Source organism: Lithobates pipiens, unplaced genomic scaffold, assembly GCF_037356315.1.
Source record: "Lithobates pipiens isolate NorthernLeopardFrog02 unplaced genomic scaffold, aLitPip1_a1.2 Scaffold_1, whole genome shotgun sequence".
NCBI lineage: Eukaryota > Metazoa > Chordata > Amphibia > Anura > Ranidae > Lithobates > Lithobates pipiens.
In genome coordinates, this window is record NW_027507685.1 from 56857658 (window position 1) to 56929746 (window position 72089).

Below are 72089 nucleotides of genomic sequence, written 5' to 3' on the forward strand. Positions count from 1 at the left end.
ATGTAGAAGAATACATATCGGCCTAAACTGAGGGAAAAAAATTTTTTTTATACATTTTTGGGGGATATTTATTATAAAAAAAAGTAAAAAATAATGCATTTTTTTCAAAATTGTCGCTCTATTTTTGTTTATAGCGCAAAAAATAAAAACCGCAGGGGTGATCAAATACCACCAAAAGAAAGCTCTATTTGTGGGAAAAAAAGGACTTCAATTTTGTTTGGGAGCCACGTCGCACGACCGCGCAATTGTCAGTTAAAGCGACGCAGTGCCGAATCGCAAAAAGTGGTCTGGTCTTTGACCAGCAAAATGGTCCGGTCTGAAAGTGGTTAAAGGAGAATTAACCCCAAAATAGATTAGTTAAACCCACAAGGGCTTTTTTGTAACCACTACTATTCCTTTATATTGGCTTTTGACATTTACAAATGCTGCAGTTTAGAAATTGGATGAAAAGTTTAGCACTGGAAAACATTTTTTGAAAGCTAAAAAGTGCATTTTATATACAACTATATAGATCAGACCAAAATGAGGGACAAGTGAGGCGGAAAGAGGGACATTGCTCCAAATCTGGGACAGTCTCTCGAAATCAGGGACAGTTGGGAGCTATGCATTAGTGAAAAACAAAAATGAAGGAAGCTTGAATACACATGTGAAACGATTGTAATACACTTCTAAAACACTTGTATATGCTCACAAATATGCTCAAAACACTCTACAGAATGCCCAAAAATGCCTGAAAATTGCTCTGCTCAGGTGTGAATGCAACATAGAGAGAGAGATATAAGAGACATATAAACATGGGGAGTCTATTGTTTATATTCATGTCAGAATGTATGGATAGATTAGTGCTACAACAAAGTCATTGTATGATTTTTCTAAACCAGAATCCGAGTCTGCTTGTGCAAACATCATCTATAGTTGACCCTGTGTACATACAGTAAATATACACACACTACAAGAAAGTGCTTTAAAAAAATTAACACATTGATAAGATTATTTCTATCAACCTGATGGCATTTACGTCTATATCTTAAAATGGTCTAAAGAGACTATAGTTTCCATTGAAAAGAACTTGTGGCAGACACCTGTACCACAATTAAGCAAAGACAAATGGCATGTTGACACAAGCATGATAACAATTCTAGCCTGATACTGAGTTCAACTTGAGTCAATCACTATCATGTTGAAACTCCCAAATTGTCATTGTTTTACTATGGATAATTTCCATGGGATGTTGCAAGATAATTTGTCCAGCCTACTTGTGAAAGTCATCATTACTGTAATTGAAGCAATGATGGGAGGCGGTGATTTGTCTACATACATAAAGGAGCTCTGTCTTACCTGAGGAGAGAAGTACACATGAGGCTGGGACAGTGAGTGCTTGAGCTACAAAGGACAGACACAATTACCTAAAAGGGACAAGGATATAATACATCCACTGTTAAGATCTACATTCAAGAATGGGTTTCTCCCTGCCTAATTTCCTCAAGTGCTGCAACAGGAAAGCCAGCAAGGACCTCACGGTGAGTGGACCAGAGGGATCATGTATGAATGGAAAAGTGTCAAGTGTCTGGGAATGTAGCCAGCTGGATGTTTCCCCTTTACTTAGTAAATCAGCCAAATGAGAACAAGTGTAGAATATAAATAATGAACTAACAAGGAATTCCAAGCTCGTCTTCTAGTTCAGGCTGAGTTATATCAAAGACAAGGCATTTATGGCTTGCAGGGATTCATTTATCATCACCTTTCTATTATATAGTAGGTGCTGTATATAATGAATCATCAGTAATAATTATACAAACTTAATAAGAACAGAGATAAAGTTTGATTTTGTGAGAATGTGGGTATCTATTCCAAAGAAGGATGTATATTAACCTCCCTGGCGGTACGATTATTTCAAATTTTAGGTGCTGAAAGCGGTACAATTATTTTGCATGGAAATTTGGTGTTTTATATTGTAGTCCTGTAATTCTTAGGAATAACTCACTTAAATCTGTCCAAACCAGAGTCTAGCAGACATCCCGGGTATCATAAAGTTTGAAAAATGAAATAATAAATTATAATATAATAAATAACTATAAATAATTATACTAAATAATAATATAACAATAATAAAAATGATTCAATAATGTAATCAAATCAAAAACACTGAAATTTGCTCAGTTGCAGAATTGTCACTGTCATTACTTTTCAATATTTGATGGCGGATCTCCCCACAAATCGCTATCGCTTAATTCTGCGAGTGATTCTAATTTATTATCGCTGTTTTCTAGCTGGTCTAAAACCATTTTTGATGTAAAGGGACAGTTTTTGTTGCTATGGACAATCTCCAGTTTCCAGGCATAAAGCACAGTTTTTATAATATAAAACTGCATGCAGGACACTGGACAGAACACTAGGGACAAAGGGGATGTGAAATAATTACATACAGTAATGTAATCTGTAAGATTACATTATACTGTATGTAATGTGTGTGTTTAACTTTTTGAATTTGGCGCCGTTCTCCATCCCCGTGCGTCGCAACGCTCGCAGGGAACGGAGCCCGGCTCCGTGATAGATCGAGCGAGACACGGCTCGCTCGTATAGCGCGGGTACATCGCTGGATCCAAGGGAGAAGGTAAGTAAACCTCTCCCTGCATTCATTGATGCAGTCCCGAGTCTGGCTCGGTGTTTCTGCTTTTGGTACAAAATCTCCACCCCAAGCCAGACTCGGGATTACCACCAGGGGGGTTAAAATGTAATGTAACCTATCAGAAAGAATCTTTCCTAGTAGTACTGAGTGAGATTTACTAAAACTGGGGAGTGCCAAATCTGGTGCAGAAACCAATCAGATTCCAGTTTTTTTTTTTTTTTTTGTCAAAGCTTAATTGAACAAGCTGAAGTTAAAAGCTGATTGGCTACCATTTACAGCTGCACCAGATTTTGTACTCTACAGTTTAATAAATCAACGCCATTGGGAAAAATGGATGAATGGCTGTACACTCCAGAAGGATGCCAAAATCTTTATTGATGTTATTATTAAGTGCTGTTATCTGCATGAAATGCATTAACATTTTTATCTCCCGGTGCTCATTGTGCTGTATATGCTTTTATTTGTTGAGCACTACAATAAAGATTTTGGCATCCTTTCAGAGTGTGCAGCCATTCATCCATTTTTCCCTGTCGATCTCGGAGGTGAGCCAGGATCACACCTCTGCTTTGGAAGCAACACTAGACTTGCAGCACTCACACCTTGAGCGGTGTTTCCTCATCAGTGGACTAAATTGAAACCAATGCATTACTACAATCTTTGTGCATTATAGCTCTTTGTTCTACTTTACTGAATAATCCTGGTAATGTGAAAATTAGATGTTGCATTTGGTGTAGGTCAACTGCAGCTAAGTATTAGTTAGGTTCTTCACTATGAAAATGTTCACAATGTGATGTGACTGATCCAAGCATCTCAACAATACCCATACCTCCCAACATTTTAAGATGGGAATGAGGGACACCTACTAGCAAAAGTATGTAGGCATAGGACACACCCCCTACCATGCCCCCTGAAAGGAGAATTAACCTCCCTGGCGGTATGATTATTTCTGATTTTAGGTGCTGAAAGCGGTACAATTATTTTGCATGGAAATTTGGCGTTTTATATTGTAGGCCTGCAATTCTTAGGAATAACTCTCTTAAATCTGTTCAAACAAGAGTCTAGTAGACATCCCGGGTATGATAACGTTTTTATAATATAATAAATAACTATAAATAATGATAACAAAGAATAATAAAAATTATTCAATAAGGTAATCAAATCCAAAAACACTGAAATTTGTCGCTGTCATTAGATTTAGTGTTTGATGACGGATCTCCCCACAAATCGCTATCGCTCAATTGCGCAAGTGATTCTAATTTATTATCTCTGTTTTCTAGCTGGTCTAAAATCACTTTTGACATAAAGGGACACTTTTTGGTTGCTATGGACAATCTCCAAATTCCAGGCAGAAAAAAACAGTATTTATAATATAAAAGTGCATGCAGGGCACTGGACAGACCACTAGGGACAAAGGGGATGTGTATTTTTTTTATACAGTACTGTAATCTGTAAGATTACAGTACTGTATGTGTATTGTGTATTTTTACTTTTTGGAATTTGGCGCCGATCCCTGCTCCCGTACGTCCTAAGGTCGTGGGGAACGGAGCTCGGTGGCACTCGGGCACTGTGTGAATCGAGCGGGGGACATCTCGCACACACAGCGGGGGGACATCGCTGGATCCAGGGGACAAGGTAAGTAAGTCTCCCTGTATCCAGCGATGCGATCCCGAGTCTGACTCGGGGTTACCGCTCATGGTACTGAAATTCAACCTCGAGCCAGACTCGGGAATACCGCCAGGGAGGTTAACCAAAAAAAAAAAAAAAAGATTAGTTAAATCCACAAGTGCTTTTTTTACCACTACTATTCCTTTATGTTGGATTTTAAAATCTACAAAGGCAGCAAATTAGAAATTGGATGAAAGGTTTATCACTGGGAAACACTTTTTGAAAGATAAAAAGTGCATTTTATATACAACTATATAGATCAGACCAAAATGAGGGGCAAATGAGGAGGAAAGAGGGACAGAGGGACATTGCTCCAAATCAGGGACAGTCCCTCGAAATCAGGGACGGTTGGGAGCTATGACAATACCCATGTGAGGGTAAAAGACCTGCTTCAACCGCCTCCAGAAATAACATCAGTCACCTAAATTTTTAAGCATCATGGAATATCTCTCCGGGAGAGCTTTTTCCTTCTACTGCCTTTCACTGACCATCTGTCGAATCAGGTCAATGATGTGGCAATGTTGGATTTTGGCAATTGTTAGGAGAATGAGCCCAACTAATTACAGTAAAACATGTTTTTGCTGTTACTAGTTTATCTATTAATTTCTGCGTTTTTCGTTTTTTTTTTAATCCTTCATTGCATATTGTTTAATTTAGGACATTTTATTCACATTAATACACATTTTTTTGCATTAGTTGCACCAGTTGAGGGTGGAACATTCCAGGACAGAGAGTTTGATTAACACATCTGCTCTTAATAGGGTAGAAAGAATGCAGGTTTATAAAAATGTACATTTCCGGAACCAAATATGCCACCGTTTTTTTATGCACTTAATGAAAGTTATTGGTTTTCTATATATGACAGGTTTTATTGTGGTCGACACCTGCCTTTTTTTTAGGAGTATGTTTCCTTTTCTGGGAAAATGTTGCATTCTCTTGCTTTCCTAGCAACTGTTTCAAGGAAATCTGTAATGAGAGAAATATGTAAGCTGCCATTTTCACCTCCTTCTGAAAATGGCAGTTGCCTAGTTATCATGCGGATCCTCTTATGTCAGTAATGACTAACCGAGGCATGCTGATCAGAAATCCTGACTTTACTTTGCTTGGCTTTTCTTGCTGCATGCATGTTCCAGGACAGTGACTCAGAAAGTGGTGAAGTCAGAAATAGCCAGGCAAGTAGCATTTCCACAAGAAGGCCACCTGGAGCAGTATTTTATATATCTTGAAACAAGTTTCTTTTAATTTATTAGATTTCAAGTATATGTAAACCCAATCACTAAACTCAAATATAAACTTTAGCATGTTAAAGTAATTTCAAAAGTCAAATTTTATATTTTTGACCTTCACTTTTTAATGAAATAATAACTAGTTATCCTGCTGTAAAGATCCTTTTTAGGCACTTCCTGTTACATGGTGACAACACTCTCTTAAAGTACCCCAAATGAGCTTCTGTGCTTTAACTTTGTGACACAGACTTCCAATAGATTATACAAAATGTCATTTCAATACATATTACACAGGCATTAGAAATGTAGACAGGTGCAAGTAGACAGGAAATGGCTTCAAAGAGATTTCAGGAGATTAGCAGCACTGAGATGCAACAAATAAAATAAAAAAATGGCATTCATTTATAATACACAGTAATTTAGCAAACCTAATTTCATTCAGTTTAGGGCACCTTCACACTGGGGCATTATATATTTAGCGGCACATTACCGTAGTTTTAGCAGTGCTTTTCGGCTGCTAGAGAGTGACGCTTTTAGCCCCCGTTAGCGGCCGAAAAAAGGGTTAAAGGCCCCCGCAAAGCGCCACTGCCGAAATGCTTTTCAGGCACTTTGGTGGTGCTGCCCATTGATTTTAATAGGCAGGGGCGCTTTAGAAGCGGTGTATATACCGCTCTTAAAGCGCCTCAAAGATGCTGCTTGTAGAACTTTTTTTAACGTCCCGCAAGCGCACAGCTCCAGTGTGAAAGCACTCGGCCTTTCACACTGGAGTGACAGGAGAGGCTCTTTACAGGTGCTATATTTTGCGGTTTGGTGCCTGTAAAGCGCTGCTCTCAATCTTTTGCTGGTGGAAATTCGGCCAGCAAAATTCCAATGCAGCATACACACGGTCGCATTTTCCGACAAAAAGCTCTCATCGGTCTTTTGCTGGCCGAAATTCCGACCATGCGTATGCGGCATAAGAGTACATCTACTTTAAAGTGTAACTTCAACCAAAAAGGGAAGTTACGCTCTTTATCCTCCTTCCCCCATACCTCCTCTGTCACATTTGGATTACATTTTTTTTGGGGGATGGGGGAGGCGGGTACCTAGTTTTGACAGGTACCTGCTGCCCCTTTTGCTTCCCCTTTTGAATGCCTCGGCAATCCAAGCGGAAGTTTTTCTCTCCCTCCCTGCCCGCAGTCTTCTGGAACACGTCACAGGCCCCAAAAGGCTGCGGGACCATTCACAAAGCACAGTGTTTCTCATGCATGCACAGTGGGCAGTCGGCTGTGAAGCCACAAACAGTCACAGCTTGCTGCCTACAGTAAAGATGCTGGTGCCAGGGATCACGAAGACTGGTGAGAATCACTCCAGGTGAGGATGGCATTGGATCCTGGGACAGATGAGTGCCTGTTTTTTTAAAAGTCAGCAGCTACGGTTTTTGTAGCTGCTGACTTTTAATTTTGGCACATTTGAATGAAGCTCCTCTTTAAGAAAAAGACACCCAAACCATACAGCATTGAAATTCTGCCAATAAAGAGTCTGTTTTCACATTAAGTATTCAGTCGGGTTACTGGAACACTTACCAAACAGGAATTTCTCCTTACTAGTTTGGGCTGTTTAAGCAAATAAAAGTCGTCTTGTTTGTTGTATTTACTAACTCTCATAAGACTGTATGGGTATATTCTATGCTATTACCTTGGCATTAAGGTAATGAAAATGAAACCACTGACTAATCTTGTTTTTGATGCCCCTCATATCTGCATGTAGATATGTCTGACCTGTGCAGAATCCCAGAATTCAGGAATCTGGCCAATCATGATTCACTGGGTCTTTAAACTGATTTCCTCATCACTATTTGGTAAGGAATAATGGTTGAAATCAAATATCCCTACATACTTGTTAATCAGTAATTTTTTCCTTCTCCACGTGTTTGCTCCTGAATCTGATAAAGATAGGAAACAATACAGTAGCAAACTGGAGATTAGAGTTATCGCTTCACTAAAGAGGACTCTGCACTGTAAAGCTACAGTGCACATCTAGACATAACTTCTTTTTTTTAATTCATTTTGGAGAAGGGTTGACCTGTGTCAAATTTTACTGCTATGTGGCGCTCCTTTAGTCCCGGTTAACACCGGTGTGATGCGGGAACCACAGCAATTCCTGTGTGGGTACCCGCACCGCATCAGCATCGCAGGTAGTTCACACTGCACTCTGCGAACCGCTGCGGGTGTCAATATAAAGTTAATTACACCCCAAAATCAAATCCTAGAACACAGTATGGAGTGTGGAATTGAATGGAATCGGATTGCATGGTTCGGAACACCTCATGAAATCTGATTCCAGTGCAGACAAAAAAAAGGGTCCTACACCATTTTGGTGCGAATCCAATGCGATTTCAGTCATACGAACCATATGGCTGAATTCACACCACACAAACATCGCATGTAACGTGCACAGGAATGTGGTGCGAATCACATGCAATGTCTGCAATCGCATCAGTGTGACCCCAGCCTGAGAGAGATTTCTATTCACCCTCTGTTGACAATGTTTTACCAGACAGAATGTCAAGGAAAATTTTGCAATAGGAAAACAGGCAACGCTAAAAAGCTGACAGAGGTTTTAGAATCCCCCTACCCAACATAAAAAAGTCCTTTTACTTCTGTATGTGTTGTTGTTGGGGTTTCCTTCACTTCCTGTCTGGAGAAAAGGTTGTTCTCAGGACAGATAATACGGGCAACTCTCTGAGTTGGGGTCCCCGACAGCAGTTAAAATATAGTTTTGGCTATAGATACATTAAAGGATATGTAAACCCTAACAATGAATTTTTCTTCTTTGTTCCCCTTTCATCTTTTAAATATACATTCAAATAGTTTTGTTATATCATTTTGATAAGTAAAAAAAGAGTACCTGTTGTTCCTGCAAGAAATCCAGTGAGCTTGACACTTCCTGTTTAGATTTCAAGAATTATGAGCCCTGCCCTGTTAAATTCTGTGAACTTCAGAATTCCCCTTAACTCTAATGCTGTGTACACGCGATCTGATTTTCAGATGGGAAATTGTTGGTTGTGAGCTTGTTGGCGGTAAGTCCGACAGTTTGTATGCTCCATCGGACATTTGTTGGTGGACTTTCCGCCAACAAATGATGGCTAGCACGTTCTCAAACTTTCCACCAACAAATGTGTGTTGTCGGACTTTCCGATCATGTGTACACAAGTCGATCGGACAAAAGTTCAAAGTGCAAACACGCACTCTCGGAATCAAGGACAAGCCGGAGATGTTCAGTCTCGAAAAACTAACGTTCGTAATGGAGATATCACATATGTCTTGTATATCACTACATTCGTAATTGTTGGCCAACATTTGTGTGACCGTGTGTATGCAAGACAAGTTGGAGCCAACACCCTTCAAACAAAATTCCACGGTTTTGTTGTTGGAAAGTCCGATCGTGTGTACGAAGCTTTACAGAGAAAATGGGTGGGGCAGGCAATCTGTATTCCTATGTTACTTTCTGTCCTGATGAGACAATCTGGCTCCCCCATACCAACTGAACAGAAAGTGAGCATTGTCACCATTGTCACCATAAAACAGGCAGTGTGTTACTAGGGGGATCACCAGATAAAAAAAAAGCCTGTAAAAAGAAAACAAATTCAGCCACCACATCTAAGGACTGTCAAGCTGAATATAATATATATTTGCCTAGTGTTTAGGTAGGAATGAGAGATATAAGAAAGCCCCACCAGCCGAAAAGAACTATTATTCTACAAATGCCAACATTGCTGGATTGATAATCTCAACCTGATAATTCATCTAAATGTTTTCTCATTTTACAGTTTCAGTTGTTAATCCTTTGTTAATTTAATATTATTAACAATGGGAGAAATGTTTTTTTATGGGATTCAAATAGTTCCGCAACACTATAAGTTGAAAGAGAAATTTTGGCCTTCAAACCAAAATAACAAACAGCAGCAAATTAGACTATATTAATTAATGTGAGATTAATGTGTGATTAAAGATGCATGTGAATGTACATTTTTTACTTGATTTCTCTTTATAGCCGTGCTTAGCAGTTTTCTCTTAGCCATAGTCATTAACCAATGTAGCCAAGTATGTTTGATGACTTTTTTCAAATTTTTTTCTTTTTAAAAGGATTCAACTGAAAACACAGATGAGAACACAGATGAGAACACAGAACGTGGAAACTGGTCTAGTAAATCAGAATATCTCCTGTCTATGGTGGGATATGCTGTTGGCCTGGGCAATGTCTGGAGATTTCCATATCTAACATTTCAACATGGAGGAGGTGATGCACCAAGTTTGTTGTCTCTGGGGAATTTGTTTGCTTAAATTTATTGTTGACTAGTATAGTTAGTTTAAGACTACATATAAGCAGACCCATCTGATCGCCTTGTATAATGAATGATTCTTTGGGCTTAGAGGTGCTACTGGACAGATAGACTGGGTTCCCACAATAGGTCAATTTTCTAAGTTTCATTTTGATAATTAATAATTTCCAGTACTGTCAGTCCAGTTATATGAATGTAGCTGTCCAAGGTGTCCACTAGTACTCCAGTGTTACACCCCATGTTCATGTTACCTTCCAGGCTTGCCTTCCTTGTAATTTTTGAAAGATACTTGAAAATCAAAGAGAGCTAGGGGTTTCACATTGTGTGTTGCCACATATCTGCATTATAGTCAACACATTATAATACAAAAGGGTTGGTTGGGTGGGTGTCATATGGAGAAGCAACATGATTGGCATGGGCGTTTGGAAGCAATGAGGCCCTAGGTTTGCATTTAGAAATGGTATATGTTCTCTCTGTGTTTCTTTGGGTTTCTATTTGGCATGGCTCTTTCTTGCCACAATCCAAGAACACACTAATTGATTGACTGCCTTTTTGTTATCATGATCCTCAAATGTATATGCGTTTATGTGTTCACTAAGAAAATTAAGCTGATCATGTCCTGCCCTGATCGTTGGACACCAAATGATAACATCCCTAAATGAGCACACATTTGCTTACCAGTACCTCAACTGTTTTATACCCCTGTGAAATCTTCTGACTATTGTCAGCGAGACAGTAATATGACATAGTAGGTGTTTAGAACAACCTATTTCAACCAGGGTGCCTTATGTTTTTTCAGGGATGACTTGACAAAAGGCCTAACAATTGCCCCAAAATTGTATACAAGACAATGGGTGGATCATGTCTGCCTTTTAGTTACAAAAAGCCCCAGGTTTTCATTGTGTAACATTATAAAGTTCCAGCCTTTGGTGTCCTAACAACAAATGATATCACTGGTTGATAAGGAGGACATTTAGCGCCTGCACAGCCTCATTGTTCGCCCCTCCCCTACCCCCCTCCATTAGCACTGGGGTCACATAAGCTCAATGAGGAAGAGAGACTGGGGGAGAAGAGAAACATTGGAATACTAGTCAGTACCAGCGTGCAAAGGTTTATTTACTTTGGAAGAATAAATCACATCTAATGTTGGGTGTTTTACATACATATATGGATGCTGCTGCATTTTGTAAAACTATTATCAATTTTTACATTTTAGAATGGGGTGCCTTGAGATTGTCCATCATTTTAAAAGTTATTTTGACTTAAAAAAAGGTTAAGAAACCCTGGTCTGGAATGTGGAATGAGAAACCTGTTAGATGTCTAGAGAAGACAGCTCCTGAAGTCATCATTTTTGTGCCAAACATAAGCAGTTTATCACGCAATCCATTGATTTGTGCAATATTTCATTTTTTATTTTATTTTTTATGTTGATCCTCAGTTTATAAATTCTACTGGTACAGAGTTTGATGAAGATAGTAAAAAGTATTCCACAAAGCACTGACGTGACGTTTATAAATACAGGACATAAAATTATACTGTATATCTAAGCTTAGGAAGAACACAAATCTCCATCTAATCTTTTCTGGCAATTTCTTTTTAAGACAATTCAGGTAAATTGTTCACAAATATTCAAAAATTTTAGCAGGACTTCCTAAAACCTGGTACATGCAGGCCGAATGTTGAGAGACATTGGCCGGTCACAAAAAATAACTGCCGGCATTCGGCTTGGGTATATGTCGGTCATTCTGTAAACCAGCAGCCGACTGACTCCCAATCAGCACTCTCAGCCAATGGCAGAGAGCTCTGATTGGAGTGTTCTGGCGGGGGGGGGGGGGTCATCCCCTTGTTAAAACACAACAGTTCAGCGGGAGGAGATTGCTGCACTAACTTCACACAGTTAAGTACAGGAGCTCTGACCAGAGCTGACTGTTTAAAAAAAAAAAAAGTCATAGTGTGTAGTGGGCTTTAACCACTTGCTTACTGGGCACTTAAACCCCCCTCAGTCCCAGACCAATTTTCAGCTTTCAGCGCTGATGCACTTTGAATGACAATTGCGCGGGCATACAAGACTGTACCCAAATGAAATTTTTATAATTTTTTTCCCACAAATAGAGCTTTCTTTTGGTGGTATTTAATCACAGCTGGGAGTTTTATTTTTTGCTAAACAAACAAAAAAAGATGCAAAAAAACAAAAACAAAAAAATCATGTTTAATAGTTTGTTATAAAATTTTGCAAACAGGTCATTTTTCTCCTTCATTGAAGTGCGCTGATGAGGCGGCACTGATAGGCTGCACTGGTGGGCACTGATAGGCTGCACTGGTGGGCACTGATAGGCTGCATTGGTGGGCACTGATAGGCATAGTTAAGGCGGCACTAATAGGCACAGATAAGGCGGCACCGATGGGCACAGATAAGGCAGCACTGATGGGCAAAGACGGACACAGATAAGATGGCACGGATGGGTGGCACAGATGGGTGGCACGGATGGGTGGCACTAAGGGGCACTGATAGGTACCACTGATAGATGGGACTGATGGGCACTGATAGGTGGCACTGCTGGGCACTGATGGGCGGCACTGCTGGGCACTGATGGGCGGCACTGGGGTGCAGCACCTTTGTTGAGGCAGATTGTGGGCACTGCTGGGTGGCACTGTGGGCACTGCTGGGTGGCACTGCTGGGTGGCACTGTGGGCACTGCTGGGTGGCACTGTGGGCACTGCTGTGTGGCACTATGGGCACTGCTGGGTGGCACTGACAGGGGGGACACATTTTTTATTAATGTGGCAAAGCAGGGGGCAGGTGGACACTGGCAGGGGGCAGGTGGGCACTGGCAGGGCTGGCCGTGATCGGGACTGATGTCCCGATTACGGCCGCCGGTGATCGGCTTTTTTTTCTCCTTACGCTGTCAGCGCGAGGAGGAATAATAGCCTATTACCGGCTCCGTTATATCACATGATCAGCTGTCATTGGCTGACAGCTGATCACGTGATAAGGGGTCGGGATCGACCCCTTGCACGGATCGGTGATCAGATGATCAGGCGCGCCCCTCTATTGACGTAGTCCTGGCAAAGGAGATCCGCGCTGTAGCCGTCATTTGGCTATAGCGCGGGTCTCAAGTGGTTAACGGAAATTTCACTCTACACTTTTTTTAATTACGCTTTAAGGCAATAATTATGCCAAACTGTGTTTCTACCTTTCCACTTTCATCAAAGCTTGCAGTGTTAAATGCAAGAGCATTTAAAAAAACACATCCTGCGCAATGTTTACACAAGATCCTATGTTCCGGAGAATTAATAATGAGGATTTTTTTTTAATAACAAATAAGACTGGTAAATGGAGGAAATTGCACGTTACCATATATAATATAATACAGGAATAGAGTTTATAAATTAGATGGAGAAGCAGTCATAAGATGGACACTGACCTCAGGGGATCAGGGACAGGTTTACCCTCTGTAAATTTACCCTATGTTTTTTTTTTTTTAAGCTGCAATACTTGTACTTTTAATCTATTTCATGTTGTTATATTATTGAATATTCCTATATAGGTGCCTTTCTTATCCCATATACCATCATGCTGGCTCTGGCTGGGTTACCGCTCTTCTTTCTGGAATGTTCCCTTGGTCAATTTGCTAGTTTAGGACCCGTGGCTGTGTGGAGGATACTTCCAATCTTTGAAGGTAAGTGCCACTGATGAAAACATTAGACCGTCGGCACAATGTATGTGAAATACAAACTTAATACATTTAAGTACACATTGTACATAGAAGGTACTAAACCCTGTTTCTACGAAAAGTATATGTCACAACTCTGTTCAAAAAATTACTGGCCATTATTGCTTTTACTTGCCCCTAACTGCTCCATCGGGGATGGAGTTTGTTCATTGATTTTTGAAATTTTGCTGTCTGGTACTATATAGGTTCTACTGCTCTATTGCCATTTTGCCCTTCAGCCCTGGAAAGGATTTACCCACTTCCTGAAAAGGGCATTTTTTGAGATACGGCACTGTGTTAATTTAACTGACAATTGCGCGGTGGTGCGACGTTGGACCCAAATTAAATTGATGTCCTTTTTTTCCCACAAATAGACCTTTCTTTTGGCGGTATTTGATCACCTCTCTGGTTCTCATTTTTTGCGCTATAAACAAAAAAAGCAACAATTTAAAAAAAAAAAATGTTTTTTACTTTTTGCTATAATAAATATCCCAAAAAAATATAAAAAAATTAAGAATTTCTTCATCAGTTTAGACCAATATGTATTATTATACATATTTTTGGTAAAAAAAATCACAATAAGCGTATACTGATTGGTTTGCGCAAAAACTATAGCGTCTACAAAATGGGGGATACATTTATGGCGTTTTTATTATTGTTTTATTATTTTTAGTTGGACTGCAACATTGCGGCAGACAGATCAGACACGTTTGACACTTTTTTGGGACCATTGACATTTATACAGCAATCAGAGCTAAAAATAGCCACTGATTACTGTATAAATGTCACTGGCAGGGAAGGGATTAAAACTAGGGGGCAATCAAGGTGTTAAATGTTCCCTAGGGAGGTATTTCTAACTGTGGGGGGAGTGGTCTGACTGGGAGTAGAGAGAGATTGCTGTTCCTAATCAATAGGAACAGCAGATCTCTCGCTACTTCCCTGACAGAACGGGGATCTGTCTGTTTACATTGACAGATCCCCGTTCTGGATCCCTGAGGAGTGATCTCGAGTCGCCGGTGGACATCGTGGCCGCCAGCCATGCCCATTGGCTCCCTCTGCTGTCAATCACAGTCAGTGAGCCAATGAGGAGAAAGCGAGGGGGGGGCTCGAGCCATGGCTCTATGTGTCTTATGGATGCATAGAGCACAAGTGCACAAGTGTCCACTCCTTTCCACCATAACATAGGGGTAGTGTTGTGTAGTCCAGAGAGAGAGAACTGATAAGACATCTAAGTGTTTACAGTATAGCACAGGAATTGCATTCACTATATATATATATATATATATATATATATATATATATATATATATATATATATATATATCAGTTTGTAAAACAAGGATTGTAATTGCACCTATATAATAACATGTATTGTTATAACTTTTCCTTTTTCCCATCAATCACAGGAGTTGGAATTACAATGGTCCTCATTTCAACTCTAGTAACTATTTACTACAATGTCATCATTGCATACAGCCTGTATTATCTGTTTGCCTCATTTACAAGTGTGTTACCTTGGTCGGAGTGCTTTGATTGGTCTGACAGCAAATGCAGCAAAGTACCCAAAGGTAAATCCAACTATTTATTGACAAGTCATCATCCATTATTACTTGTATATACTGTATATACATATGTTTTTTAAAGTTTTATTTATTAGGTTTGATTTTTCCCTTTTCCATTATTTTTTTGTATATACTGTGTGTTTTTCCTACTTCTTTCATTATTTCCACTCTTTTTTCATCCATCTCTTCTCTTTTCCACTCCATCAATTGCACACAACAATATCACTAATGATTTTCCAAAGAATGCACAGTGGGAAATTATGCTATGCAAACATGTTTGTTATGGATGAAACTTTTTTTAGACCGCTGCATCAGTTCACCATTAGAAACCAATTGCGACTTAATTGAGAGTAGGTGCTTACATTTACAAACAGCGTCTTCGTTGCAACAGAGTATTTGCAACAAAAATTACTTAGAAATCTGTTACACCGACAACACACTCTCCTGATCACTTATCAATATAGTGCAAAGATACTGCACCTTTTACTGCTATTCTTTTTTGGCCATATTTTCCTCTTTTAGCCACCCCATCCCCTCTCCCCAGTTGGGATGCCCTCCCCCCCACCTGCAGTAAGAATGCTCCCTTATTGGTCACATCCTCCTTGCAGCTATCCTTGCTCTCTCAGCTTGTTTCCACATCCCACTGCGCTACGTTTTATTGCAGCGCACCATAAAAGAATGCAAGTCACTGTGCATTGTGCTGCTGTACAGCAACATAAAAGTAGTGTCACTTTTGTGCACTTCAAATAAAGTTTCAACAAAAAAGTAGCTGTGTCCAAACGGACAGCTGCCGGAGGGCACCCCCTACAATCTTTGGGGTTTATCGACCTTTTGAATTTATTAAGAATCATGCACAGCTGTAACCATTGATTGTATATAGCTTTTTTGAATAACTGTATTCCCCCTTTTTAATCATGTTTTTCTACTAATAAATAGTTATATTTTAATTATTCTTTTTGTCCAATCCTTGTGTACCGAGATAGACCAATTCTCCTTATTTTTGCAGGAGCTTCCTGTTCTAGTTCAAAAAGCCCATTCTTAATGTCAGGGAAGCTTTATAGCTGCTAATCCTTTGATTTATATGATTAAAGGTGTGGATTATTGTTTACCCTGGCATTTTGACAACCTATGAAGCCTTCTTGATACCAAGGATGTGATTGTGTAACTAGAAGAGATATATTTCAGTATTTTCACCTCCCATCCTGTTCTTCTGACAATAATATCTCCCTTTCCACAGTGATACCTGTGTGGGTATAAAGGCAGGGTATTTCCCTGACATTTAGTAGAATTGAAGAAGTAGCTTGAATAAGCCACAAAACATTTTCAAATATGTTTTTTTTTTAAGGATAATACTTACCTTAGTGGATGCTGCATCTGTTCCCCGGCATCTCTAACACTGAGAACCGAGTGATCTAACACCACAGATTGCTCGGTTCTGACAGCTTCCCTAGCAGAGAGCTGCTGTCTGTCAGAGAGCTGCTCACTGAAGCACTGGGCTGTGGAGGGGAGGGAGTGGCCGGCTCAGGCTCTTAGCAGCTCGCTGAGAGGCTGAGCCAGGTGACGGTCCAGGCACGTGGGTGGATCCCGACTCCATTGTCATGATCTTGCCTGAGCCTGGATAGGCACTGGAACCTCAGCAGATAGTGGACTTCAGCCCGCTGTCTGCTGAAAATGGGTCACAGGAGTGCAGAATGAACTGCACTCCCGTGATCCACAGGAGAAGTATGGCCAAACGAGCTTGAATGAATGAATGGGACTAAATAAACATGGCCTTGATAAATGAGAACCTTCACAGGCATATTGGTCTCAAACGTGATTTCAGTTTAGACATCAGTTTAGACATTGGACCATTTAAGATTCTTCGTATGAAAAGATGTTTCGTAAATAAATGAGATTTTATCTTTAGAACTTAAAATGTTTCTCTTTTTTTTCTAACGAACAGCCTTTCTGCATACTTGTTTTTAAATCAGTTTTTTTATTAAAAGGCTGTACACAGATCATTCATGTACTGTCCTTCTGTCTGGCATTTACTGTATATAATATATATATATATATATATATATATATATATATATATACTATTTCAGGAGACCACCACTTAATAAGTTACCTGTAAAGCAATTAAAACATTCCAGGGTTAACTATGACATTTAACTTATTGACAGGTTTCTTCATTTGATTCTAGAAACATCATTTTTTTTATCTTTATGGTGGTGATAACAACGCTAGACAACTATTACCAGTATTTATATACCTGACATTGTGCTAACAAGACAGATTGATTATTAAGGGCTTTGTATAAGCAATACTCTTTAATTATCCGCTCTTGATTAATAATATATTTTGTGTCCACAGGCTTTTGCAACATTACTGAACTTCCAAATGAAAGCGTAAATCTTACCTGGGTCACAGAAAAAAATTACACATGCTTGGCAAACACGACTGTGTTCCTGGATACTGAACTTCCCAGCAAACAATATTGGGAGTAAGTACATCCAAGCTGTTACAAATCAATAGTGTTGACTTCCATTTATAATGGTTTATAGCTAAATCTTTGTGGTAGGAATCAGATGGTACTATATGACCCTTGCACATATGGGTGGTGAATTTGCTATTGCCAGCCAACATGTGGCTAGCAATCTTTGCATGATGTTTTTTCTTGTTAAAAGAGAAAAAGGGGTTGATTTACTAAAGGTAGTGCAAAGTGGATTTGCCTTTAGTAAATAAACCTCATAAATTGATAAAGCATGTGCAACTGAAACGACTTCTAGCAACTGCCAGAACAATTAAAGCGAAGTTTGAGATCTCAAAAAAATGCTCAGTTCTTGGTCTTTAATGAGCAGAAAGCCAGTATTACTCACCGCCTTTCTGCTCTGCTCCTCCAGCTCTCACTGGAGAGCTGGGCTATGGAAGCGGTGGGAGTGGCTGGCTCAGGCTCTCATTGGCTGAGAGGCTGAGCCTGCTGCCGGTCTAAAATCTGGGTCGATCCTGACTTCAAAGTTAGGATCTCTCCAGAGCCCGGAGTGATGTCAGCTGATAGCGTACTTTGGCTTGCTTTCGGCTGAATACAGGTCACAGAAGTGCACTTAGTTTTGCACTCCTATTATCTGTATTCAGCCGAAAGCAGGCCAAAGTCCGCTATCGGCTGACGACACAAAAGGAGTAGGACAAAAAAAGTGTTTGGGTTATCTCTTTTAGTGCCTAAGCAATTGTAACCTCTTGCATTCGCTTCTTTATCATTTACAATGCAATAAAATATTCTTTATGCTCCACTGGCAATACTAACCTGTTAGTAAGTTGTAGAGGTGTTGGCTACATTGAATAAGCAGAGTCTCCCCAATCAGGCAGTATACAGTATTATAGCATCCCTATCAAAATAATGGCAGGCCAACTTGAAGTAACACCTGTACTGAGAAAAGTATGGAAGTTGCCATTACCAAACACCTTCTAAGCGTGGTAGCTTTCTGGCTTAAGTCATTTTTGATTTCCTGGCCTGACACAAGAAGCTTGATTAATCTCGTTAGAAAAGATTGTATAAAACTCTCAGTAAAGACAAAGTTACTGGACTTTCTAATCCAAAAATTGTTACAGGGTTTTCTAAATCACAATAGCAACTCAGTGAGATTGCCTCCTTGTTTTTTGTTGGCTCACAGAAGATTTTCAGCATGAGGATTGGAAATTTTCAATGGAGCTTGGTTAAATATTACATTTACTTGACCTTTTCTAAGCTAGGGCTTTTAACATTAACTTTTCCAGGTGTCTCAATTTAGAACATATATGAGTAAGCTGTGCAGTTGCCTAATGGGATTCAAACGTCTTTATTTGAATTATGTTATCTGCTCTAAACTACATAGGGGCCTGTGAGTTATTAACCCCCATACCCAGGCTGAGCCGTAAAGCTCCAGAGCAGCAAAGAGGTTAAAACTTAGTATTTGCTATATATTCCAATCAATATGTTACCAAGATCCTATACATTTCTATTCAGTTTCCTAAAACATAAAAATGATCTGCACCAGTAGCCTTTTTATACTGATAACAGACTTTGTTATCTTTTATAGTAAAGTGGCACTTCGTCGATCAAGTGGACTTGATGAAACAGGAAATGTTGTCTGGTATTTGGCCCTTTGCCTCCTCTTGGCATGGATAATAATTGGCGCTGCTTTGTTCAAAGGTATAAAGTCTTCTGGAAAGGTAATATGCTTCTTACTAAGGTTATTCTGTGCATTATATGTAGTACTTTATATTGCAATGGTCACCAGGACAAGCCATGAGATGGCATTTCCCTGAAGGGAAACAACCAACAATGTACCCCTGACAGAGCTTTTAACACTTCTCCACTATACCTAAAATTAAAACGTTTTGGGTTAACACACACTTTAAAAGACATGAGCATATCAATGATAATGATAAGCATCTTCAAAGCTGAACTGTGATCATGCCGAGTTTCCGCTTCATGAAAGTCATATTCAAAGTCAATTAGCTCCTGTACATAATTAGTTATATCTGACATAAAACTATATGGTACACCACTCTCTTATATAGTGTACCATTAACAGGCTGAACATTAAATTGCTACTCCAGTACTGCTACAGAACAATCAACCTGTAGAAGTACTAAAATGCATGCCTTAAGCAACATAAAGCAATAGCAAATATTATCCCATAAAGTCAAGAATATGAACTCAAGTCTCAAGATGTAACCTCATGAAAAGTAATTCTGTATCTTCTGTATCTGCCAATAAAGCTCTAAACCAATAAAATCATTGGCCTGTAAATGATATACGCAGCCATGCATTAAAACGCATTGCACCGTAAACCATTAAGAGAGACTGCGTCATAAACTGTACAGCTGATCCCTGCATGAAATTATATTACCTCATAAAGAATCCATTTCTACCAAATATTAACATATACTACTGAGGTAGCTTAATACTTTGCACTCTAAAATCAGATTATATTTGGGTTGGATTAAGTTGGCTACTAGTACTACATGGCTGTCTGCAGTGTGGAATATTTTATCTATATATATATATATATATATATATATATATATATAGATTATTAGTTCAGTGGTGTTGAGCATTTTAATGAGTCATGACAGTCTAAACTGTGGTTAAAGTGGATTTCCACCCATTTAAAAGTCAGCAGTTCCAAAAAGTGTAGCTGCTGACTTTTAATGAACACCCACTCACCTGTCCCACAGTCCAGCGATGGGGCCGCCCAATGCCTTGTACCTCTTCCCCTCCTCTGCACGGGGCCAGCATTGCAAGTGTGGGCACCCGGCTGTGACAGCTTGCGGCCTCACAGCCAGGCATGCACTGCACATGCGCGAGTCACGCTGCGCTGTCTTGAATGGCTGGGCAATCTTCTGGAACCTGTGACGTGTCCCTGAAGATTGCAGGGGGTGGGAGCTGAACGTCCGCTCAGTGCCGTGATGTCAGGAGAGGAAGTGGGAGCTGAGTATCTGTCAAAACCAGGTACTCGCCCCCCCCCCCCCACCCCCAAAAAAATGACATACCAAATGTGGCATGTCAAGGGGTCATGAGTACTTAAAGTTGAAGTTCCATATTTGGGTGGACCACTTTTATTAAAGGAAATTAAAGAAAACAAAGTCTCTTACGCCAGTATTTCTCACGCAGGGGGTTTCAGCTTCACAAAACATTACAAGCAAAAACATGTAACAAAAATGCTAAGCCACCTGGCTTACTCTTCAGCAGTCAGGACCCAAACCTCTTCTGGCTCACTCAGCCTTCAGTTACAGCACCTCACTGCACAATTCTACTCTTAGGGGTTTATTTACTAAAGGCAAATTGACTGTGCACTAAAAGAGCAATTGCTCTAGAGCTTAGTAAATTGGCAGAAACTCTGTTGACTTCCATAATCCCATCATGTACAAGCAAACATGCTGTTTTTTATTTTCCTTGCATGTGATTGGGTATTCTTTACAAAATGATGCTTTACCTCATTTACTAAGCTCTGGAGTAATTGCACTTGCAATGTGCAACTGCACTTACAAACTCTCTCTGTGCCCTGGATTTGCTTAGTCGCTCCAGCTCTCCCAGACGCGCTAAGCTGTCCTGACTTTCTCAGTCCTGCGGGTATGGAATCTCTCCAACATGGAGTGCAGTCTCTCGAGGGTATCATCTCTCTTAATGGGAGTACAACTGGCTGGAGCACACAGCTCTCTTTTTGGGCTTTGGCCAGCTCCTTGCTTATAATGATCATGCACACTTGCATATTCACACAGCCTGCAGATATCCAGAAAGACCTAGAAAAGGGTTTGAAAGCTTGTCCCACCCAAGACACTTTGAAGCCTTTAAGCTCCAGAGTCCAGACCCTGATCCAAGACTACCAAATCCAAAGAAAACTGAAACCCCAGTCTTCTTCACTCAGAAACAACATTCTGGAGCTTCGCACTCTGCATTACTGCAAACCCTGTGTGTTTTCAGAAATAGAAGTGTTTATTTTCATCATTTAAAAAATAGAAAGTAAATGAACAGAAGAAAAATCCAAATCAAATCGATATTTGGCATGACCACTCTTTTCCATCAAAACAGCATCAATTCTTCTAGGTACACTTGCACACAGCTTTTGAAATCACTCTGCAGGTAGGTTGTTCCAATCATCTTGGAGAACTAACCACAGATCACCTGTGGATGTAGCCTGCTTCAGATCCTTTTGTCTCTTCACATATTCCCAGATAGACTCAATGATATTGAGATCAGGGCTCTGTGGGGGCCAAACCATCACTTGAAGGACTCAGTTTTTTTCTTTATGCTTAAGATAGTTTTTAATTGACATTGGCTATATGTTCATTATTGTTGTTCTGCTGCAGAATCAATTTGGGGCCAATCACACACCTCCCTGATAGTGTGGCTTGATGGAGAATTATTTGCCCTTATTTCTCAGCATTGAGAACACCATTGATCCTGACCAAATCTCCAATTCCATTTGTAGAAATGCAGCCCCAAATTTGCAAGGAACCTCCACCATGCTTCACTATTGCCTGAAGACACTCATTATTGTACTGCTGTCCAGCCCTATAGCAAACAAACTGCCTCGTGCTACAGCCAAATATTTCAAATTTTGACTCATCAGTCCAGAGCACATGCTGCCATTTTGCTGTACCCCAGTTTCTATGTCTCAATGCATAGTTGAGTTGCTTAGCCTTGTTTCCAGAGTAGAAGTATGGCTGTAATTCTTCCATGATGACCACTTCTGCCCAGACTTCTCTGGACAAAAGATGGCTGTACCTGGGTCCCACTGGTTTCTACCAGTTCTGTGCTGGTGGTACTGCTGGAGATCTTCTGATGTCAAAGGGAAGTAAGCATGATGTGTCTTTCATCTGCTGCATTACGTTTCCTTGGCCTGCCACTGTGTCTACGATCCTCAAGCAGTAATAACGTTTTAAAATAAGCATTCTAGCTGCTTGTACTGTGAAGCAATTCATCCTCGAGGCAAACAGGAAAATACTCTACAGTTGGGTTTCAGTTGGTGTGTTTATTACATTAGATGACTGTCAGGCTGTAAAGAATCTGCCATCTATGGAAGGTAAAAAGGAAAGAATATATGACTTCTTTGCCTCTGTTGTGAAATTTGAATATAAATCTCTTTGCAAAGCCCTCAGCTACAGAGGCAAATATGGGCTTCTTTTAAAGTGCTTTTATTCTTTATTGCCGATACTTTAATATGTATAGCCTGAGGATATGCTCACTTAAAGTAAGTTAACTTTTGGTTGTAAAGATGTGGTGTGAACCTGCATTGTTTTAATCCATATGCTAACCTACTAGTTGAATTTGTAATACCTGTTTTAGAAGTTATCTGATAAAATGAAGAATAGCATGCTGATCTTGTGATGTTTGCTTTGATAGGTGGTGTATTTTACGGCCATATTTCCTTATATTGTACTATTCATTCTTCTGATACGAGGGGTTACGCTGGAAGGAGCCTCTGATGGAATTAGTTTTTATATTGGAACGCAGTCAGACATTTCAAAACTTGCTAATGCGGACGTAAGTTTCTAAACTGTAAACAAAGATAATGGGGTTTATTTTCTAAAACTGGAGGGTGCAAAGTCTGGTGCAGCTGTGCAAGGTAGCCGATCAGCTTGTAAATGCAGTTTGTTCAATTAAGCATTGAGAAAAAAACTTGGAAGCCAATTTTTTTCTATGCAAAGCTGCACCAGATTTTGCACACTCCAGTTAATCAACCCAAAAATGTTAATCGTAGAAGTGTTATATGAATATGTTATTGCATTATTGTAAATCACTAAAATTGTGGACTCAAACGGAAAAAAAAAGCGGAAGAATGTTTTATAATGTCATTAGATGACAACAGTTTTTTGTCCTAAGAGAATAAATTTAATTCCACCTTCAAGCCAAAAAAAGCCTTCCTTACGATGGGGGAAAGTCAGAAAATATAGAGTTGGGATCTGTTTACATCAAATCTAGTCGTATTATTTGCAATCAAATTATTTAAATAAGGATCTAATTATTGTTCTTTCTAATGAAAGCCTTAAAGAGAAATCATTAGGAAACAAATCCATTAATTCATGTAGAAAAGAACATGGCTCTAAGTATTTCCAACACTATCAGCTTTACCTAGCCATACACCATGGGCTGAACAAGGGAAAATCAATCATTCCCATTCCATGCTAAATGGTGTAGATAGAGGAATCTCCACTGTGGGTTGCACTGGTGCCGCACTTGTATTGTATTGGACTGCAATGCCAGTGCTACCACTGAATACAGTGGCTCTGTTGAACACTGACTACATCTGATTGGATACAGCCCTTGCCCATCTGATCATTTTCCACCTGGCTCGGACGATTTTTAAATTTTATTACTTTAATTGAGCCAGATACATTTCAGTCAACTCAGAAGGAGTTGGTTGAAATTCAAGTTGTCTGTGGCCAGTTACTAGCCTTTCTGTTATCCATAGAAGGCAGAGAAGTACTTTATCCTTGACTGGGTTTTATGCCCCGTACACAGATCAGACATTGTTCGGACATTCCGACAACAAAATCCATGGATTTTTTCCAATGGATGTTGGCTCAAACTTGTCTTGCATACACACGGTCACACAAAGTTGGTTGGAAATTGCGAACGTCAAGAATGCGGTGATGTACAACACGTACGACTAGCCGAGAAAAATTAAGTTCAATAGCCAGTGCGGCTCTTCTTCTTGATTCCGAGCATGTGTGGAACTTTGTGCATCGGAATTGTGTACACACGATCAGAATTTCTGACAACAAATTTTGTTGTCGGAAAATTTGAGATCCAGATATCAAATTTTGTGTGACGTAAATTCCTATGGAAAATGTCCAATGAAGCCTACTCACAGTCAGAATTTCCGACGAAAAGCTCCCATGGAACATTTTCCATCTAAAAATCCGACTGTGTGTATGGAGCATAAGAGGAACGGAATCCAAAGAAGGGCTGCAGTAGGCATCATTTCCAAGGTGAAAGGCTTTCCACTTAAACGGTAAAAGAATGATTTTGTTGGGTTACTTAGTAAGGTTACACTAAAGGTATGTAAATAATCACAATGATTTTAATATTTTGTTTCTTTTTGAAGGTTTGGAAAGACGCTGCTACGCAAATTTTCTTCTCTCTGTCAGTGGCGTGGGGTGGACTGACAGCTCTTTCGTCCTACAACAAATTTCACAACAATAGTTATGGCGATGCCATAATGGTGTGTGTAACCAATTGCCTCACCAGTGTGTTTGCTGGATTTGCCATCTTCTCTATACTTGGTCACATGGCTTTTAAAGCACAGAAACCAGTAAAAGATGTAGTGGACTCAGGTAACTAATCCAAATGTAGCTTACTAATTGCATAGTTTAGTATAATGGCATACGCTTGAGAGAATTCTAGCAATGCACTCTTGCAGTGAGGCTTGTGGCATTAAGAGCCTCCTGGTATTTATAAGCACTCAGTGCTAGCTAAAGTGAAATATGTATTAGCAACAGCTCAAGGATGAATTGAACACATACTGTAACATTTATCTGTCTTTTAATGTTTCTTGCTATGTATTATATGCAGATTGCCTATTATAGGGAACCCCTTCCAAGGACTGAGTGACAACCAGCTCTTGTTGCAATTGTGATCCCTAAGGCCCTTTTCACACTTTTGCGACTTTTCCAGCAACTTTGGACATCAGAGTTGCATGATAAGTTGTACCCCATGAATCCCAATGATAACCATTCATATCTGTGTGTCTTCAAGTCGCACCAACTTCAAATTAGTCCCTGTACTACTTTTGTCTGACATTGATGTGAGTTGAGCTCTATAGAACTCAAAATTTCATAGGCATTCCCTGAAATCGCAGGCACAAAATCATGTGATTTTCAAGTCGCGGCAGTGTGAAAGGGGCCTTAAGGCTCCTACACACTACAGGCAGTCTCCAAGTTACAAACAGCCGAGTTACAAATGACTCCTGCTTACGAATGGCCTCAATGCCGGCTGCTTGTCCTCCACACTGGTCCTGGATGCCTCTGAGCAGCTATCTTGCCACATCCCACACTGCAGTACTTCATGTACTGCATGGCCAGAAGAGCCCCAGAAGCGCCTGGAACATCATGATCCCACATTCCTGCACAGGCAGAACCCGGAACATCTCACATCCATGCACAGGTGGGAGCCGGAACATCCCACATCCATGCACAGGTGGAAGCGGGAACATCCCACATCCCTGCCCAGGTGGAAGCCAGAACATCCCAAATCCATGCCCAGGTGGAAGCCAGAACATCCCACATCCATGCCCAGGTGGAAGCCAGAACATCCCACATCCCTGCACATGTGGAAGCCGGAACATCCCACATCCATGCCCAGGTGGAAGCCAGAACATCCCACATCCCTGCACAGGTGGCAGCCGGAACATCCCACATCCATGCCAAGGCGGAAGCCGGAACATCCCATATCCATGCCCAGGCGGAAGCCGGAACATCCCACATCCATGCCCAAGTGGAAGCCAGAACATCTCACATCCCTGCACAGGTGGAAGCCAGAACATCCTGCATCCCTGCACAGGCGAAAGTTAAACTTACAAGCAGTGTTCGGACTTACACACAAATTGCACTTACGTTACGAACAAACCCACAGTCCTTAATGTGTTCGTAATTCGGGGACTGCTTGTATAAGAAAATCAGATGAACATTTTCATCCAAAAAATTTTTGTGCGATTTTCATATAGTGTGTAAACAACTTTCGTATGGAAATTCTCAAAGGGACAAACTCCAAAAATTTTCTGGTACGGGAACAGAATGAATAATTTTAGTTTAATTTGTACCGTTTTCATATGATTTTCATACAAGAAAATCTGAAAAGAAAGACTGTACAAGAGCAGAAACAATAAACAACAAAAAAAAGCCTTTGTCGTACAAAAATTTTCAAGAGAATTTTCATACGAATTTTCGATCATCGATTTTCTTATAGTGTTTACCCCACTTTATGCTCCAGCCACACTTGTACCAACTTTAGAGTGCAACTTTGATGCAACATTTTGACGCAACTTTGGATGGGTGTGACTTGGATACAAATTTGGCTTTGACCAGTGATATTAGGCAACTGTTGCACAACTGTTGCTTTGTATAACATTCAAGTATGACTTTCATGCAACTTTTCAGAATTAATATTGAAGTCTATGGCCCTCAAGTTGCATGAAAGATGAACTTTAGTAGTGCATGTTCACTACTTTGAAGTCGCTGCAACTTTAAGTCACACATATCTGAATGGTTATTGTTGGAAAACATGGGGAACGAATTGTCATGCGACTTTGATGTTGAAAGTTGCATGACTAAAAAAAAAAAAGAATATAAATCCCTCAATTTGCAAACTGTAAATGGTACGACATCCAAAATAAAATATGTAATTTAATTCAGCTTACCAATTATTAGGTGTGGTGACTGCATTCATTTTATTATTGTGTTACTGGCCAGATCACCTGGTGATCTGGCCAGTAACACACCTCCTGTATTAGACTGCCCCCACTCCGGCTGAAGGAGCAAAGAGGCACACCTTTGGACAGCACCATTGTCAGTCGGGGGGAAGGGGAGCGTTAGATGGACTAGCAGATTTAGATACACTTACAAATTGAAGCCAAAATCCAGCTCACACAGCAGTTACGTAAACAGTTACAGCAACATTTTCTTTAAAGGGGTTGTAAACCTTTGTGGTTTTTGACCTTAATGCATCCTATGCATTAAGGTGAAAAAACGCCTGGCAGTGACCGCCCCCCCCCTTTACTTACCTGAGCACTGGAACTAAACCTGGCGGGGACGTGCCTCTCTGTCTGGGGTTCTCGGCTCTTGATTGGATAGATTGATAGTAGAGGGGGCTGAGGGGCTGAGTCATATATTTGGCGGCTATGGACACCGAATGGCGGACTCGGGAACGTGCCCGCAAGGTAAAACCGTCGGGGAAGCGCTTCTCCTAAGGGGCTATCTAATGCGGGGAGGAGCTAAGAGAACTGCCGGGTGACCAGGAGACCCCAGAAGACGAGGTTCGGGGCCACTCTGTGCAAAACAAGCTGCACAGTGGAGGTTAGTATGATATGTTTGTTATTAAAAAAAAAAAACGAACTCTTACAATTACTTTAACTTGGATAACTTGCATGTGCTAATCAGGGATGGGCTGCATAATCTGCACATACTCAAATACCTTTCATATTTAAGTTAACATAATCCTTTGTGTTCTTCTCCAGGATTTGCATTGGCATTCATTGCATACCCCGAAGCTCTGTCCCAGCTGCCCGTGGCTCCACTCTGGTCCGTTCTGTTCTTCTTCATGCTGCTCACCTTAGGACTTGATTCTCAGTTTGCATCTGTCGGTAGGTACAGCTGATATGCCTTCGACTAAGCAAAGAACTGCTAGTCATAACAAATACACATCGTTGTGCTAAAACAGTGGAACTACTTCAATTGAAATATTCCTTTAATCTAAATTGTAGCAAGGAAGAAACAATTATAATTTACTGGACATGATGAATACATGGACTCGGGACTGTCATTTATATCATTTATAGCCTAGTTTACAGTAATGAAAAGGAGGGGGGGGGTACTTATATAATAATAGGGTTTGATAGCAAGTTGCTCTGTCGGCACCACCCAGCTTAACAAAAGCCAACTGTTCAACTGACTGACTTTTGCAACAATACGTTTTTATTGAGTATTTAGAAAAGATAACAAGGTAAAACCAGACAGGCATCTTGCCAACTATGTTTAGGTAATAAAGCATAGCAGCAATCATACAAGAAATTAAGTTGGATACAAAGGAAGAAATGAAAAGGACTCCATACGTAGTAGGCCAGGGAAGGGGAAGAGGAAAAAAAAACAAGGGATCAAAGCATACGTCGTTTTGAATATATAGCATAAGCACACCACATTGTCAAACTGCTTTAGCAATAAGTTTGTATTAGGCATCTACACACAATTGTACAACAGGTATAACCAAGTATATCATCTAACATGAAGCTTAATACAACAAAGATATGCGCTCCAAGGGTGAATCATAGCAAAAACACATATGGGTGCAATTTTCAGCTTTCAGCACTGTCACACTTTGAATAACAATTGCGCGGTCATACAACACTGTACCCAAATGCAATTTGTATCATTTTTTCATACAAATGGAGCTTTCTTTTGGTGGTATTTAATCACCAATGGGTTTTTTATTTTTTGCTAAACAAACAAAAAAAGACAAAACATTTTTGAAAAAAAAAAACATTTCATAGTTTGTTATAAAATTTAGCAAAACAGGTAATTTTTCTACTTCATTGATATTCGCTGATCAGGCTGTACTAATGGGCACTGATGGGCTGCACTGATGGGCACAGATAAGGCAACACTGATAGCCACAGATAAGAAGACACTGATGGGCACTGATAAGAAGGCACTGGGTGGCACTGGTGGGTGGCACTGATGACTGGCACTGATGGGTGGCACTGATAGATGGCACTGATGGGCACTTGTAGGTGGCACTGATAGGCACTGGTTAGTGGCACTGATGGGCACTGGTAGGTGGCACTGGTGGGCACTAGTGGTGGGCACATAAGCCTCTTCATGATCGGGGCGATGTCCCTCTCGCAGTTGCCAGTCATCAGCATTTTTTTTTTCTCCTCATGCTACCAGCATGAGGAGAAGAAATAGCCAATTACCGTCTCTGTTTACGTCACATGATCAGCTGTCATTGGCTGACAGCTGATCATGTGGTAAGGAGTTGGGATCGACCCCTTACTCACTTACTTACTCTGTGATCAGCCGAGTCTCATAGAAAATAGAGGGCGTACAGGCCCCTCAAGCACGGGAGGACGTCCAGGGATGACCTCCCAGCAAAACAAGTCCGCGATGTAGCCGTCTTTCGAGTATAGCATGGACGGGAAGAGGTTAATAGTCGTGTGCAGACCTTTATTGATAATTACATCAAAGCATTTGTAGACAGTAATAACATTTAGCAACACAAAGTAGCAGAAATAATAATAATAATTTGTGTCATGAGGGTAACAATTGGATCCAAGGGTTCCATTCTTGTTGGAGTTTTGAAAAGGATCCAGTTTGGATGGCAAGAGCCTTTTTGTATTCATAGATACATTTTAGAATACAGTGGAACCTCGGATTGCGAGTAATGCAATACGAGCAATTCTTTTTTTTTTAAATCCTGACTCGGTTTGTGAGTGTTGTCTCGCAAAACAAGCAGGATTCAAGCCTCTGTGGTGTGCAGTACCGCATTTGGCCAGAGGTGGGGGGGGGGGGGTGCTAGTGACTCTCGGAGCCATTCGGAAAATATTGACTTCTATGGGGAAACTCGCTTTGATATGCGATGGTTATGGATTACAAGCATTCTCCTGGAACAGATTATGCTCGTAATCCAAGGTTCCACTGTAGCTGTAATTTCAGAACTGATTTAGCAGCCAAGGATATAAGGACTACAATGGCACAACATTCCTTGGGGAAGCACACTATACCTAAACACAGTAAAGCTAAAGTCAGGTCAGGCCTAGTGAGCACACTGGTAATTTGGGAATATAAACTGAAAGGTTTTATGTCAGAAACTGGTCAGGCCTTTGCAGGCACAGATGTGGATGATGATGACAGTATGTACACAACCTCTCCAGCAAAAAGGTAAGTTATTTAGGGACAATCAAGCAAGGTGGTGGGGGGGGGGGGGGGGAAGTACCAACAGGACATGATATTTTGGGATAGTTCCCAATGTGTTACACAATGGATGACACTGTGTGAGTACTGCATCGCTAATATCCACTGAAGATCAGACTCCCATTGGATCATGAGAGGAGTTTTGTGAAAGATCTCTTTGTATTGAAGGATTGAGTAAAATAGCGATATGCCTTTGGTAGCAGGAGTGTGGCACATAAAGAACTTACAAGCTTGGGGGTGGACATACAGTACATAGAAGGTTTAAGGTGAACTTTCAAGAATGTCAAGGCATGCATATCTCTGAAGTATTCAGAAAGTGGTGTATGATAGAAGCTTGTGAGCGCTGATAGTGATTTGGGCTTAAAGTAATTGAATAAGTCCTCTATCCAACGTATGCCTGCCTCCTGCCACCTTCTTGTTGAGAGGTAGGAAATGAGAATTTCCAACGTTGAAATAGGGGCGAGAACTTCTATGTTATGTCTATTTTTTACTGATGGTCTAGTAAGTGCTAGGAATGCTACTTTAAAGCAGTTGTATACCCTTTTTTTTTAAAAAATGTTACCTACAGGTAAGCCTATAATAAGGCTTACCTGTAGGTAAAATGAATATTTCCTAAACCTGTACAGTTTAGGAGACATTCACTTTGCATGCAGCCGCAAGCAGCACATGCGCGTTAAAGGCCCAGCTGAAGGTCTGGCAGATGCTGCCAAACCTTGCCGAAGTGAATACTTCCTTGTGCATGCGCGGGAGTGGTGTCTTTGCGGCTTCAGCCACTCACAGCTCCAGAGCTGTGAACCCGAAAGAAACCTTAGAACAAGGTCCCCGTATCGCATCCCGGTCCACGCCGAGGGAGCTGACATTTTGCCCTTGGCTTGGACCGGGATGCGATACTGGGACCTCGTTCTAAGGTGAGTATTTCATAATGAGCTAGTATGCAGTGGATACTAGCTCATTATGCCTTTACCTTACAGGGTTTTATCTTTTTTTGTGTGTTTTTTTTCATGTACGTGTATACAACTGCTTTAACCGTGTTGGGAAAGGAGATTACGTTAACCGGTTTCCATAAATTGGCTAGTAGTAGCAATTTAGGGTTCAAGGTATGGCTAAAGCTGGCTACACATTATACAATTTTCTTGTACAATTTTCCTTTAGATATACCAAAACCATATAATATGAGGTCAAACCTAAATACTTTCAAATTGGATGTAACTAGGCAGGCCCTTGCACTGCATATACTACCATAGGTTGTCTGGTGAGGGAAGGAACCACTGTTTCAATTGGGTCAGTTAGGTAGCAAAAAGTAGTCTGAAATATCCATAAAGTAAACAAGCGAACAAGTAGTCTGAAATATTCAGAAAGCCTATTTTACCAGTCTTTTTGTGTTTAATAAGATGGGTGTATGAACAGCAAGCTCTTTTATTCTGCAAAAGAATTTTTTTGAGGATGGAGGTAAGGGAACACAGGTAAGATGAGTACACTGGGATGGATGGGGTTCTAAAAACATAGCAAATTTGCGATAGTATCATTACCTTATTTTGAAAGTAGCAAGTCTGCCCATCCAAGAGCGTTAGCATTGGAAGTATTGCTGTGTTTCTTTAGCCATTTTACTAATCAATGGTTTATAACTGACCTTGACTAAATAGGCTGACTATGAGGTTAAAGTTATCCCCAAGTAAGTGATTCCTTTATCCGCCCAGGAGTAGGACAACATTTCTGTAAGTTACTTACGAGTGGGGTCAGCGAGACTTAGGCCTAAAATAAACCATTTGGAGAAGTTGTGTGAGGGTGAGAGTGAATGGCTATGGTCTTGCCTCCTACCATTGGAATCTGTAAACGGTTTAGAGACAAGGCTGGAGGAGTAGACCCTAGCAGAGGGGGAATAATACAAAGCCGTAATAGCAGACAGTATAGTGCCTGAAAAAGCTAATTTCATCAATGCATGGTTCAAATACAGCAAGTGAACTTGATTAAATGCCTTCTCTGCATCTATTGATAAAAGCAGAGAAGGCATCTGAGTTTCTTCAGCATGGTGAGTAATGGGTTGCAATGGGTTGCAGTAAAGAAATTCACCTGATTTCCCCATCAACACAGACAATGTTGACAGGGGAATCCCTCCTGCTGATTCATTGTATTCTGTCGACAGAGGGGCAGGGGAAGTAATCCCCGCCAAAAAAATACAGTGATTTTTGCTAGCTGCTATACCAGTAACTAGCGATAATTGCATGTACAATCTGGCAGGCTGGTTGTACCCAAGTTGAACGATTGATCAGCTTGGTAAATTCAGCCTGCCCATACATAGTTTGAATCTCGGCTGGTTCAGCAGGAACCGTCTATGGCTGGCCTAAATCTAAAAAAAACACAGTGTCTCTTTGAGTAGGATGTTCTGGACAAGCCTGTAAGGGGGATTCATTTATCTATGTTGTTTAACTGTTTAGGAATCTTTTAGATCATGTCAAATCGTATGCCACATTGGCAGTCATTGCCAGCAATGGCACCGTCCAAATCGGTGTGAGGCTGCATTTGCAGCACCGCACTGCTTCCCAAAAGTAGTTTCTGTACTACATTTGGCAACTTCGGGGTGAAATTTCTGCTGAACTCACAGGATTTCATTCCTACTATCAAAGTGAACCAAGGCTGAATGAAAGAAATCCATGCAATTATAGCAACAAATCAAAATCAAATCAAAATAAAAAATAAAATAAAAAATCAATTTTCGTTAAGACACACGTGTCTCAGAAGAAATGTTGTTGCAGCAGCAAGCATTTAGTAAAGAAACCAAGGTAAAGTTTATCCATTTGGTGCTGGAACATTTCACATTTCTCTATCCCTCAGGTGTTAAAAGTCTTAGCTGAGTAATCAGATTTGTATAGTGTTCCTCCTTAATGAGTCAAACAGTACGTTTTATGCTGTGAGAAATAATCAGGTTTGATAGGTAAGAATATTACCCAACATGTACGTCATGTTAAAACATGCAGTCATTTAGCTTTAACAGATGAGAAAAGTAAGCATCAAGCAATGTAAATGAAGGACTGTCTAATGTTTGCACTATATTGTTTTAACCCAGGAAATATAATGCTGAAATCACAATGGATCAAGCCAGAACCTGACCAGTCAGAATGCCAATGTTCTTTCCTTACACGTTACAATCTAACTGTAAGACAAATTTAAATGAATTAAATAATTTACCAAAACCAAATTATATGAGGCCCTACCTAAACTATCCAATCGATTTGTATACGGTCAGGCAGGCCTTTTTACTACATAGTTGTTGGTCGATCTAAAGGAAATTGTGTAGATTGTAATTTGTATGGTTTGCTATAGCATAGGCTTAGAAAATTTGAGCATAAATATTACTGGATGTTTAGGCAAACAATTAATTTTTTTGCCTTAGGGTTCCAATAGGACATTAAAGAGGAAGTAAACCCTGATGGGTTTACTTTCTCTTTGTCTCCCTGCAAAGGTAAAGCATAATGGACTACTATGCATCTCATAGTAGCCCATTATGTGTCACTTACCTGACACAGGAGCCAGCGAAGTCACCGCTGTCCTCTGTAGCAGGAAGCGTCCATCTTCTTCCGGGTATCGCTGCTCCGGCACTGTGAGTGGCTGGAGCAGCGATGACGTCACCCCTTTGCATGCGCACGGGAGCCGCCACTAACGGCATATCACCATTAGCAGCGGCATGCTTAGTGCGCCTGAGCGCCGCTGTCTACGGCGCATGCTCCGTAGACAGTGGTGTCTGTCTTTTTGCAAATATCTCCTAAACCGTGTAGGTTTAGGAGATATTTCATGGACCTACAGGTAAGCCTTAATCTAGGCTTACCTGTAGGCCAAAGTGGTCTGTAAAAAGCAAACAACTAACTGATTGCTGTGGACAACATTTCCACTCTGGGAATTAGGAAGAGATGTGCCTTAACCACTTATTCTATATGGCTAGAAGTATGTGAACATCCCTCCAAATGGTTGAATTCAGGTGCACACAGCCATATCCATAAAGACATGATTTTACAAGTTTGGTGTAAAGAAACTTGAGTGGTGTGCGCACAGCCTCAACTCTACTAAATACCTATTGGATGAATTGGAACCATGATTGCAAACCAGGTATTCTTGCCCAACATCAGTACCTGACACTGCAAATGATCCTTTGGCTGAATGGGCATAAAATGCTATAGACACCCTCCAAAAACCAGTGGAAAGTCTTTCCAGAAGTATGGTGACCCCACAAGGATGAAGGGTGCCTCAATAATAATGCCCATAGTTTTGGAATTGGATGTCCAACATGTCACAGAGGTGTTCACAAACCTTTGGCACTATAGTGTATACTTTTTGAGAGAGGTTAGAATGAAACCAAGCTAGCTGCAGCTCCTTTAGTTTTTCTTATCTCTAGTCTATTGCTTTGTTGTTACAATAATAAATGTAGTTCTTCGAAGGAAGTTCTCCACCGCAAACAATGCTTTTCAATATGCGTTAATATCATTATGTAACTTTTTGAGTCTGGTGTAAAAAACAGTATTATCCTGGCCATAAACACAAAGTCAAACCAAATGACTAAGCCAGTGTCCCAATTGCAATTTGGGCTTGTTCCCACTTGTGACAGCCCTTACTGCCCCTTTGAAATGAGGTCTGTGGTGGATTTCTTTTCAGAGTAAGGTTGACAGGTGACTGGGAGGAAATATGTTACTTCCTCACTGCCTATTTTAACACTGAAAAGCTTGTATCACTATGCCACAATCATGTTCATTACACTCAGTTGACCCAGTTCATTTGAATGGGAATGGGATTTCCTCACTTTGAAGGGATTTCCTGTCACTTCCCGTTTTGGCTGTGGGAAATGGATGGTAAAAAACTGACAGGGATTATAACCCTTCCTTATTCTATCCAAAGTAAAAAAAAAAAATCTGCCGTTAGTTCTGCTCCTGCCGAACTTCTACATCATTAGAGGACAAAAGAAAAGATGAAAAAAACTAGATGAAAATGTTAATGAAATTATTATGCCATAATTTTTTTCCTTCTTTCACAATATACAAAAAGTAAAGTCAAGAACACTTTATGGCTATGATAATTATTAATTAGTTGTTCTCGCAACTTTTATGTTTTATGCACAGAATGTATGTTCACTGCAGTGTTACTAATGCCGCGTACACACGAGCAGACTGTATGGCGTACTTAGTCCGTCGAAACACATTTCAGCGGACAATCCGCTCGTGTGTGGGCTTCAGCGGACTTTTTCAGCGTGCAGTCCGGCGTACTAAGTATTTCGGTTTTTTCAAAATTCTGTCCGTCTTACTTTGGTTTCAGCGGACAATCCGCTCGTCAGTATGCTAGTCCGACGGACTAAGAATGGCGCATGCCCAGAAAGGATTTACACGGCGGAAGGGTGCTTTGCTGTGTCTTGGACTTCCTATTTCTAGTCCCGTCGTACGTGCTGTACACGTCATCGCGCAAGCTTTCGACGGACTGTTTCTGCATCCGTGTGTGGTCAAGTCCGTTCAGTGGAAAGTACGACAGACTGTCCATCGGATTGTATGACGAACTAAGTATGCCATACAGTCCGCTCGTGTGTACGCGGCATAAGTGTGAGCATTGTTCATTTTACATAAATACCTTTAGTTGTCAACTGCAGATGAACCAACAATTAGAGCTGCCACATCCATCCAACTTTTTTTTTACCATAGTGCTCGAAATGTAAATGCAACACATCCACACCCAATTTTAAATTGCTTGCTTTGCATCAGTGTAGACTGGTAAAGCAAAAGAGATCTTATATTGCTTCAATAGCATGGATTCACTAAGGGTGTGAAGCATATTCACTTTGAAAATTAAATGTTACCTTAGCCAATGGAGTCTCCATAAACAATTTCTTAATTGTTCCCTTGCACATAATTGCTTATTGAAAGAGAATGCAGAGGGGCCAATATTACCTTTTGTAACACCACCCCTCCCTTTAGAATGTAAGCTCTATGAGCAGGGCCCTCCTGTACATTTTGTGTTTAACTGTACTGTTATTGTGTTGTCCCTCCCCTATACATTGTAAAGCACTGTGTAAACTGTTGGCGCAATATAAATTGTGTATAATAATAATAATAATAATTTACTAAAACTGGAGAGTGCAAAATCTGGTGCAGCTGCACATTGTAGTCAATCAGCTTCTAACTTCAGCTTGTTTTATTAAGCTTTGACAAAAAAAAAATCTGGAAGCTGATATATTTCTATCCAGAGCTGTACCAGATTTTTCACTCTCCAGTTTTAGTAAATCAACCCCCATCATCGCCTTATTCACTAAGGCCCCGTTCCCACCTGAGCGATTTTGTGCTTAAAGCTTTTAGCTCTAAAATGCTCAAAAAGTCAAATCATAATAATTTTATTGGCCTCTGTTCACGTATGAGCATTCTGTCACCTAAAGCAAAATGCCTTTCACTCAAAAAAGTATATGGGCTTCTTTTTGGCAGATTACAAACGTTTTTAGCCCCGTAGACTTCAATAAAAATGCCTGACTTGAGCATTTTATGAGCGTTTAGTTGCTTGTTTTCTACTCAAACCGCAGCTTTCCATCCCTAATTTCCTCTCCCTTTCCTCCCCCTAGCTTTCTATTGGCTAAACAGAAACACCTAAAGCTTTAAAACCGTTGTAATATGCTTCTAAAATGCGTAAAAAGCTGCAAAAATGCTTACAAAAAACACCAGAAAAAAAGCCAGTAAATCAATATGCTCAGGTGTGAATGGAGCCTCAGGCTGCATTCACATCAATGTATTTTTGGTACTTTTTGCATTTTGCAGATTTGCACTACAGAACATATTCCATAGGAAATCATGTTAAATGGACTGTAGTGCAAATCTGCAAAATGCAAAAAGCACTAAAAATGCATAGGTGTGAATTTAGCCTTAGTAAACCTTCACTTTGCAGACTGAACACACTCTACTTACTTAGTCCCTATGTGTGCTATTGTTCTGCACTCTAGCTTTAATTGTGAATAACATATATTATGTTCATATGCAACACATAACACTGCACAAAAAATAAGAAAACCAATTCATGAGAAAAATGTCCATTCGTAAAGAAATTGAATTGCTAATTTAAGATAAATATCCTAAAGTATATGTTTCCTATGGCAGAAACAATTACAACCACCATTCACGACGCATTTCCAGCAGTGATGAAGAAGATGAGAGGTGTTATCACTATAGGAGCCTGTATTGTGTTTTTCTTATTTGGACTTGTCTGTGTCACTCAGGTAAGAAATACGTTTGCCAATTTAGGTTTTAGTGTAATTGTTGCTATAATGTTTATTGTGGGATGACAACTGTCTCTCAGTTGTGTTCTTCTTTGTCATCATATTAGATGTGTCCTAGGTACAAGCGTCTATGCCATTGCCAACACACATTGTCATAATCTGCCTTTGTCACATATAGGAAGGCAATTAAGAGCAATTATGTGCAGCTGACATTGGAGCAAATCCCTGCTGATATGACAATGGCAATTGTTTACAATACTGTTTAAACAAACACATTTGCATCTAATTTGGGTTTAGATCTCCTTTAAAGCTGAATTCTTGATATACTTATTTGAATAAATACCTGGGTCCAGCCTGGACCAATGGCAGTATACATATCTCATACCTGTGAGATCCTTCTAGAAGAGGGTCCTTGCTGCCTTCTGAGACCCCTGCCAAGCAGCTGCCCTGCTAAATACTAACCAAAAGGAGGATGCCTACTCAGCCAAGCCACCATAGAGAATGCCTTGCTTTTTCCATTGAATGCAAAGCGTTCTCTGTTTGGAGGAGGTAGAGAGGCAGGGTGGTAACATAACAATTTCCACCTTGTCCAATCAGAGAACACATAGTCACTGAGAAAAATGCAAGGCATTCTCTGAATGGTGCCTGTGCCAAGCCAGCAACCCTTTTTGGTTATCATGCAGCAGGGCATCTGTAGTAGCGGCGTCAATGGGCCAAGTATGGAATATGTACACTTAAATTGGTCCAAGCTGGACCAGTTATCGAATCAAAAGATTTCTGGATGGAGGCACATGATTTTTGTTTGCACTGGTTGAACAACTGTAAAGAAAAAAAACACTTTCAATGGACCAAAAGGGAGAAAATATGAGAAATTTATTGTTAGAGATTACATATACTTTACGCAGTCTCTCAGAAGCCAGAGTGTTGACTATGGCACTATTCTGCTGAAAGACCCCTGCTGGTGACCACAGAAAATACAAGAATACCCCAATAGCTTGTCCTGAATATTTAAAGTGGTAGTAAAAGCTGTTTATTTATGTTTTACCTACGGGTAAGCCAATAATAATGCTTATCTGTAGGTACTGTGGATATCACAGGGCACATTTAGGAGATATTAATTTGTGTAGCCACCGGTGATGTCACCAGTGCATGCACTCTGAAGGAACGGCATACCTGTGCCGTTACTTCAGAGTCCTGTGATAGTAAACGTGGACAGGAGTAACATTATAATGGCTCAACCATTTAAAGGACTAGAGCCTGTGAGCCTAGAAGGAAGACTGGGTGAAGATGGAAGTCCTGTCACCTGTGACAGTGTACTGCTGGAGGGCTTCACTTTAAGATAAGTTTCACATAATGTGTGCGATGCATACTAGCACATTATAACATTGCCTTGCAAGGGAAACGTTTTTTTTGTTTTGCAAGTTTACTACCGCTTTAAAGCTCCAACTCCAAAATGTAAAACTACCCCTTGCAGTAGGGCTGTATCCGCACTGCAAGGGCCAATAGCTTGTTTTGTCTGAGAGTAAGTAGATACTATTTCACTTACCTGATCCTCTGCTCCCCTAGCAGATGGTGCTTCCCCGTGCTCCAACAGTGGACTGTTCCTCAGCATCATCACATCCAACTTAGGGCTACAGACCCTAATTTGGTCTTGATGATGGCAGGACCCTAGACTACTGGAGTGTAGTGGATAAGAAGCTGCAGGGACCGGTCTAGCTGCTGGGAGGAGTGAATTATTGGGTAAGTAAATCTTATATTTTGTTCCCCTAGGCCAGGGTTTTCCAAACTTTCATACAAAGGGCCAGCTTATTGTCCTTCAGAATTTAAGTGCCCCATTGACAGTGGGAGGAATAGTGCCCCAAGAGCCGGATAAAGGGAAGCAAAGGCCACAAAGACCCCTTCCATAAAGAGCATTTAATATTTGCAGTGCAGGCACAGCCCCACTGAAAGCGAACATTTTTTAGTTGTCGAGAATGGGGCTTTAACTGTTAGTTCAAATAAAAAAAAAAATGGAATGGATAGTACTCACCTGTTCTGTTGCACTAATATGGCTACAATCACCATAGATAGAAGATTACAAACCCCAAGCTGAACCTGCAAGGATAAAGATGCTTTTGGTTACATGTAATATAATCAGAAAAAGTTTTGTTTACATAGCGAGAAAAAGTGGGGTGTTGTCTTATATTGGATCTTATTGCCATACGATTGCCTAACAAAGACATATTATGAACTCACATAGCTAATAGAGTAACAAAAGAAACCGGTCTATCAAATTCAGCCTTTCGCAATCCTAGTAGTTAGAGGATGAGAAAACAAAATGTTATATCTGCTTGATCTGATAGAGGTGCCTGTTTATGAAGCAGTGAACAGCAGTGATCCAGAGGAGAGCCACTGATCACAGTCCATAAACGGTTTATGAAATTGGGGGAGAATATGTGTGAACATGTTCTCCCACTGATGATCTCCACACACTGAGAATCCTCATTGACTGACACAGAAAAGGCTGGTTTATGAAACTGCGATCTCAGCGCTTCACTGGCGATCTGAGTCAGAATTCACCCTACCTAATTCACCAGCTCAGAGGTGGAGAATTGGGGAGAGAAGAGAGAATCTGGGGGGATCTGAGGGGGAAAGAGTAATTAGATTAGAAAAAGAGTAAGATAATTAACTTCCTTATACCTCGATCAGACCCCCCAAGACAGTAACCATGCCCCATGCCCCCCTGTCATATTTATGTGTGTGTATCTATCTATCTATCTATCTATCTATCTATCTATCTATCTATCTATCTATCTATCTATCTATCTATCTATCTATCTATCTATATATATATATGTATGTATATTGTGTGTATATATATATATTAGTGTATATATATATATATATTAGTGTATATGTATATATATATATATATATGGGAATGAGGGACACCTACTAGCAAAAGTATGTAGGCATAGTACACACCCCCTACCATGCCCCCTGAAAGGAGAATTAACCTCCCTGGCGGTATGATTATTTCAGATTTTTGGTGCTGAAAGCGGTACAATTATTTTGCATGGAAATTTGGCGTTTTATATTGTAGGCCTGTAATTCTTAGGAATAACTAGTCTAGTAGACATCCCGAGTATGATAGTTTGAAAAACAAAATCATAAATTATAATATAATAAATAACTCTAAATAATTATACCAAATACTAATATAATAATAATAAAAATCATTCAATAATGTAATCAAATCAAAAACACTGAAATTTGCTCATTTGCAGAATTGTCACTGTCATTACTTTTCAGTGTTTGATGACGGATCTCCCCACAAATCGCTATCGCTCAATTCTGCGAGTGATTCTAATTTATTATCGCTGTTTTCTAGCGGGTCTAAAACCGCTTTTGATGTAAAGGGACGGTTTTGGTTGCTATGGACAATCTCCAGTTTCCAGGCAGAAAGAACAGTTTTTATAATATAAAACTACATGCAGGGCACTGGAGAAACCACAAGGGACAAAAGGGAGGTGAAATAATTACATGCAGTAATGTAATCTGTAAGTACAGTATGTATAGTGTATGTTTCACTTTTTGAATTTGGTGCTGTTCTCCGTCCCCGTGCGTCACACCGCTCACAGGGAACGGAGCTCGGCTCCATGATGAATCGAGTGGAGGGCGAGCTGCTCACACTGCAGGGAGACATCGCAGGATCCAGGGGACAAGGTAAGTAAGCTCTTCCTGGATCCTGCGATGCGATCCCGAGTCTGGCTCAGGGTTCCCGCTTTTGGTTCTGAAATTCCACCCCGAGCCAGACTCGGGAATACCACCAGGGAGGTTAAGCGGGATAGCAGACGTGACATTACGGGGGTGTCGATGCTCGTGGCCGGCAGTCACGTGCACGAGAGGCAGAACAGGTACTTGTGTGTGTAAACACACAAATCCCTGTTCTGTGAAGAGAGGCAGATCGTGAGTTCCTAATAGCTAGGAACCATGATCTGTCATCCCCTCTAGTCAGTCCCCTCCCCCTACAGTTAGAACACACAGTCAGGGAACACAGTTAACCCCTTGATCGCCCCTAGTGTTAAACCCTTCCCTGCCAGTGACATTTACACAGTAATCAGTGCATTTTTATAGTACTGATCGCTGTATAATTGTCAATGGTTTTAAAAATGTGACAAAAAATGCGTCGGCCATAATGTTGCAGTCCTGATAAAAAATCGCAGATCGCCACCATTACTAGTAGAAATAATAATAATAATAAAAATGCCATAATCTATCCCCTATTTTGTAGATGCTATAACCTTTGCGCAAACCAATCAATATACACTTGTTGCAATTGTTATTACCATAAATATGTAGAATACATATCGGCCTAAACTGAGGAAAAAATTTGCCTTTTTTAATAAAATTGGGGATATTTATTATAGCAAAAAGTACAAGTACTGTAATCTTGTAAAGTCTCTAGAGATTCCAGTATCAGGGGATGTTTTACACTGTTTGAAGCATTTGTAGATCACTTTACTCCTCCAAAGGAGAAGCGATCTATAAAGCTTCATAAACTGGCACACAGAGGAGAATGATCTCTTCTGTGAATGCTGGAGAATGAAGCAGTGCCATTTTTTCACTGCTTCATAAATGGACACCATGACGTGAAAACGAAATTTTAGCAATATGTGGTTGTACAGTGCCCCCTTGTGGGCAAAGTTTAGAAAAATATAGAAGAAACTGCTTCTTTTTTTTTCATCACTTAGACTGAGTCTAAACTTGTAACATTTCAGGAGAACTCAACTATGTGTTGTCCAAGAGTTACAGAAAATTATTTTAGGAGATTCATAGCTTTTTTTTTTATCTGTAGATGAAGTAAGCCTTGGCAGCTCTTTTATCAGGCTAATTAATAGGAGGGGTGGTTCTACCATTATTATGTATGCCTGATTCAGTTTCAAAATTATACAAGGACAAACAGCAGCCATTGTATCCCATTAGCAGAAAAATATCTTATCTAAAATGAGACCCCTGTTGCAGGGGATGCCTGCAATTAGACTTTACATTTAAAAAAATGTATTTCCAGCTGCCTTTTACCTTAAACAACGTTAAGAATTCCCCCCATTCCCATAATTGCCAGTAAGTGTCACTGGATTTCTTTGGCAGCTTTTAAAAAATATATATATATTTTTTTTTACATTTTACATTTTTTTATTGGGTCCTTCCAAAGAAGCATACAATATACAAATATGAGATCAGATGTCAAGAACCAACACATGGGCAGTCACGTGATGGAAAATAAAAATAAAATGAATACATTGACAATAAAAATTTAAAGTATCAACAACGAATATAACCAAAGGGTTACGGAAAGCACCCAATAAAATTCAGAGACATAATGCACAGCAAAAAGCATTTGTAGATCATATCCATAGAAGGACAGGGATTTTTGTATGAACGTAAACCAACAACAAATACGCTTATAACTAAAAAGGGGGAAGAATAAAAAGAAAATATGGGGAAAGGAAGGGGATATAGGGTTTAAAACATAGGGTACAGGAGAAGAGGAAGAGTAAGTACAAGGGTAAATGTGGTCATCCCTCCCCTCCCGCATACAAGAGTACTGAAAAAAACCCACCAGGATACAATTTAGTGTAAAAAACAAATGCCATTGAGTAAGGAAGAGCGGTAGTCTTTGGAGAATTGGAAAATTCCAATAAAACCGTGTTTTCTGATACTGCTTCACTTTCCTTCTAACCACTTCCCGACCAGCGCACGACGATATACGTCGACAGAACGGCACGGGCAGGCATATTGGCGTACAGGTACGTCCAATATTCGATGCCGCGCTGGTCGGGACCCTCGTGAGTCCGGTCGCGGGACCCGCGGACTCGATCGCCGCGGGCATCCCCGCGATCGTCTCACGGAGCGGCCGAATGGAGGAAATGCTGTGTAAACGACATTTTTCCATTCTGCCTAGCAACTAGTGATGCTGATCTCTGCTCCATGTGATTGGAGCAGAGATCAGTGTACACTAAATGAAAGCCCAACCCCCCCACAGTTAGTAACACACCCCTAGGAACACTTAACCCCATACACTGCCACCCACCGGTTAACCCTTTCACTGCCAGTGTCATTTACACAGAAATCACTGCATTTATATAGCAGTGATTACTGTATAAATGACAATGGTCCCAAAAATGTTTCAAAAATGTCCGATGGGTCCCCGACAATGTCGCAGTCACAATAAAAATCGCAGATCGCCGCCATTACTAGTAGAAAAAAATAATAATAAAAAATTATTAATAAAAATGAAATAAAACTATCCCTATTTTGTAAACGCTATAATTTTTGCGCAAACCAATCAATAATCGCTTATTGCAATTTTTTTAACCAAAAATATGTAGAAGAATACGTATCGGCCTAAATTGAGGGAAAAAAATGTTTTTTTATATATTTTTGGGAGATATTTATTATAACAAAAAGTAAAAAATAATGCGTTTTTTTCAAAATTGTCGCTCTATTTTTGTTTATAGCGCAAAAAATAAAAACCGCAGGGGTGATCAAATACCACCAAAAGAAAGCTCTATTTGTGGGAAAAAAAGGACGTCAATTTTGTTTGAGGGCCACGTTGCACGACCGCGCAATTGTCAGTTAAAGCGACGCAGTGCCGAATCCCAAAAAGTGGTCTGGTCTTTGACCAGCAAATTGGTCCGGTCTGAAAGTGGTTAAAGACACCATAAGTGCCTCCATTTGTTGGATTTCATTGATCACAAAGAATCATTGCCCAATCGAGGGGGGATCAGTGTGTTACCACTTTTGAGGTATAGCCTGGCCACACTGAGTAGGTTAAACAAACTAAGAGAAATTTCTTGTAGCGACTTACAGTGGTGTGAAAAAGTGTTTGCCCCCTTCCTCATTTCCTGTTCCTTTGCATGTTTGTCACACTTAAGTGTTTCGGAACATCAAACCAATTTAAACAATAGTCAAGGACAACACAAGTAAACACAAAATGCAATTTGTAAATGAAGGTGTTTATTATTAAAGGTGAAAAAAAATCCAAACCATCATGGCCCTGTGTGAAAAAGTGATTGCCCCCCTTGTTAAAACATACTATAACTGTGGTTGTCCACACCTGAGTTCAATTTCTCTAGCCACACCCAGGCCTGATTATTGCCACACCTGTTCACAATCAAGGCATCACTTAAATAGGAGCTGCTTGACACAGTAAGGTCCACCAGAAGATCCTTAAAAGCTACACATCATGCCGAGACCCAAAGAAATTCAGGAACAATTGAGAAAGAAAGTAATTGAGATCTATCAGTCTGGAAAGGGTTATAAAGCCATTTCCAAAGCTTTGGGAATCCAGCGAACCACAGTGAGAGCCATTATCCACAAATGGCGAAGACATGGAACAGTGGTGAACCTTCCCAGGAGTGGCCGGCCGCCCAAAATTACCCCAAGAGCGCAGCGACGACTCATCCAAGAGGTCACAAAAGACCCCACAACAACATCCAAGGAACTGCAGGCCTCACTTGCCTCAGTTAAGGTCAGCGTTCATGCCTCCACCATCAGGAAAAGACTGGGCAAAAATGGCCTGCATGGCAGAGTTCCAAGGAGAAAACCACTGCTGAGCAAAAAGAACATCAAAGCTCGTCTCAATTTCTCCACAACACATCTTGATGATCCCCAAGACTTTTGGGACAACATTCTGTGGACCGATGAGACAAAAGTGGAACTCTTTGGAAGGTGTGTGTCCAAGTATATCTGGCGTAGAAGGAACACTGCATTTCATAAAAAGAACATTATACCAACAGTAAAATATGGTGGTGGTAGTGTGATGGTCTGGGGCTGTTTTGCTGCTTCAGGACCTGGAAGACTTGCCGTGATAAAAGGAACTATGAATTCTGCTGTCTACCAAGAGATCCTGAAGGAGAATGTCCGACCATCTGTTCGTGTACTCAAGCTGAAACGAACTTGGGTTCTGCAGCAGGACAATGATCCTAAACACACCAGCAAGTCCACCACCGAATGGCTGAAGAAAAACAAAATGAAGACTTTGGAGTGGCCTAGCCAAAGTCCTGACCTGAATCCTATTGAGATGTTGTGGTATGACCTTAAAAAGGCCGTTCATGCTCGAAAACCCTCTAATGTAACTGAATTAGGACAATTCTGCAAAGATGAGTGGGCCAAAATTCCTCCAGGACGCTGTAAAAGCCTCATTGCACGTTATCGCAAACGCTTGGTTGCAGTTGTTGCTGCTAAGGGTGGCCCAACCAGTTATTAGGTTTAGGGGGCAATCACTTTTTCACACAGGGCCATGATGGTTTGGATTTTTTCATGAAAACACTTAAAACACTTAAGTGTGACAAACATGCAAAGGAACAGGAAATGAGGAAGGGGGCAAACACTTTTTCACACCACTGTAGGTAGCGGAGTTAAATGTAAGTGCCTCAGGTTGGGTTCTGAATTTGTACACCACTAAGTTTTGAACACTACTTCTTGGACATTTTCCCATCGTGCTCTCATGCCCACATGAAGGCTACGTACCGCCCTGGTTTCTCAGTAAATGGGAATCAGATTTCAGTCTGACCTTAACAGACGATTCTATTTTTTGCACACAAGTTGGCCATTTCAAGCAGATTCCAGGAGGATGGATATAAACTTTTGAAAAGGTGGTATAGGGTGGCCTCATTTTTAATCAAAATGTTTCCTATTGCTCCCCCTGTGTGCTGGAGGTGTCTGCCGGACTACAGGTCTTTGCTCCACATTTCTTGGTTGCAGATTTGCATGAAAAGATTTCAATAATTAAAAATAATTCAATAATTAAAAATTAAATAGTTTAAATAGAAAAATAATTTTGTAGCTATTATGTACAGTATACCGATTTTTCAGTAACAGTGAATATAAACATTAGACAGCATGGCCTCACAGAAGTTCATATCTGTAACTCTTATTTTGTGTTTTAATTTTGCAGGCAGGAATCTATTGGGTAGATCTAATTGATTATTTCTGCGCGGGATGGGGAATACTTATTGCTGCTATTCTTGAACTTGTTGGGATTTGCTGGATTTATGGTAAGGCATTTTCTAATATCACCAATTTATTAATAGTGATTCAGGCCTTAGTTTTCAATTCTTCATGGCATATTTTAATATGTATCTATGTTGACATGATTGCACCATGCAATTTCTGCACATTTGAAAGCTACGAATTTATGTTGCAAATCTCCTGTGCTACATGGTGGCTTTGACTGATTATTCAAAAAGGTTTTTTTTTTTTTGCTTATGGTTTTTGTGACCCTCCTATTGCATATCATTTCTGCTATGCCATTTATAATGTGGGAAGGTAGAGTACAATTCTATCACAGTGTTTATAAGTAATTGTCTTCTTGTGCCTTGTGAAGGGATTAATCGCTTCATTGAAGACATTGAAATGATGATTGGGAAAAAGAGCTGGCTATTTTGGCTGTGGTGGAGAAGTTGCTGGTTTTTTATTACTCCCCTTCTGCTAATGGTAAGTCTGATCATCTATCTCATCTGCAGTGTTTCCATGTTTACTCCTACTCTGGCTTAACCACTTCAGCCCCCCAGAAGATTTTACCCCCTTCCTGACCAGAGCACTTTTTTTACAATTTGGCACTGCATCGCTTTAACTGACAATTGCCCGGTCATGCAATTCTGGACCCAAACAAAATGTTTGTCCTTTTTTTCCCACAAATAGAGCTTTCTTTTGGTATTTTTTTGCGGTTTTTAAACAAAAAAAAAAGAGCGACAATTTTGAAAAAAAAAAATATTTTAAACTTTTTGCTATAATAAATACCCCCAAAAATGTTTTTAAATAAACAATTTCTTCATCGGTTTAGGCCGATATATATTCTTCTACATATTTTTGATAATCTTTTTTTGCAATAAGCGTGTATTGATTGGTTTTCACAAAAGTTATAACATCTACAAACTATGGAAAAGATCAATGGCATTTTTATCATTTAAAAATTTTTTTTTAGTAGGAATAAACAATATATCACCTCTCTCCTGACTGAACAGGGATTTGTGTGTTTACAAATCTGTCTCTTGTGCTTACGATTGAGGGGGTTGGCGGGGATCATGCACATCGGGTCCCCCGCCGTGCGACAGGCGTGTGCGGCTCTTAAAACGTTGTTTTGCCCAGCCGTGCCATTCTGCCGCCGTATATCAGTGTGAGCCATTCTGCATGCGGTTAATCCTTTTCAGCAGTGGACAGCAGAAAAAAATAATTTGCAAGGATGCAGCACTGGCTCAGGGCTAATAAGATGGCAGGATGGAAGGGGGGTGTTAATGCAGGTTAAGTACAGTGTGTGTGTTTGTGAGGAGGGGGGAAGGGCTTGGTGATAGGGCATCAAAATACAATTTCATCTAATAATAACTGGCATCCCTTAGCCCTTGTATACACGGTCGGAGATTCCGACAACCAAATCCGTTGGATTTCGTCCGTCGGATTTTGTCCGAAACTGTTGTATACACATGGTCGGACAAAGTTGTCGGAAAATCCGACGTGATGACGTTATTTTGTTACGACGGGACTACGTTCACACTAGTAGCCAATAGCTTTGGTGTAGGAATTTAATCTGAGCATGCGTGACACTTTGTCCGATCGGAATTCTCTACACATGATCGGAGTATGTCCGATCGGAGCATTTTGTCGGAAAATTTTACCAACAAGTTGGAAAACTTGGTCCGTCGGATACTCCGACGGAAACAGTCCGATGCAGACCACACACAGAAGGAATATCCGACAAAACGGTCCGATCGGACACATTCCGTTGGAATCTCCGACCGTGTGTACAAGGGCTAAGGCATGAAGTGTGTTTGCTGGTTGGATCACCAGGTGAAAATAAAGGGAGAAAAAACAAAGTACAGATTATAAAATATGAAAACAAAAACAGCCAACATGTGTAAGGATTAGTAATATATACAATATATTAAAATTTAGTTTTTGAGTTTAGATACACTTTAGAACAGTTGGTTTTTGACCTTTTCATATGGGCCATTTATGTATTCATACATGATGAGCTTAATAATCCTGAACAGTGTCTCTTCTACAAGGAAATTAAATCTAACTCTATCTGCAGAAATAAAATACTGTATTATTTTATGTCCTCATACAGTTACAAAAAAATTACTCCTGCACATTGTTGGATGTGTGAAGTATTTCAAGACTTAACTGTGTTATATTTATGATAATTGCATTAACATACTCAAATGACAATTAGGATACTAAGAAATTGTATGTTTCTTCACAGGCTATTTTATTATGGTCCTTGATTACTTTCGATAGTCCAAAGCATGGTGATGTTGAATACCCTGTCTGGGGTGTTGTCTTGGGATGGTGTATGATAATTTTCTGCATCATTTGGATACCCATATTAGCAATTGTGAAGATATGTAAGGGTCATGGATCTCTTTGGCAGGTAAGTAATTTTTTTGTTAGTGCTATATTTCTTAAGTTAATGTTTTCAGAAAACCATTCCATCTTCAGTTGAGCTTTCAGAATCAAGAAATTCTATCCTACTTCCCTTTCCCTTTTAATCCATTTCTCTCCTTCTTCTCTTTTCGTTTCCTTCTCCTTCTTTTTCACCTTCTCCTTATCCTCTCTTCCACTCATAATATTCTGCTTCTATTGTTCATTAGCGTTTTCGGAAGATCTGCTCCCCAACTGAAGAATGGGGTCCAGCTCTGGAGAAGTATCGTACTGGAAGATACCAAGGCACAACTAGCATCCAGAAAGGTGCCAAGGATTTGGAAATTCCTACAATTGAAGGCGGATACGATAACAAAGCTTTTTCTTAAACTTAATGAAAAGGAACACCAAGCCTGGAAAGTGCTGAATGTAGCTCTTGCTACTAAGTGATTTTATTTTCAGCAAAGACGATTTAATTATTTCTACAGGACTTGGAATGTTCATATTCATCTGATTTTAGTAATTTTTTACAAATTTTTATTTATAAACTTTTAGAAAAAAAATGGTATAGCAACAATACCCTCTTGTCTATACATATTTAAAGACTACAAACTTAAATGTTTCCATTGGAACATTGCATATAATCATACAATGACAGCTATGGTCCAGTAGATGCATATTCATTAAGGCTGTGTTCACATCTGAGCAGAGACATTTTCAGGCTTCCTCAAGCATATTTTTTTCACTCATATGCATGTTTTAGAAGTGCATATCAAGTGTTTTACATGTATATTCAAGCTTCAGGCATTTTTGTTTTAGCCAATGAAAAGCACTAGATGGGGAGAACAGTTATAATAGGCAAAAAAACGGCAGAAAAAAAAATGGACAAAAGCACTTGCTTTGTGCATTTTCAGATGTTCCAAATCTAATCTATGGAAAAAACTCAAAAGTAACTCATGTAAAGTGGGTGATTGTACTTTATTATACTAATATTAGTATAGAGATATCATTGTGCAGATCATCATTTTAATTACAAATCTGTAACACACCCGGAAAAGTTCTGTTAACTGCCGACTGTATTGAACAGCACTGATTTTGTTTTTAAAGTCAGAGAATATTTAAAGTGGTTTTAAAGTTAATTTTTTTTTTATCTTAATGCATTCCCTGCAATAAGGCTCTTTCATACAGACTTTTCAATCAGGTCAGGCTGTCAGTTTTTCAGGCAGACCTGATCGAAGCCTTCATTCACTTCTATGAAACAGCGGTGACATGTCCGGAGATACCCGCTGCTATTCGATCCTGTCTGTGAAATCCAGATGGATGGTGACCCTATTTTCCATCCGTCATCCGATTTCCCCATAGAAGAGTGTGGGACTCTGCACAGACAGGTCCGTCTCTGCACAGTGAGTGGAGATAGACTAGTCATCTGCCAAAGCGATCCTCCACTGATAAAAGCGAAGTCCGCTGGGTAGACAAGGGGCCTAAGGATTAATAATAATGTAATCGCACCCTAAGTCCCACCCCCCCCAAATGCTTAGCAGAGTCCTCTCGCGATCCAGCGCTGTCCCATCTGCAGTGCTGCTGCTCCTAGTTCCTAGTCTCACAGAAGACTCTGAGAGCATTGGGAGCATAGGCTCAACCACAGCCTGTTAAGAGGAGTGTGGGGGGGGGGGGGGTGTAGCCACGCCACACTGCATGTCTATGGACACACAGAGTGAGATTTATTAAAACTGAAGCACTCAGAATACAATGTAGCTGTGCATGCTAACCAATTAGCTTCTAATTTCAGCTTGTTCAGCTGAACTTTGACAATAAAACCTGGAAGCTCATTGGTTTCTATGCAGTGCTTCACCAGATTTTGCACAATGCAGTTTTAGTAACCCCCATACAGTCTGGTTCAGAAGCATGCTCACATCTTTTCTTTGTTCCATTAAAGCTAAAGAATGAAATATCATACAACAGTATCTATATCTATCTATCTATCTATATATATATATATATATATATATATATGCATTACATATGCACATATACTGTAAGGGCCTAAAGTCTGTTTCTTCGCCTGTACACCTGTGAAATATTGTACATATACATATAGAATTAGAAGGCAATTTAGAATTGCATAATGATTTAAATGAAACTTTATTTTTTTGTAATAGTTTTGTAAAGTGTTGGATGTAGGGACATTATTGCTGTTCTTAATGGAAGATCGCACAAACACTGCTGCAAAAAAAAAGCTACAGATACTGCCTTTTATCCAGTGGAGTCTTGGGTAGTGTAGTTTTATATTGGCTTGGGCAGAACCAAGCAATATGGTGCCATTTTTAGATAATGCAATGGAACAGAATGCATTTTATGTTTACATTTCTATTTTTGCAGTATAAGTACTTTCAGTTAGTGCCAGGACAACGTCACCTAGTGCCCAGGGCAAAGAAGCCAAACTAGCCTCCCATTATGTGCAAGCTTAGGGATGCTGCCCACAGCAGTCATCCCACTTGTCAAAATGCCTTGTATTACAATGAGCTCACTGGTGCCCCCATCAATATAGTAAACTGCTGGGTCTAGGGCAGCTGACCCTTCTGCCCACCCCTTGTCCTAGCCCTGCCTTTAGTGAACACATTGTTTTCCATTTTGAAACATTCAGAATTGTTTGTCAAACTGCAATTTAAAAATGAAGTCCGCTAAAAAGGGACTGTAGGAGCAGGAGAGGTTCAAATTCCATCAACCTCTTAACTGTCAGCGAGTTTTATCATGGGGTATATCATTTCCTTTGTAATTACTGTACTTACCTCTATACAGCAATCTACTTTTTTTAAAGTGGTTGTAAACCCTAAACAAAAACAAAAAACAAAAAAAAACCCCGCAAGACAAAGGCATAATGAGCTAGTATGCATAGCATACTAGCTCATTATGAATTACTTGTGGTAAAAAGAAAAAAAAACACGCTGTCCAGGGGTGGACTGACAACTCATGGGGCCCCCGGGCAATAGGAGATTATGGGGCCCCCAGGCAAGCCGAGATTATGGGGCCACGCAGTATACTCACACACACAGTATACAATCACACAGTACACACAGTATGCACAGACATGTTTTTATTGGTTGAGAAGGTACTGGTGAGGTGGGGCAGCTATAATCTCAGGATTTTTAGACCAAAGGGATGCGGGTAAGGGACATTTCACAGAGACAGATGTAAAAAAAAAACACAGATTTTTACATACTGTCCCTGGTTTTACTGAGGCTGGCAACCCTGATGGGGCCCCCTAGTGGCTCTGGGCCCTTGGGCAGCGCCCGAGTGGCCCAATGGTCAGTCCGCCCTTGACGCTGTCTTAAAGTGATAAATAATAGCTGCCAGCACAACAGAAATCTGTGAATATGTGAACAAATGGCAAAGTGGTAAAGCGCTGCGCTAAAATGATGAATTGCCTGAGATCAAAGCCTCTGCAGCGGTCCTCGTTCACCTCTCCAGCAGCCGACATCACTCTGGGTATCACTGGCTCCGGCGCTGTGATTGGTCGGAGCCGCAATGATGTCACTCCCGCGCATGTGCGTGGGAACTGCTGGTAACGGCACAGTCTAAATGAAGCAACGGCACGTACGTTCAGTTTGTTTCAGTGCGCATGTGCCGATGACGTCGGTACATGCAAATATAGGGGATATTTCCTAAACTGTGAAGGTTTAGGAGATATCCAGTGTAGCTACAGGTAAGCCTAATTATTGGCTTACCTGTAACAAAAAGTTGTTCTAAAAGGTTTACAACCACATTAAGGACTTCTCATCAAATTTGCTTTTTTTTTATAATAATCTTATTTTCTAACATTTGCACATGTGACTGTTTTTCTATTCAAATTTTATGATCATATAAATATAACAATGCCATCATGTTCTTTTACTTGGCTGTATCTATACCATTTTTGGGAGCTATATTTCAGATACACTGGTTTAAGTTTCTGTAACTCATAGCGACCAGTCAGATTTAAAGCCAACTCCACCCTAAGCAATTTTTTTTTATTGTTTTGTATGAAGTGATTAATAAAAAGACATTCTGGCAGTTTCTCATTGCTTTTTACTCCATTGAGGAGGTCTGTCTTCATTGTGTTTTCCTGTGACACTGGTGGAAAATGGGGGTCATCAGGACAGAAAGGCCAAGGTAAGAAAAAAACAATCTGTCTAGGTTTAAATCTTCCCTCACTCTGCTAGTTAAAAAATTATCACTTTCAGAGATGAGTTTACTTGAGAGTTTTCATGAAAGTGATCGATTTTTTTGTTTTTTAAATAGTGGGGTTTAAATAGCCCCAGAACGTTATGGAAGCTACTTTTAAAAATCCTTGATCTGTTCTTGTGCCAAAAAAATGGCTCCTCAATAGCTTTTGTATTATACCTTTTTCACAAAAATAAATAAATAAATAAATAAATATATACCGTTATATATATATATATATATATATATATATATATATATATATATATATATATATATATATATATATATATATAGTAAAATACATTTAAAGCAACATTACACAAATAAACATAAACGGAAAAATACAAATTAAGTGAAATAAACTAACATTAGCTTATAAAATACAAATAAAAGAATAAAAAAAAACAAAGCAGGACTCCTTTTTTTTTTCAAGCAAATTTCATCTTAGTAGTTTAATGAGTAAAATGCAGTATTTCCTTTTGATGGAATTTTACAGATGGCAAAATCTGTTGAAACAGTAACATTTTGTTAAAACATCACTCTACTAATCCCTACTTGCTTCCCATACTGCTGATCCCCTGACAAATGTGAAAATTGATGGAATCATTTAACTACTTGCTGACTGCCCTGTATCAGTTTTACTGCTATGCGCCGGATCACGTATATATACGTGATCCCATATTTCTGCCTTTAAGGGACACACACGCCCCCTGATCTGCAGGTGCTGGTCATTCAATGTCCACCAGCACCCACCGATCGGGGAAGGAATGGATTCTGTGTTTCTGCAAAAGCAGGGACTCAAATCCAGCTCTGCCCCTATTCAAAGCAGCATACATAGTATTCAAAAACACTGGCTAGGCACACAGTGATCGCCCTAGATGGTTAACCTCTTCTCAGCCAGTGCCATTAGTACAGGGACAGTGCATATTTCTAGCACTGATTACTGTATTAGTGTGACTGGTTACCGCAAAGTGTCAAAAGTGTCAGTTAGTATCTGTTTATCCGCCACAATATTGCGGTTCTGCCATAAGCTGCTGATCGCTAGGATTACTTGTATAAAAAATGTTTTTAAAAATAATTCCAGTATATATCCCATGGTTTGTAGATGCTATAACATTTGCATAAACCAAACAATATACGCAAATTGGTTTTTTTCCCACCAAAAACATGTAGCAGAATACATATTGGTCTAAATTTATAAAGAAATTGAATAAAAAAAAAAAAAAAAAATTTTGTTTAATCTGATTTTATTAAAGCACTTACAAAGATTCAAACACATAGGTAGTACAGAGTTTGAGAATGATACAGGATCTCCAAGGAAGCATTTAAATCAGACATAATCACATTATAGTAAAAAATACAAACTTAACTGTAGGGAGAAAGAATAAAGAGAAAGATGCAGAACACCATCAGTGGCATAAAATGTAGACAGCCGATTCCCTGTTCTGCTAGATGACATGTCTTCCAGTGATCGGGAAGAGTGATCTCTGTCATGTCCCTGGTAGCCCACCCCCCCTACAGTTAGAACACATCCAGGGAACACACTTAACACCTTGATCGCCCCCTATTGTTAACCCCTTCCCTGCCAGTGTAATTTTTACATTGATCAGTGTAAATGATTTTTATAGCACTGATCAATGTAATAATGTTACTGGTTCCCAAAAAGAGTAATTTGGGGTCAGATTTGTCCGCCGCAATGTTGCAGTCCCACTAAAAATTGCAGATCGCCACCATTACAAGTAAAAACAATAAAAATAAATAAAAGTAAATCTATCCCATAGTATATACTGTAGACGTGATAACTTTTGTGCAAACCAATCAATATATGCCTATTGCGATTTTTTAAACCAAAAATATGTAACAGAATACATATCAGCCTAAACTTTTGAATACATTTCTTTTTTTATATATATATTTTTTTGGGTATGTATTATAGCAGAAAGTAAACAAAAAAAAATATTTTTTCAAAATTGTTGGTCTTTTTTTGTTTATAGCGCAAAAAAATAAAAAACGCAGAGGTGATCAAATACCACCAAAAGAAAGCTCTATTTTTGGGGAAAAAAGGACGCCAATTTTGTTTGGGTACAAAGTCACTTGTCAGTTAAAGCGACGCCATGCCATATTGCAAAAAATGGCCTGGTTATTAAGGAGGCAAATCTTCTGGTCCTTAAGTGGTTAAAGTTTTGGTTTTATTGCACTTCCTTACATTCTGATAATCACTGAATTAATGTGATGTCCTGGCCCCTCAGACTCTAAGCATTTAATTCATTAAGGGGGCAAATCCTTCCTTGGCTGAAGTGGTTAGACTCTTTTTTACTTGGGACTTGGTAGCTATAGAGATTTTGTGGGTCAGAATAAAGCACTTTTTCCAATCCAACAGAGAAATAGTATGATGAAGCTCTGCTTACCAAGCTTGTGTATAAGATGGGAAACTGAAAGAAGATGCATCCAGAAGTAGAGAACAGAGTAGAGAAACTACATGGGTTGGAGAATCCTCATGTAGAAGAAAGATCGAAAATCCATTGACTTAGAAAGAGGGCTTGTTGCCTCTTTAGCCACTGTGAGGAGATTCATTTTTCATTTTTTTTTATTGAATATGTTTTATATAAGAAAGTAAAAAAAAATGTTATTTTTTTTTTCAAACTTGTCTGCATTTTTTTGTTTACAGTACAAAAAGATAAAAATGTAGAGACGATCAAATACCACCAAAAGAAAGCTCTATTTGTGGGAAAAAAAGTACATACATTTTATTTGGATGCATGACCGTGTTATTGTCAGTTAAAGCAACGCAGTGCCGTATCACAAAAAGTGGCCTGGTCAGGAAGGGGGTTAAACCTTCCAGGGGACAAGTGGTTAAAGCAGAACTCCGGGATTGGCAAAAAAATGCCCTATTAGTACACCCCCCACAGAAAACATTAAACCGTTAATACATATGTGAAATTCCTTACCATTGAAGAGAAAAGTCAAATTGAATTTTCAGGAAGTGCTCTCTGTAGTTAAAAAAATGCTGCCAAGGAGAAGCTTTTAGAACAGTGATTACATCATATCTTCTCCCTTCTCTTTACACTATCAACAAACTACATTTCCCTTCATTAGACATGTTCAATTCGTTTCGCTCCAAATTATTTTTTTAATGAATTTTCGACAAATTTGTTAATTTGGAAATATCCGAATTAACGAAAAACCCATTTAACAAATTTTTCGGAATATTCATAAATTTGAATATTTGTAAATTTGTACATTCATAAATTCTTAAAATTCGTACATTCGGAAATGTGTACATTCGTAAATTCGTACATTCATAAATTTGTGCATTCGTACATTCACAAATTCGTAAATTAATAAATCACTAAATTTTGTAAATTCGGAAATTCAGAAATCTGAACTAATAATGAACTAATAATAACTTAACTATTACTAACTATTAATTTATAGTTATTGTAATTTCCTTTCAAATTTGGCTGTTAGTGAACGTATCAAATACAAATGTATCCAAAGTTACAAATTATCCGAAATAACAAATGCTGTGTCCAAACAAATGGAACGTAATAAAGTAATAATAATAAATAACAATAATAATAAAAGCTTTTTATTATTATTTATTATTCATTTGTTCTGTTTCATTTGTTTAGATGTGGCATTCGTTATTTGGGATAATTTGTAACTTTTGGATAAATTCGTATTTGTTACGTTCACTAACAGCCACATTTGAAAGGAAATTACAATAACTATAAATTAATATTTAGTAATAGTTAAGTTATTATTAGTTAATTATTATTTCAGATTTCTGAATTTCAGAATTTACAAATTTAGTGATTTATTAATTTACGAATTTGTGAATGTACAAATGTATGAATTTATGAATGTACGAATTTTACGAATGTTCGAATTTACAAACTGTTTCAAGTTTTCAAATTTTCCTTTTTGAATTTTGAATTTCTGAATTTACTAATGTACGAATGTGCAAATGTACAAATTTATGAATGTACGAGCTTACTAACTGCGATCATAACGAATGACCCAAAAAACGAAAAAACAAAACAAAAAACGAATGAAACGAAAAGAACAAATTTTTTGGCAGTGCACATGTCTACCCTTCATGCTTTGTAAATTGCAATGAATGCGGGAGGGTACATGGAAATGTGAACAAGCCCACTTCAACATAAATCACGCCCCTCATTCTACAGCCAGCCAGCCTTACTACTCAGTATCACAAAGCGCTGCTCAAACTGTTGGCGCTATATAAATCCTGTATAATAATAATAATCACACAGCAGGTTAGGTACGTTAAAGCCCTCTAAATGCAAATCATGTCTGTGCTTTCCCCCTCCGGGCACAACAGGAGATAAACATATTGCCTTTACTTGCTTTTAGGGATGAGCTTCGTGTTCGAGTCGAACGTACGTTCGACTCGAACATTGGCTGTTCGGCCGTTCGGCGAATTCCGAACGTTTGGGCCGTTCGCGTCAAAATTCGAGTGACGCGCGCGCGGACCACAATGCACTGCGGTGGCGCAGTGCATTGCTGCCCCATGATTGGCCAAGCATGCACTGTGACCCCGCATGCTTGGCCAATCGCAGCGCCGGCAGCGGGGAGAGCCATGATTGGCCACAGGCATCCTGCCTGTGGCCAATCATAGCTCAGGCTGTGTAGTGCACGCCCCACACTATATAAGGCCGCCTTTGAGGCGGCCTCGTGTAGTGTGTTACTTAGCATCTGAAGCAGTGGGTGTTCTGTGTACCTTCAACACAGTACACACCAATCGTTTTTGGCTGATTTCCTATCTTGCTGCTGTGTAGTGGTTGTTGTCTGTGCCCTGACTGCAGTATACACCACTATATTCACCTCACCTATATAGCTAGTGATCTAGCTTTAACCACTTAACAACTGCCCATTGCCGATTAACGGCTTCAGGGCGGTTGTTTAACTCTGAGAGGCCGTTAATTAATGGCCTCCCAGAATTCTGCTCTCGCGTGCCCCGAGGTGTGCGCACTCGAGAGCATCCGTGACTGCCGTGTCGCATCACGGACCACGGTAAACGGCCGCTCATAGCGGCCGTTTACCACGTGATTGCTCCGTCAAATGACGGAGTGATCACTTGGAAACAAACCGGCGTCATGTTATGACGCCTGTTCCTCCCTCCCCTCTCTGTACCGATCGGTACAGCGGAGGGGAAAGAGATCGGTGTCAGCAGCGATGTGGGCTGCATCTGCAGTGCCCACATCGCTGCTCACCGAATTTAACCCCTCAATTCCCTGCCAATACTCTGCAATACCAGTGCATACTCTGCAGTACCCTGCCATTACTCTGCAGTACCCCGCCATTACTCTGCAGTGCAGTACCCTGCCATTACTCTGCAGTGCAGTACCCTGCCATTACTCTGCAGTACCCCCCATTACTCTGCAGTAACCCCCATTACTCTGCAGTACCCCCCAATACTCTGCAGTACCCGCCATTACTCTGCAGTACCCGCCATTACTCTGCAGTACCCCCAATACTCTGCAGTACCCTGCCATTACTCTGCAGTGCAGTACCCTGCCATTACTCTGCAGTACCCCCCATTATTCTGCAGTAACCCCCATTACTCTGCAGTACCCCCCAATACTCTGCAGTACCCGCCATTACTATGCAGTACCCGCCATTACTCTGCAGTACCCCAAATACTCTGCAGTACCCTGCCATTACTCTGTAGTACCCCCCAATACTCTGCAGTACCCTGCTATTACTCTGTAGTACCCCGCCAATACCCCGCCAATACTCTGTAATACCCTGCCATAAATTGCCATACCCAGCCATACTCAGAGATACGCAGCCATACTCGGTGATACCCTGAAATACCCAGCCATAGACGCCCCCCACCCCTCACCGCCCTCCGGTGCTTCTACCAACTCGCCAGTACGATCAAAGCCAGAATTTTTTTTTTATTTTTTATTTCAGGCTTCCCAGCCTAGAGGTGAGATGTGGGGTCATATTGACCCCCCAGATTTCACTGTAAAGAGGACCTGTCACCCCATATTCCTATTACAAGGGATGTTTACATTTCTTGTAATAGGAATAAAAGTGATCAAAAATATATTTTTGGGGAAAAAAATGTCAAACTAACATAAATAAAGTAAAATGAACAATAAAAAAATAAAATAAAAATTAAAGCGCCCATGTCCCCATGTGCTCGCATGTGCCACACATGTGAGGTATCGCCGAGAATGTTAGAGCGAGAGCAATAATTCTAGTCCTAGACCTCCTCTGCAACTCAAAACATGTAACCAGTAAAAAAAAAATTAAAGCGTCGCCTATGGGGATTTTTTAAGTAGCGACGTTTGGCGCCATTCCACGGGCATGTGCAATTTTGAAGAGTGACATGTTTGATATCTATTTACTCAGCATAACTTCATCTTTCACTTTATGCAAACATTGAGCTAACAAGTGGTTAATAATAGAGCTTGCAGTCAGTAGTGTTAGGAGATAGTGCATGCTGTCTGCGTGCTCTGTACCCAGTACATACCGCTATAATATAGGGCAGGCCCCTACTTTCAAACATCCAACTTACAAACATCTCCTACTTGCAAATGCAAGGAGACAACAGCAAGTGAGATGAAAAAAGATGGACGACAAAACAAATTATACAGGGGTGATAACCCTTCCCTATGTTTTCCAAAAAGCTTAAAGATAGTTTTTTTGACTGGAGCTACACTTTAAAAATGTACCGGTTGAAAATGACAAACAGATTCAACTTAAGGCTGGGTTCACACCGCTGCGGGGGGAGAACCGGATGTGATTCGCACAGCAAATCACATCCGATCTCCGTAGCACTGCGAGTTCAGCCATACAGATAGTATGGCTGAACTCGCAGCTGTCCCGCAGCAAACTCGCACAGGACCCTTTTTTGGGTCCGCAACGGAATCGGATCGCATGGGGGTTCACACCATGCGATCCGATTCCTGTGCGAGTCGGCAGATCGCACTGCGATATGCCGACGGATCTGGGGGTGTCATTAACATAACATTGACACCCCCAGCCGTCCGCATAGGGCAGTGTGAACTGCCGGCGGGAGGTGAGCGATGCGGGAAAACGCCGCGGATTCGCGGCGTTCCCGCATCGCAATAGTGTGAACCTAGCCTAACACAACAAACCTACACAGTCCCTGTCTTGTTTGCACCGCCTGTATACTGCTGTTCTGAGTATATAGGGCCTGGGGGCCACACGCATTTCCTTTTTTTAATATGGGTACGGGGTTCCCCTTAATATGCGTACAAGACCCAAATAGGCTGGTAATGGGCAGGGAGGGCTACCCATGCCATTTTTCTCAATGATTTTCAACCATATTGCAGGATCCAGATATAACATTAAAACCGCAAGCAGTTTTAAATGGTGTTATTTCCGTTTAATGTCATTTTGTGCAGGGACTGTTCTAAACACGGGAAACACGTGGCACTTCACAGGCATACTACAGACACCCCCCAGGCACCATATTTAAAGGAATATTTCACTTTTTTTTTTCACTTTAATCATCATTAAAATCAGTGCTCCCGCCAAAACGGCAGTTTTTAAAACTTTTTTTTGCAGTGACCCATGTCCCCTGAGGCAGGAGGCAGGTCCCCAAACCCTTTTTAGGACACTATCTTGCATATTAGCCGTTAAAATTAGCACTTTCCAATTCGAACGTTCGAGTCCGATAGACTTCAATGGGGTTCTAACGTTCGTACCGAACGCGGGGGTCGTTCGCAAGTTCTGGTGCGAACCGAACCGGGGGGTGTTCGGCTCATCCCTACTTGCTTTATATAATCATTACTGAACTGTATATACCTCCCATAATTATATATTATACACACTGTACTCTGCTGTAATTCAATATTAGAAATGTTCCTCCTGATGCTGCAGCTTTGAGATCTTTATAACAGCAATCAGTGCTGGTATAGTGTATGAGAACATCCCTATCCACAACTAAGAAAGAGTCGGGACATTCTGCTTTACATTAGCATGTGACACAAGTAAATGTTGGCATGAGGAAAAAAGAGTGCAGTGTTATCTTACTAATCAATAACACAATAATGGCAGAACCCTCTACTGCATGGAAATCTCAATAAACGTCAATATTACCACAATACCCCAATACCATACAGTCTCTGTGATATGTAACGCCACATACAATACACACAACACTGAAAATAAGACATAAAAAATGACTGCAAACTTTCAGGGATGGTGGAAACCCCTCCTTCAGATATTTGGTAGTGCACGGTGTCAGTAATGCAGTGAATGGTGTCCACAGCTTATCAGTGCAGCCTCATCAGAACCCATATGGGTAGCCTCATCAGTGCTGCCTTATCAGTGCAGCCTCATCAGTGCCGCCTCAGTGCAGTTTATCAGTGCCCGTAAGTGCGGTCTCATCTGTGCCCACCAGCGCAGCTTATCAGTGCCCATCAGTGTAGCTTATCAGTGCCCATCAGTGCGGTCTCACTAATGCAGCTTATCAGTGCCCATTATTATGGCCTCTTCAGTGCAGCTTGTCAGTGCCCACTAGTCTCACTAGTGCTGTTTGCCAGTGCCCACTAGTCTCACCAGTGCTGTTTACCAGTGCCCATTAGTGCAGTCTCACCAGTGCAGGTTATCAGTGCCCATCAGTGCGTTCTCACCAGTGCAGCTTATCAGTGCCCGTTAGTGCGGTCTCACCAGTGCAGCTCATCAGTGCTCATCAGTGTAGTCTCACCAGTGCAGCTTATCAGTGCCCATCAGTGCGTTATCAACAGTGCCAATGAGTGCAGCTTATCAGTGCCCATCAGTGCGGGCTCACCAGTGCCCACCAGTGCAGCTTATCAGTGCCCATCAGTGCGGGCTCACCAGTGCCCATTATTATGGCCTCTTCAGTGCAGCTTATCAGTGACCACTAGTGTGGTCTCACTAGTGCAGTTCACCAGTGCCCATTAGTGCAGTCTCCCCAGTGCAGCTTATCAGTGCAGTCTCACCAGTGCAGCTTATCAGTGCCTGTTAATACGGTCTCACCAGTGCAGCTTATTGATGCCCATCAGTGCCGGCTCACCAGTGTCCCCCAGTGCAGCTTATTAGTGTAGCTTATTAGTGTGGTCTTACCAGTGTAGCTTATCAGTGCCCATCAGTGCAATCTCACCAGTGCAGCTTATCAGGGGCCATTAGTGTGGTCTCACCAGTGCCCACCAGTGCAGCTTATCAGTGTCCATCAGTACAGTCTAACCATTGCAGCTTATCAGTGCCCATCAGTGCCGTCTTACCAGTGCAGCTTATCAGTGCACATCAGTGCGGTCTTACCAGTGCTCACCAGTGCAGGTATCAATGCAGGTATCAGTGCAGTCTCACCAGTGCAGGTATCAGTGCGGTCTCACCAGTGCAGGTATCAGTGCGGTCTCACCAGTTCAGCTTATCAGTGCCCATCAGTGCTGTCCCACCAGTGCAGATTATCAGTGCACATCAGTGCGGTCTTACCAGTGCTCACCAGTGCAGCTTGTATGTGGGGTCTCACCAGTGCAGGTATCAGTGCCCATAAGTGTGGTGTCACCAGTTCAGCTTATCAGTGCCCATCAGTGCAGTCTCACCAGTGCAGCTTAGCAGTGCCTATCAGGGCGGTCTCATCAGTGCCCACCAGTGCAGCTTATCAGTGTGGTTTCACCAGTGCCCACCAGTGCAGCTTATCAGTGCGGTCTCACCCGTGCAGTGAGATCTCATCATGGCCCATCAGGTGTTGTATGTGAAACACTGCTCACCTCCTGGACTGGCATTGTGATAGACAGCGCACTGTTCCAATGCCAGTATGGGAGGCCCATACAAGACCAGTCAGCCCGAGATCTCCGCTCTGTCATGTGGATAATCTCTGGTAACTATCCCTGCTCTGCACTGGAGAGAGATGGCGGGAAGGTGGCGGCAGCAGGGAAGACTTAAAATAAATGAACCCAAATAGGGCAGCCCTGATTGGACATCTTAGCCTCTCAGATGGCCAACTTTTCTCAAAATCTTTTATGTGATGTCTCTTTCTCTACCATAGATTCAGTAGTTCTAAATATCCTGTGTATTCACTGAGTTGTGATTAAAGGGGGAGAGAGAAGAGTGAATGTGTGTGAGGGTTGTATGTCTGTATGTCACTGTTAAACTACTTGCCTACTGGACACATTTACCCCCTTCCTGCCCAGGCCATTTTTTAGCTTTCAGTGCTGCCGCACTTTGAATGACAATTGCGCGGTCATGTAACACTGTACCCATATGAATTTGTTATCATTTTTTTCACAGAAATAGAGCTTTCTTTTGGTGCTATTTAATCACCGCTGGGTTTTTTATTTTTTGATAAACAAACAAAAAAAGACCGAAATAAAAAAAAACATTTTTCATAGTTTGTTATAAACTTTTCAGTGGGGGCATTGTTGGCAGGGAGGAGGACACCACCTCTATGGGTGGCACAGACCGGGAGCTGCGAGATGAACTCTGCCCACTACAGCAAGCAGGGCGGTAATAGAAATCCCTGCTCAGCTTGAGAGTACCACAGGTGGGCAATGACAAGAACGCTGGCTGCAGGTTTAGGAGGAATAGCAGCCTTAAACAGGAAATCACAGGGCAATAACAGTTTTTCAGCAAGATCAGCAGCCTATTGCAGAGGAACTACAGAGCTCAGAAGAAAATGGATAGCATAGCCGATGAAGGCAGGAGATGAGCAACAAGGACATGGAAAAAATTTATTTTCCCGGGGCTCTGCTTTAACCCTCCTGGCAGCAATACCGAGTGTGGCTCGGGGTTAAATTTCAGTACCACATTCGAAATTGCATTGCACAATCCTGGTCCAGGTAACTTTCCTGGTCACCAGTATTCTGCAACGTCCCCCGCTGTGTCCCCTGCCAGATCCTCCGTCCAAAACTCATTGTGCCGGGCTCCGTTCCCTGCGAGCGTCACGACGCATCGGGGTGGAGCCCTGCGGCAAATTCAAAAAGTACAAAATACATAACATAAAGAGTACACTGTAATCTTACAGATTACATTACTGTATCAAATCATTTCACATCCCTTTTGTCCCTAATGCTTTGTCCAGTGCCCTGCATGCACTTTTATATTATATATACTGTTCTTTCTGCCTGGAAACTTGAGATTGTCCATGGCATCCAAAAAGTGTCTCTTTACATCAAAAGTGATTTTAGACCAGCTATAAAACAGCGATAGTAAATTAGAATACTTACAGAATTGAGCGATAGTGATTTGTGGAGAAATTCATTTTATTATTATATTTTTTTTATAATTATTTATAGTTATTTATTATATTATAATTTGTGATTTTGTGTTTCAAACTTTTTCATACCACTGAGCTGGAGAAGTTGATCACGTCTGCCATCCTCATTGACTCCAGACTCAGAGAAAGACTTTGAAGGAGCACTTGCAGAAGCCTCCTGTACGTTTACCTCCAAGCTTTGCAGTCCCACCTGTGCTTCCCATGCCTCCTGGTACCGAGTCGGTCGGTGAAGATGAACCCATGCTCATGGGCTTCCCATGTCTCTCTGCGGGAGGAGAGAACTTTTAGGAAGAGGGAGAGATTGTGCCTTTGTGGCCAGGCAGGTCACTTTTTTAAGTCTTGTCCTAATCGTCCAGGGAACGCCCGAACCTTGAGGTCCTGTCACGGATAGATTTTAGGTAACGTTGTTTTGTCCCCAGTTATCCAGAAGGATAAGCCCCTGGTTTCGGGTCACCCTTTCTTGGGCTGAGTCATCTGTCGAGTTACAGGCTCTAATCGACTCTGGGGCTGTAGGCTTGTTCATTGATGCTGCCTTTGTATCGAAGCACTTGATTCCACTGCAGCTGCGTGACACACCACTAGTCCACTTGCCATTGAGGCTCTTGATGGGAGACTCCTACAGCTTGCCCATATGACTCATGAGACAGTTCCATTGTCCATGGCCATAGGGGATCTTCACCATGGGAAAATCCAATTCCAAGTTATTTCCTCACCTATGTTTCTGCTGGTTATTGGTTATTCTTGGTTACAGAGGCACCACCCCCCTTTTGATTGGCCCCGTGCTGAGGTTCTTTCCTGATCCCAAAAATGCAGTAAGGCATGCTTTCAGAAGGTAGCCAAGGTCCTATGCACCTCTTCACTCTCCTCCCTTACCGCGATTTTAGCGATATCTTTGACAAAGGTCAAGCCGGTAGTTTGCCTCCACACCGGCCGTATGATTGCGCAATTGATCTTCAACCTGGTGCCATACTCCCTCATGGCCCGGTTTACGCTTTGTCGGTCTTGGAGGATAAGGCCACGGAGAAGTATGTTGCAGACGCACTTTCTCAAGGTTTCATCCGCAAATCCTTGTCTCCTGCTGTTGCTGGTTTCTTCTTTGTGAAGAAGAAGAATGGTGAACTGAGACCTTGGATTGATTATAGGGGTCTCAATTATTTCACGATTAAGAATGCCTATTCGATTCTGTTGATTACGGAGTTATTTGACTGCCTCAAGGGAGCGACGGTTTTCACCAAGCTTGATTTGAGAGGGGCATACAACCTCATGAGGATTAAGGAGGGCGACGAGTGGAAAACTGCGTTTAATACGCCTTTGCGTCTAATAATGCCTTTGTAACGCCTTTGTTTTCCAGCAATTTATTAACAATGTCCTCCGAGATTTGTTGCAGTTATGTGTGGTGGTTTATCTCGATGATATCCTCATATTTTCCCTGGAGAGCCACCACACAGATGTCTGTTGTTTGCTTCAGAAACTAATGCCCCGTACACACGACCAGACTTTTCAACATCAAAAGTCTGATGGAGTGATTCCGGCAGACTATTCGAACGTGTGTGGGCTGCAGCGGACTTTTGATTTGCAAAAGTCTGACAGACTTTAGAAATGGAACATGTTTCAAATTTTTCCGACAGAACTCTGCCGGACCCAGAAATCCGCTCGTGTGTGTGCTAGTCTGACGGACTAAAACCGACGCTAGGGCAGCTATTGGCTACTGGCTATGAACTTCCTTATTCTAGTCCAGTCATACGTCATCACGTTCGAATCCGTCGGACTTTGGTGTGATTGTGTGTGCCCAAGTCCGTTCATTCGGAAAGTACGTCAGAACTCTGTCAGAACTCCGTCAGAACTCCGTCGAAAGTCTGCCGGACTTAAGTCCTGTCGTGTGTACGCGGCATAAGAGAGAACAATCTCTATTGTAAAGTGCGAGTTCCATCATGAACAGGTTAAATTCCTGGGTTATGTCATTTCCACTGCTGGTTTTTCGATGGACTTTTCAGCAGTCCTACAGTGGCCTGAACCATGGGTTTACATCCTCTGCAGTGTTTCTGGGGCTTTGCCAACTATTATCAGAAGTTTATTCATAACTTCTCGTCTCTGGTCAAGCCGGTGACTGATATGACCAGAAAGGACGGTACCCACAGAGTTGGTCTCCAGAGTCCATTAAGGCCTTTGAGAGTCTCAAGGCTGCCTTTTTTCTGCTCCTGTGTTGGCACATCCTGATCCTATGTTACCTTTTATCCTTGAGGTTGATGCTTCTGAGACTGGTGTTGGCGCCCTTCTGTCTCAACGTGTGGCTACTTTTCCAAGAAATTGTCACCTGTGGAATGCAATTACGATATTGGTAATAGAGAGCTGTTGGTGATCATTTTAGCCCTGAAAGAATGGAGACATTTCCTTGAAGGTACCACTGTGCCAGTTCTCATTCTTACTGACCATGAGAATCTCACATTCTTGTCTGAGGCTAAATGCCACTTTCCCAGAAGGGTGAGATGGGCTCTTTTCTTGTCAAGTTTCAATAACATTGTCTCATTCTTACCCAGTACTAAGAATGTAAGGGTTGACGCCTTGTCACGATTGGAGTTGGTTCCGTCTCCTATGATTCTCCTGATCGTATTCTGGCTACAGTTTGCACCAGTCTCACTTCTCCTTTGGGTGACAAAATTCTTTCTGCTCAGTTCCATGCTCCTCCTGAGAAACCTTATGACCGCTGCTTTGTCCCAGAGAGTCTTTGTACTGCCGTGCTCCAGACTTACCATTCTCCCAAGGCTGCTGGCCACCCTGGGAAGAATCAACTATTTTTGGGCCATTTCCCAGAAATTCTGGTGGCCTAGTGTAGGTGCTGATTTAACTGCCTTCATAGCTGCCTGTTCCATGTGTGCTCAGAGTAAGAGTCCACGACACCTTCCAGTGGGCCGCTTACAACCCATACCTAATGGAGAGAGGCCCTGGACCCACCTGTCTATGGATTTCATTGTGGAGTTACCCAACTCCCAGGGCAACACAGTCAGGGCCGTCTTTAAGGCAGGGCAAAAGGGGCAGCTGCCCCGGGCCCCGTCATTGTTGTGGGGCCCAAAGCAGCTGCCTCATACTTGCCAACTATCGCAGTTTACATTCCCTTGTCCCTTGAAGTTTTAGTCCTGTGCTGCTACTAATGCTGCCCAGCTCTGCCCTATTGTTGTGTACAGATGACTCACCTGCAGACCTGTGTTTACATGTAAATACTGGCATTCATATGTAAATAGCAGTGACATGCATATGTAAATAGCTGAGGCCAACTGCATTGATATGTAAATAAAGGCAGTATTCATAGGTATAGCATGCCCCCCTGCAGTGAGGAGAAGATGTGCTGTAACCTATAGCAACCAGTGAGCAGTATTACTGTACAGCAATCTCTAGCAGCCATTCAACAAGCAGAAATGTGCTGTAACCTCTAGCAACTAATCAGTGAGCCTTAAGGAGTGCTGTAACCTCTAGCAACCAGTCAGTAAGCAGTAATGATATGCTGTAACCTCTGGCAACCAATCACAATCGCTGCCTGATCTGATACAGTAAACTGATTTTAAGTCTAGCTGCTATTTATTGTATGTCTCAGAGAAGGTGGAGAGCGAAATTGCATAGGGGAAGGGGGGCCCTAAGAAAATTTTGCCCAGGGTCCAATCAATATTAAAGACAGCCCTGAACACAGTGGTTGACCAGTTCTCAAAGATGTATCATTGTATTCCACTAAAGAAGTTGCCCACTTCTAAGGAACTGGCTTACATTTTTGCTCGGGAGATCTTTCACTTACATGGGCTACCCAAGGTGATTGTCTTGGGCATGGGGTAGTCAGTTTGTGTCCCGGCTCTGGCGAGCCGTTTGTGTACAGTTGGGAGTTAAGCTTGCTTTCTTCTCTGCGTATCACTAGCAATCTATTGGGGCCGCAGAACAAGCCAATCAGTCCTTGGAGCAATGCTGACCGCAGACGCCTGCCAGCGCCTTCCTACCAGGTTGGGGACAGGGTCTGGTTGTCATCTCGCAACCTCTGACTTCGTGTTCCCTCTCTGAAGTTCGCACCTCGGTTTATTGGGCCTTTCCGTATTCTTTGCAGGATTAACCCAGTGGCTTACGCACTAGACCTTCCTTCTAATTTGCATATTTCTAATGTATTTCATGTCTCCTTATTAAAACCTTTGGTCTGAGACCGCTTTACCACCTCGGTGCCAAGTCCTCACCTTGTATAGGTTGAGAACCATGAACAGTATGAAGTACAGTCCATTGTTGACTCCCGTAGGTTCCGTGGGCGCATACAGTACCTGGTGCATTGGAAAGGGTACGCTCTGGAGGAATGCTCTTGGGCCTCATCCTGGGATGTACATACCCGTGTCCTCCTCCGTCATTTCCATAGATGTTTTCCCCTCAAGCCTGGTGGTCCTCCGAGGGGGAGGGGTCGTTGAGGAGGGGGTACTGTCAGGGCTGGGCTCAGCCCTTCCTTCTCTGAGCTGGCCGCTCAGCTGTTGGCTAATTGCCAGCTCCTATCTCTCCACAGTTACTCAGCTGTTGATGATATCCTGCTCGTCTGTCCTGCCTACTTAAGCTGTCCAGCCCAGAGGATCTCTGCCTTCACCTTAGTCAACATCACAGAGACCATCTCCTGCATTGATGTTAAAAGACTTGCTTGGCTGACATCTCTTCTGGCTCCAGATCCTGCTTTCTGTTTTATTACGTTTATCTCCAGCTCCCTGATTTTTGGCTTGTCTGACTATCCTTTCCAGTTCCTGAACTCTGGCTATGTTTTGACTACATTTGTTCTATTTACTTTTATTATTAAGTGTGATTTAACTGTACTTCTGTCTCGGTCCGATTTCATGGTTTCTGACACTACCTTCAGATTACAATTTAAACAGGCCTTGCTAGAATTTAGGCAGCTTCCTGCTAGCTCGGCCAAAATTCAAGCAATGTATGGCCACACCAGCACAGCTTCATTTGGTAAAAGCCAATTGTTCAATGAGACTGTCAGAAAATTCTCAGCTGAACAGTGTCTGCATCCAATCATACGTGGGCACTGTTTTGGTGTTCTGACAGCCAGTGGTGCTGGCTGTCACAATACAATAGCCTGGTAGGGAGAGGCATCTATATGCACTGTTGGTATGGAAGGAAAAATCGGTTAGATTTCTTTATTTCAGTCCATGGGCTGAATGAAAGGAATCTATATGTGTTTGGCCAGCTTTAGTATTAGTTTCCTGCACCAGGGAGCACGCATGTTTGCTTCATTCCAAGAAGTTTGGGTTTTTCACAGGGCTTCCAGCAGCCAATCTGGGGGATAGACAAGATTACTATGGTATGGCTATGGCTATGTGGTACCGCATGGTGCTAAAAAAAACAGCAGCTGCACTTTACTTTGTTTGATGTGGTGACAGGTTTACTGTAAAATATGTAAAGCTACTCATGATATTGATCCAATTTCTTATTGTGTAAGTACATTCCACTGAATGTTGCATTCATTAACCACTTAAGCCCTGGACCATTTGGCTAGCCAGAGACCAAACCACTTTTTGCGATTCAGCACTGCGTTGTTTTAACTGACAATTGCGCAGTCGTGCGACATGGCTCCCAAACAAAATTGATGTACCTTTTTCTTCACAAATTGAGCTTTCTTTTGGTGGTATTTGATCACCTCTGCAGTTTTAATTTTTTGCGCTATAAACAAAAAAAGCGCCAATTTTGAAAATGTTTTGCTATAATAAATATCCCCCAAAAATATATATAAAAAAAATGTTTTTTTACTCAGTTTAGGCTGATACGTATTCTTCTACATATTTTTGGTAAAAAAAACTATATTGATTGGTTTGCACAAAAGTTATAGCATCTACAAAATAGGGGATAGATTTATGGCATTTTTATTAATACTTTTTTTTTTTACTAGTAATGGCAGCAATCATTTTTATCGTGACTGTGACATTATGGTGGACACGTCGGACAATTTTGACACATTTTTGGGACCATTGGCATTAATACAGCGATCAGTGCGATTAAAATTGCATTGATTACTGTAAAAATGTCACTGGCAGTGAAGGGGTTAACACTAGGGGGCAGGGGAGGGGTTAATATGTATCCTATTTTGTGTTCTAACTGAACATCGCCGGCACCGCTGCCCCCCCTGCCAAGTGCGCCCATAGCAAGCCGCTTGCAATGGGGACACTCCTGTGCATTTGCTCCCAAGTAGGCTCTGTGTGCTCATTGACTCACAAATCTCGGCTCAGCATAGAATGTATTATAGTAGAAGCCTAAATATTTTTTCTGACAAGCAAATGGCCCCTGGCCCCACCTATAACTGGCCTTCACAGCAAGGAGCACATGGAAGGGCAAAAGAATGAAAGACAAAAACAGGACATTCCATAGCTCAACTCACCAACCAGTCCGCCAACCGATCAAATTAACCTGTCCAAGTCTACGTTAAAAACATGAGTTTGGTTAGCATGCATTTGTAAACGCATGCGTAAGCTGTAAAGGCCTCTTCACGGCACTCATCTATCCATTTAATGCATGTGCTTCCATTGTGGAGACGCTCATAAATTCAGTAGCGTTAGGACTGCAAGCAATACACAGGATGCTGTGAAGAGGCCTTGCAGCTTAAGCATGCATTTGCAAATGCGTGGTAACTAAACCCCTGTTTTTAACGCATACTGTTGGACAGGTTAATTTGGTCAGTTGGCAGACTGGTTGGTGAGTTGAGCTATGAAATGTTCTGTTTTTGTCTTTTATATATTTTTAGTGAACCATTAAGTAAGCTTATGAAAATGACACATATTTTTAAATATAATAAATAAAATTATGGTTACCTTATTTTACGCTTGCAATTGCTTGCTCTAACCCCCCTCCCTGAACCTGTGCCACTGGATTCAGAGAGGGCTGCTGGGAAGAGCCTTGCAGAAATAGCATGTCATTGCCCTCCACTATGCTAGCATCAGTGTCTCGCACAGGGAAATACAGTTCCCACGATTCAATGGACAGTGGACAGAGGTAAAGGCGGAGCATAGGTAGACTGAATGTGAGAAGAGTGGGCGGAGCCTTGGCGTGTCTTCTAAGTTGATTGACACGCTAGGACTTACTAAGGAAAGGACGTCACACTGCCACGCTGTTGTTTCCTTAATAACGGCATAACACAAAAGGGAACAACGGAATAATTTGGAAAATTAGGAAGACGTGTTGTCTCCACAATAAAGGAAGCTAACAGGCTGGAGGGGGGGAGGGGGAGGGGGAGAGTAAATTTCTCTATATAATTGCATTTACATGACATACAAAACAGACATTTTTTAATATCCTTCTTTTTATCACATGTCGTTTTTTAGTTCTACTTTAAGGTAAAAAATAAAACTTCTGCCTTTGGAACTACTTTAAGGGAATTAAAGAAAATCTATGGTCACAGAATAAACATTCATTTTATAACATCAGCATTGTATAAAAATACCAAAAAGTCATTTTTGACAATCCCATATAAGTTTACTTGAAAAATTTCCTTTCATGTTGTGAGTGCTGTCTATCTATTAGCCCGTAATGAAACTCAGTATATTGTCATGGGTTAAAGTAAATCGCAGTATATGCATAAACCAGCAAATAGAGAGTTTGTTCAATTACAGCTCACTAGACAATGTAATCACTACATTATAATAGCTTAGAAAAAAAACACTAGATCATAGTAAACCTAGCAACCAACAAAATCATCAATACGCAGCATCACTGGTAAACAGTACCAGCAATGGTGATCAAT

At 40.9% G+C, this 72089-nt stretch overlaps 1 protein-coding gene across 1 annotated transcript; it reads left to right on the top strand.

Moving 5' to 3' along the window:
• Nucleotides 1–1331: 1331 nt before the first annotated feature.
• LOC143923530 (sodium- and chloride-dependent neutral and basic amino acid transporter B(0+)-like) lies at nt 1332–52953 on the top strand. Its single transcript, XM_077447315.1, has 14 exons — nt 1332–1520; nt 9648–9801; nt 13393–13524; nt 14964–15125; nt 17475–17604; nt 19178–19310; nt 22990–23130; nt 24695–24923; nt 27821–27946; nt 37382–37500; nt 46442–46541; nt 46871–46980; nt 48746–48913; nt 49134–52953. The coding sequence occupies exons 1-14, from the start codon at nt 1458–1460 to the stop codon at nt 49290–49292; spliced, it is 1926 nt and encodes a 641-aa protein (XP_077303441.1). The 5' UTR covers nt 1332–1457; the 3' UTR covers nt 49293–52953.
• Nucleotides 52954–72089: the final 19136 nt, after the last annotated feature.

What these genes read in the sequence shown, in the direction of transcription:
- LOC143923530 (XM_077447315.1), top strand. Translation starts at nt 1,458, where the DNA reads ATGGGTTTCTCCCTGCCTAATTTCCTCAAGTGCTGCAACAGGAAAGCC. An exon ending in GATACTTCCAATCTTTGAAG is followed by an intron (nt 13,525 to 14,963) that starts GTAAGTGCCACT and finishes CATCAATCACAG; the next exon opens with GAGTTGGAATTACAATGGTC. An exon ending in TTCTCAGTTTGCATCTGTCG is followed by an intron (nt 27,947 to 37,381) that starts GTAGGTACAGCT and finishes TTCCTATGGCAG; the next exon opens with AAACAATTACAACCACCATT.